The 65,920-nt window shown below is 42.2% G+C and overlaps 1 protein-coding gene across 1 annotated transcript; it reads left to right on the top strand.

The window, feature by feature from the left end:
* Positions 1 to 5,934: 5,934 nt before the first annotated feature.
* lhx2b (LIM homeobox 2b) lies at positions 5,935 to 17,257 on the top strand (the record flags this gene model as incomplete). Its single annotated transcript, XM_079251564.1, has 5 exons — positions 5,935 to 6,117; positions 7,774 to 7,976; positions 8,361 to 8,731; positions 11,886 to 12,091; positions 16,967 to 17,257. The coding sequence occupies 5 exons, from the start codon at positions 5,935 to 5,937 to the stop codon at positions 17,255 to 17,257; spliced, it is 1,254 nt and encodes a 417-aa protein (XP_079107690.1).
* Positions 17,258 to 65,920: the final 48,663 nt, after the last annotated feature.

The raw sequence follows: 65,920 nt of genomic DNA, 5'->3' as shown, positions 1-65,920 counted from the left end.
AAAAAGCAAAGAAATGTTCAGCAGTGAGTCGTCAAAGTCAGAGAAATGACAGCAAACTCCAAAATAAAAGAAAAATAAAGAACAAAAACGAATATATGAAAATATACATTTAAAGAAAAACCCATTTTTAAACAAAAATTACACTTTTTGTTACTTTTAATGACGTATATTTGCCAGACCATCTGATTAAACCCACTCCCACTACCAGGACTCATCCAGTACCAACCCAGTTAAACCACACCAACAACTGCACTGGTATGAGTTCGTATCTTGTGCCCTGCGCCTGTAAAACTGGACCAAAAGGAGTTTAAAACTGTGAAGGAATTTCCTGTTTTGCGGTACTTTTACCTGCTTTGGTTCAAGAAGAACTCTTCCTGAACACATCTGAAGTCTTGTGTTCTGGATTTTTCTCTGCAATTAAATTTAACGTTGCTGTAATTTAATTATTATTCACATTTTTCTCTGAACACATCCACGGGAGGAGCGTGCAAAGCCTGCAAAGGCTCATGGGAAACGCGTATATTTTTGTTACTTGCTGTGTTGTTTACCTTCAGGCGATGTTGTTGGGATGTTCAGCTCTGTGTGGATGCTAAAGCTAACACCGTGCAGCAGGTAAGGACATCACGAGTAACGCTGGGTGTGAACTTTATTAATTTAATAAATGAATTAATTCATTTAATCATTTCTTGCAAATTCAAGCAGAACTGCTCCAACTCCAGCCGTGTTGTTCAGACATTTCCCAGAGTGTCAGATGATCTGACCTGACCTGAAGCTGCTGTTTCTCTCTTTTAAACTCATCATTTTATCTCGTTTTGCTTCTGCTGGACGTAGTTTTGCTTCATTCCCTCCTGTTTGCAGTCCGGACCCGAACAGACCCACTAGAGACAGAACCAAGGAGAACCAGCTGGAACTTTGTGGCCAACATGACAACAGTTTGAGACGTCTTTCTGGGGATTCCTGTCACATAGAGCACCGACCTGTCGCCACACATGCTGAAGAAAAAGAATTTAAAAAACATATAAGGAGTATTATAAGTAGATGGATATTTATATATTTTGTAGATATGGCTGTAAGTGTATGTATGTATGTAGTATATCTGTGTGGATGTGTTTATATGAATGGAGGTATATGGAAATGTGTAAGTGCAAATATGTGAATTATCAAATTGATAATATTTATTGTCATTAATATTATTTGTGATTGTTATTATTTTCTTAATTAGTATGTATATGTATGTATATACATGTGTATATGTACATATGTATGTGTAATATCTATCTAACAAACTAACACATAGTCTAACATGAAACTAATCCATGCTGGACATTTGGTGGATCATCCTTATCAATCAATCAATCAAACTTTATTTATGAAGCGCTTTTCCAACATAAAATATGCGACTCAAAGCGCTTTACAGTTTAAAATGAGACATAAAGGAAACTCACAGACAGACACATTGTATAAAAACACACCTCCACCTTATGCACAAACCTGCATGTTTCATTCTATTTATTTGTTTCCTCCTGGACCTCTGACATTAATCTGGCGGCCCTTTCGGGTGCCCCGAACCAGCGGTTGGGAACCGCTGACGCTGCGTGAAAAAGTATTTTTTTTTTTCATGAAATGAATGAATGAATGTTTCTGATGTGAAGAAAGTGTGTTTCCAGGATAAAATGGACCTTCATGGCGGCGCGAGAGCGACATGAAGAGGCTCAGGTGTGCTGTCGGAACTGCTCCGTGGGTTTGTGCTCGCGCGCGACTCTTCACGGAGCATCAGAAGTCTGTTTACTTGGCGGTGAGAGCGAGTCACTGATTACCCCCCCCCCCCCCCCCCATGTGTTTTTAGTCTCCTCTGCTTTGTTCCTTTTCTTAATTACAGCCCAGCTCTCCTCAGAGAGCGACGAACCCACTCCCACCTCCACGCAGCATCCCATTAGAGCCACGCACGCGACGCCTCCCTTCTACCTTCCTGCAGATTACAATTAAAAATGTGCGCGAGATCAAACAGATGCCAGGAGCCTCACGAGCACGATGTTTTTCTGAGAGATGCAGATTTGTCGTATTGATGCCCCCCCCCCCCCCCCCCCCCCAGTAATCAGCTGCATCAGCATTTTACTCGTGGACAGGCAGCAGCACGCGCACGGACACACGCACACATCCACGCTTTGTTGAAAGTTTTGTTCAGCTTGATAAGAACTAGTTAACTCAGTTCATCAACATTAACTAGAAGTTACTAAGCTGGAAGTAAAAGTTCACCAGAAGCAGAAAAAGGTCACGTGACTGATGGACAACGTGGTTTTTTCCACGCGTCCCTTCCATCAGTCAACATGAAGGCCTCGTGGGTCTCTGTCAACAGAAGATTTTATTTCCATTTTTATTTATCTACTAAATAACAAGATTAGATGTGTTTAGAGAAAGTTCTGGAAAAACATCAGATTCTCTGGTTTGAATCCAAAAAGAAATTTGTTTGAGAAATATTTGCTTTTACTGAATGGTAGGCGCAGATCCAAAAATATAATAAATATACACATAAATAAAAGAATAAAGAAATGAATGAAAAAATAAGTAAATAAATAAATATCAAAGATAAATTCTTACATGATCTGAACTAATATTTTTTTCCCAGGCGATTTAAAAAAAAACCCCAAAAACTGTAATTATTAAACCACATGTATTTCCTTAATTCTATTTTTTCTTATTCATGTATTTATTTATTTATTATTCTGTTAATTAATTAATTTATTTATTTATTTATTTATTTATTTATTTATTTATTTATTCATTTATTCCAGTAGTGGTTAAATCAATTTGAGGTAATCAGAAAAATCAGAGTTATTCTTATTCAGTCATTATTATTATTATTATTATTATTATTATTATTATTATTATTATTATTATTTATTTATTTATTTATTTATTTATTTATTTGAAAGCAACTGTCTGCAGGTGGGAGGAGATCTTCATGTTTCATCATCTGCCACCTCTGAACACAAATACAGAGAAAGGTCACTCGTGCTTATTTCCTGACTCAGCCTGTGGATGTGCGCGCGTGGATCCAGCAGTCTGACTGGTGGGAGTGGGGTGTGTGTGCAGCCTTCCTGACAACACACTCCTGCCTGCTGCTGATGCTGCTTCTCTGTTTTTAGCTTCTTTTTTTACCTCCCAGATCTGAAGATGGAGTTTGCTGCCCCCCCTGTTGTAGAGGAACAATTGTTTCTGTGCGCGTGTGTGTGAATATACGCACGTGGGGGGAAATAATATATTCAATTTTTCCTTACTTTTTTTTTTTTTTTTTTTTTTCTAATTCTTTAAAAAACAATATTTTCTGCATAATAAAGGCGGCTCTCAGTGCGCGTGCTGGAAAGTTTAACCCACGTCCTGCTGGTCATGAACATGTGGAGACTGGAATATCCCAGATTATTCCAACATCCTTCTCCTCAGAGTTCCTGGGAATATTCCACATTATTCCAACACTCTTCACACACTCCGGATTCCTCCTTTATCTGCAGAATTCTCTTTTTTACTCTTCTTCTGTGGTAAACACGCCGGCCTCGCGCCTCACACACACACACACACACACACACACACACCCATCCCAAATGGTGTGTTTTCCTTAATCCTACACCAGCAGCTAATATCACATTTCACACACGCCCGCGGACACGCGCGCGTCCGCCATGTTTAATGTATAAAGCGGCGTCGTCACGTGATAAATATGCATGTATTCAATTAGAGGATCTGATCTGCATGAAGGTTCAGGAGCTTAACGTCATATTTGTGTTATAAAACCTCCCAGTAGCCTGAGCGCGAGCAGGGGGGAGGGGGGGGGGGGGGGGGGCAGGTAGAGGCCCGTTTCTTCTTCTTTCCAAAAGGAGCAAAAGAAATATTAGAAAATCATTGGTTGAAATATATTTCAGTAAAAGTCCTCCACGGACACGCGGGGAGAAGCTGACTGATGGTCTGGGTTTTAGTCTTTTCTTTGCTTTTAGCTGAGACAACAACAACAACAAAAAACAACAAAAACAACAAGAAGCGTGACAACGCTACACCTCTCATGTTCTCAAACACGTCCTCTGATGACGAAGTCTTCCCTCCCTTACCAACACCCCCCCCCCGCCCCCCCCTCCCAATTAAGAGCAGAGAGCTAATTAGGAGGATCGGATCCAGGACCAGTTGAGGCTCGCGCGCGCTGCCCCCGCTGTTGTTACCAAAGCGCGCACGCGCCTTGGGAGTGAAGCTGCTGCAGATGATCCTGAATCCCACTGAGAAGTTCAGGAACTCTCTGGGAGGATCTGAACATGACTTCAAATCAAACGTTTCACTTTTTCCACGAAGAAAATTTATTTTGGCAGAAAGTTAAAAAAAAAGCAAAAAAAAAAAAAAGCTGCGTCTTATGACGTCATTCTGTGACATAAACTTATTCAGGCTGTTGGAAACTTCAGGGATGTGTTTATTCGTTTATTATTTATTATTATTTCACTATTTATTATTATTATTATTTATTTTATTTTACTTTATTTTACTTTATTTAATTTAATTTAATTTTATTTTATTTTTATTCAGATTTATTTATCTGGTTGTTTCATTTCCCCCAGAGACCAAAACCACGTGAAATATTCTGGATGTGGTTTTTTAAAAAAATAATAGTAAAGAAAAATAATTCGATTTTTAATGTTTTATCTGATTATTGTCGAAATTAATATTTCAAAATAAAATAAAAAAGTAAGAAAAAATAAAAATGGTTGCAGTCTGTAAGGTTTCATCAAGTTGGGCTCAGAGGCTTTGTGGTGTCATGGGGTGGGGGGGCAACGCGGTGTGTGTGCACAACCTTCTCTGTTCGTCACGTGCGTGAAAAGTCCCCGCAGACTCTCCGCGCGCACAAACACTGAGAGCAACTCCTGCAGGACTCTGCTCCTCTCCACTTTCCTCTAAACGCGCTTTTCAGGCTGATGGACGCGTGAGGAGGAGGGGGGTGGGGGGGTGGTCCGTGCTTAACAGGAGGCAGAAAGGGGCCGCAGCTTTCTCACCGCGCGCGGAACCAGTTCGGCGGCGCAGCAGCCAATGAAAAGACGCGGTGCGTCGTGACGCAACAGGGCCCCGTAGATAAGGAGGTCCAACCGGGACCTGAGAAGGAGGAGCGGCTGTTTTGGGGGTCCAGCAAGCAGCAGTCCGCGTGAAGACAAGCCCTCCTCAGACATGCAGCAGCTTGGCAGGAGGCGTGAAGCCAGCAGGCTGCCGTGGAAGGAAGGAGCTTCTTCATGACGTCCACGCGGGATTTTACTGCGTTTTCTGCTGCTTTCCTCCTTCTTCCCAGCTCCTCTGCCAGGCAGAAGCAGCTCGATCCCGCTTCTCTCAGCTCCAGCTTGGACTGCTGAAGGTGCAGGAAGGAAAGAAGCGTTTCTCACAACCTCTCTGTCACTTTTCACTTTACAGCCTCCCTTTCTCCTCCTGCTCCTCCAGGAGGCTCCCGCGCAGCTCCTGCTGCTTCTCTCTGTCCACTTTATCATCTTCTGCAGAAAACGGACAAAGAGGAGACTTTGTCCATGTCCTGCAGAGCGCAGAGACCCTGAGATCTCCTTCCCAGCGAGGGGGAGGGAGGGGGGACGGAGCTACGGGGCTGCCGTAGTTTCTGTCTTCATTTCCCATAAATGGACAAAAAGACAGATCAGCTGGTAATATCTAAAATAAATAAAAACACACCTCAGAGAGAAAATCCTCCCAATAAGAGCAGATTGTTTTGTGAATTATTATTAATAAGGAAGCAGATGGAGGCTTCCACTGGACAACACGTGTCCAGGCTTCTCCTCTGATTTTTCCTCTGGATCTGGATTTCTCACTTGTCATCGCAAGAAAGGAACCCCCCCCACTCCACCCCACCCCCCTCACACACACACACACACACACCTGAGAAGCGGAGGATTTCTGCTGCTGCTGATGGACATCTTGGCTTGCAGATCCGAAGAGAACAGTTTTAACATCCTCCCCTCTGCAGCAACCATGCTTTTCCACGGCCTCCCTGGAGGCGACGTGCACGGCGTGGTGGAGGAAATGGAGCGGAGAGGAAAGGGGGAGTCTGCAGCCATCAGCTCAGCCATCGACATGGGAGAATCCGAGGCGGTAAGGCGACTCTCCGTTTGGCCCTTCCGGCTTGCCGGAGCCTGCTGGCATGTGTCAGGCTGCAGCCTGGAGCTGCTGCTCCGCTTGGCTTTAAAAGTTTGGCTGCTTTTAGCAGAGATGTCCACAAAAACTCTGACTTTTTATTATTATTATTGTTTGTTTAAATGATAAAGTTGGTTTTGCTGAACTTCCCCGCAGGCCTGCAGAACTCAGCAGCCAAAACTAAACAGGAGAAAAACTGGAAAGAAGAAAGGAAATAAATAAATATTTTTTAGAAAACCTGAGACAAAATATTCAGGATAATTTTAGAAACAGATTCAACAATTTAGAAATTTTTTTCTGCATTATATTTTTTTAAAATGTGTCCAGAAACTAGAAAAATATTCCAGAATGTTTTTTATCCGGATGGAAGAAAGAAAAAATACTTTTCATCTGCAAACTGAGAGAAAATCATAAATACAGGGAAAATATTCTCATATTTTCTGTTTTAATTTTCTGGTTTTAGGGAGAAAGGCTTAATCCATGAATAAATGCAGATCGGGGACTGGGAGGACTGGGAGGACTGGGAGGACTGGTTTATAAACAGCAACACTGGAAACAAAACAGAAACGAGTCAGAAAAAAATCTAATTTTTAATATTTTCGTGAATTATTTGTTTGTTTTTCAGCCCTTTTGGAAATAAACCCGAGTTTAATAATCCGGCTGAATAAAAACTTATTTTATTTTCTGAGAAGCATGTGCGTGCACACCGTGCGCGTTGAAGGCTCGGAATAAAGATTTTTAATGAGTTTGTTTCTTGCTGGTTGTTTCCTCAGAAGAGCTACCTGAACAGATAAATAAACAACATAAACAACAGATAAATAACAGACTAATAACAGATAAATAAGAGATGAAAAAAAACAGAAACAAATATATAACAGATAAAAACAGATAAACAACAGATATATATCAGATAAATAACAGACAAATAACAAACTAATAACAGATAAATATCAGATAAATAAGAGATTAAAAAACACGTATATAACAGACACATAAAAGATAAAGATAAATAACAGATAAATAACAAACAAATAACAGATAAATAAAAGAAAAACATTAGATAGAAAACAGATAAATAAATTATCTGATATAAGATAAATCACAGATAAATAAGAGATAAAAAAACAGATAAATAAAAGTTAAAGAAAAGATGTAAAACGGAAAAAGAAAAGATAAATAAGAGATAAATAAAAAAATAAATAAGATAAATAAAAGATAAAGAAAAGATAAATAAGAGATAAATAAAAATATAAATAAGTGATAAATAAGAGATAAATTAGAGATAAATAAGAGATAAATTAGAGATAATCCAGGCTTGTCTTTAGAAACAACCCATGTTTATTTCAGTCTAACAGAAACATTGATTTTAATGTTAATATTTTAGTAAAATGATTTTTACTGACATTTAAACCAAATCTTTTCCCGTGTCGCTGACATGAAAATATCCCGATATTTATTTTTTCTTTGAAGCTGCTAAACATCTTCTGACTGATATTTTATATGAATATTCTGCACGCGCTCTTCGTCTCTTTCTGCCTTTATTTAATATTATACTTATTGGCCATCTTTCTCTCTATGTTAATGTGCTCGTGCGTGTGTCCCCCTGACCCACAGTCCATGGCGTGTATGACCAGCGAGCGCGTGGCTCTGTGTGCAGGCTGCGGCAGGAAGATCGCGGACCGCTACTACCTGCTGGCCGTGGACAAGCAGTGGCACATGCGCTGCCTCAAGTGCTGCGAGTGTAAACTCAACCTGGAGTCCGAGCTCACCTGCTTCAGCAAGGACGGCAGCATCTACTGCAAGGAGGACTACTACAGGTAGGAGGGCGCGCGCGCCAGGCTCTGCTGCCAGAGCTCGGTGTGACGCAACACGCGTGGATCAGCGGAAATAAGAAAGAAATGCAGTTAAAATGTAGCTGAAATAAAAGCTGATTTTTATTTGATTTTATTTTTGTTATTATTATTATTTATTTATTTATGTATTTATTGATTATTTGATCCCATCTGAAGAGGAAAGAAATGTATTTTGGCCTGTCAGTGGGCTGATAAACCCCCACCTCTCTGTCACACCTTCCTCCATCTTTATAAATTCTCAGCAGTAACAGGACATAAAACACGCTGCTGTATGGACCCACACACACACACACACACACACACACACGCCGCTTCCAGCCCCTGATGAGGTCTCTGTGTTGTCCGCAGAAGATTTTCGGTGCAGAGGTGCGCGCGCTGCCACCTGGGCATCTCGGCCTCGGAGATGGTGATGCGGGCCCGGGACCTGGTCTACCACCTGAACTGCTTCACCTGCAGCACCTGCAGCAAGATGCTGACCACCGGGGACCACTTCGGCATGAAGGACAGCCTGGTGTACTGCCGCGTGCACTTTGAGACTCTCATCCAGGGAGAATATCAGACTCACTTTAACCACGCGGACGTGGTCGCGCACAAAGGCCTGGGCCCGGCCAACGCGCTCGGACTATCCTACTTCAACGGCGTGGGGAGCGTGCAGAAAGGACGGCCCCGGAAGAGGAAGAGCCCGGGGCCCGGGGCCGAGCTGGCCGCCTACAACGCAGGTAAGAAAACCCACCTGGACGAGAGGAGATGTGGGCTTTTCTAAAGATCATTTTACTGTGGAAAATCCACCGAAAGGGAGCAGGAAGAGTTGGAGCAGGTTTGGTGACGACGTGATGAGGCTGGCAGAGATCATGAAGGAGGAAACTAGATGTTCTTTACATTCCTGCAGAACTCTTCTAGTAAGATGTTTCTCACCGTGTCAGCTGCGCGGGACATAAACTATGTTTAGGTTTTTATCTTTATGTTTTATGACTGTAGCGTGTTTCCTCATGAGGTTACAGTAACAAATAAAAATAAAAAAGGAAACTTTGAGCAGAAAAATCCTGAATACTGATGACAAAAAACAGAAAAATGTGGAGAAAAGTTTAGATTAGAAATAAAGAAATAAAGTTATTAAATAAACTAGGTCTGGTTATTTAGTTTAAATAAACTAAATTTAGTCTAAATAAACTAAATAAACTTATTGACAAACTTCCAACAGACATCCTGCATGTCTGGTTTGGACTTTTTGAAGCTTTTTTTCTTTTTGTTTAGATTCATGAAGAATTTGTGAATTTTTTTGTTTCTTTAAATTGTTAAAACACAAAGCGACGTGTGGAAGCAGTGTGTGTGTGTGTGTGTGTGTGTGTGTGTGTGTGTGTGTGTGTGTGTGTGTGTGTGTGCTTCTCGGTTTGTCTTTTTTCCCTTCTTTGGGGGATAAAAAGAGATTTTTTTTTCAATGTTCCGGCTTTTGCTTTCACCCTTTTCCACTTGTCAGGCTCCATACACGTCTACAAACCCTAACAACAGCCCCCCCTCACATCTTCAACTATTCCCTACCACACACACACGCACACACACACACACACACACCCACACACACACACACGCTGCTGGAGCCTCTTTGCATTGGGGCCAGGCCAGAATGGGTGTATACCAGCCAGATCAATGTGATTTGATGAGTTATTCACTGGAAGAGAGAGCAGGGAGCCCAGAAAGTTTCTACCAGCAGCTTTTCTGCTGTTTTGGCCTGAATTCCACTTTTTCTTTCGGCTCTTTTCTCATTTCATAGTTTTCCACGAGCTTTTCCTGTGTTCAGCTGCAGAAACAGTTGTTAACTCGGGGTTAGAAAGTGTGTGTGAGCAGAAGTTCTGCAACAAGTGCATCAGGTTTCCGAGCTGCTGGCTGGTGTTTCCCTCTGGAGGAGAAGCATGCCGGCTGTTCATCCCGCAGCTCGTCAAGCAAGTCAAGCCGTCCACCTCCATGCTGATGGCTCCGGGTGACTGTGGGTGACAGATGAAGGGAGAGCAGAGGCAGTGCGCCCTCTCCTGTCTGCAGCCTGAACGAACCGAACAGACCTGCAGACCTGCAGCAGCAGACCTGCAGACCTGCAGCAGCTTCTAACTCTGCATTCTGCTGGAGGATGAAGAGACCAGCAGCAAACCACCAACAAGCTGCTTTTTTATTCTTCTGTTTGGTGGAAGCGCTGCAGCATATGCTTGGCCAGAAAGCAACATTTGTTCTGCCTGGTGTGTGTGTGGACTAATTAAGTGGAGTGTTATTCTGATGGTTTTCACTTCTTCATATTCATCATTTGCAGCGTTCTGATATTGAACTGTTATGCATGCAGCAACACCTTGAATATTGCCAAGAAATTTGTAGGCAGGGACTAGTACATGTGTGGAACTGTTGTGTGTGTGTGTGTGTGTGTGTGTGTGTGTGTGTGTGCGTGCAGAAGCTGGGCTTACACCTCTTCCCAGGATAGAAAGACAGATAGAGACAGACAGACACATGTGGTGAGCAGAGGAAGATGAACTCCAGCAGGAAGAAGCAGCTGTCGGGTCACAGCGTGTCTCTGGAGCCGGTGCAGCGATTTAAATGGCGACAAATAACGGATTTATTAAACAAACTGTAAAAAAAGGAAAGAGATTCAAAAGAAATGGTGAATTGTGAAGCACTGTGAAGGGTTTTCCTGTCAGATAGCATAAAACGAGATGAGATGAGATAAAATGAGATAATATATAAGACATTATAAGATAATATAAGTTGAGATGAGAGAAGACAAGAGATAAGAAGATAAGATATAAGATGAGATGAGACGAGATGAGAGGAGATAAGACACGATAAGATAATATAAGATGAGATGAGATGATGCAACACAGATTCAGACACACATGACAGTAAAACCAGTCACCTGGCTGCAGTATGAAACATACATCTAACACTGTCCTACACGGCGTCCCAGCGAGGCAACAAACACACTGATTCACCAGTAGAATAAATGAAAACTGAAAAGTGAGATGAAGATGTGTGGTCTTCCTCAGCAGGGGCGATGTGGTTACCGTGGTGGTTACCGTAGCAATTACCGTGGCTGTTACCGTGGCGGTTACCGTGGCGGTTACCGTGGCTGTTACCGTGGCTGTTACCGTGGTGGTAAAAGTCCGTGATCTGGATGGATGGTAAACGTTTTACGTCCTGCTCCTGTTGTTAAGTCTGATGAGGTTCGTCAGGTGTGTGTTTTATTCTCCTCCATGTTAAACGCAGGCGGTAAGGTGTGTGTTTTATTCTCCTCCATGTTAAACGCAGGCGGTAAGGTGTGTGTTTTATTCTCCTCCATGTTAAACGCAGGCGGTAAGGTGTGTGTTTTATTCTCCTCCATGTTAAACGCAGGCGGTAAGGTGTGTGTTTTATTCTCCTCCATGTTAAACGCATGTTGTCACCTTTCAGGAGAATCTCACCACCTGAAACGATGAAGATGATGATGATGATGATGATGATTCTTTAGTTTTTATCTTAAAATGTGTGAAAAGAAAGCAGAAAAAATGAAATTTAACTCCTTTAACACACATCTGGTGTAAAGTGAAGCTCCTGATTCAGGTCTGGGTGATGTGTGGAAGTTGGTCTGCTTCTTCAGTTTAACCCTTTAACTCAGTGAAATAACCTAAAACTGTCCTTCTGGTGGAGCAGACCTCCATTCTGGTGTTACATGTTTTTATTTGTTTTAGGCTGAAAATGAAAGAAAACAAAGTGATAAAAAATAATCCCTCGCCTTAACGGTTCCAGCGCAGGGATCAGAAACAGTTTCACCTTCGGCTGATGATGATGAGCAGGAGAAATGTGATGATGATGATGATGAGGGTCCGTCGTCCTGACCTTCTGACCTTGTTCCTGCAGCCCTGAGCTGTAACGAGAACGACGGTGAGTCCATGGACCGGGACTCCCAGTACAGCTCCAGTCAGAAGACCAAGCGCATGCGGACGTCTTTCAAGCACCACCAGCTGAGGACGATGAAGTCCTACTTCGCCATCAACCACAACCCCGACGCCAAGGACCTGAAACAGCTGGCCCAGAAGACGGGGCTCACCAAGCGGGTTCTACAGGTAAGCCCAGCAGCCCCCCCCCCTCCCTTCAGTAAAACCTCTTCTCATCCTGGCAAACTTGGGATTCTGTCAGGAAATTACAAACAAACTAAAACAAATAATTATTTTTCCTGTTTTTGCGTTAATAAATACTCAAATACAAAGAAAAGAAATTTTTAAAAAAGCTGTTAGAAAAGAAAACTGTCTGTTTTACAACAGAATTATCCAAATATGAGGGAAAAATGAAGAAAAAAAGGTAAATGTTGAGTATTTCTGGTGATAAATGAGAGATGTGTCGCACACGCAGACGGCGTCTATTTTCTGCTGCAGACGACAGGAAATTATCTGGGGTACTGAGAAGGAGAAAAATGAGACAAAAAGCTTTTTGAATAAGAAAAAAAAAGGCAAAAGAAACCCTCCCACTGCTTTAATTAGCGCTTGCGGGAAACAGAGCTTTGGCTTTGATGCGTGAGTTTTCCTGCCTGTTAAAGCCGCTGCTTTCCCATGGCTCCGTCATCATTTCCGTCGCTAACACGCTCATTCCACACACTCTGCTTCTCTTCCTGGAAAAACACACCAATTCCCTCAGAATGGATAAGAAATGAGCGTGAGGAGTGTGTGACGCTGCTACCTGAGGAGGAAACCAGGTTAGCATGAGAGCAATCTGCAGGTCACCTAGCATCTTTCAGCTAAAACAGGAAGTGAAGGCTCCATTTTCATCTGCAAAAACATGAAAGAAGACGCTTCATTTGTCTGTTTTCCTTTCTTTCCTCGCGACCATCCAGGGAAAGTAAATGCTTTTATAAGTTTTGTACACAGCAGACGAGCACCCTGACTGTGTCTTTAAGCCTGCTTTCATCCTCCACTCCAGTCGGAGAATTCACGAACTGGCAGCGAGACACTGCAAAGTAAATGGAGGCAGGGGGAGTGATGCCTGTCTGCCTCCAGTTCCACAATATTCAGACCTTTTTTCATGTCTTTCATATCTTGTCTTTCATACTTTCAGGCTGGGAACTTGGGTTGTTTTTAAACGCCAGTGCTTGGCGGCGCGCCGTTCAGTCTTCTTCACAGCAGGTGTGGTTAGCTGCAGAACAAGCGCCGCAAAACGACTCAAACGTCTTCCTGTTGGAGAGGCGACACGAGCACTTAAAGGCTGATTGTCGAGTTTTCCTCGTTTAGCTAACACCATTTTCCCAGCAGAGTCCCCGCTTGGCCCTGTTTGGCCCCGCTTGGCCCCGCTTTACCCCGTTTGGCCCGCTTGGCCCAGTGGCTCTTCGCTCAGCCTCGTCTCTCCTTGCTGTCGATTCATAGCAACTTCCACAAGTTTCTGCGGTTGTAAAATGTTTCTTTTCCCTCTTTTTATTTTGTTTTGTGGTTCTGCTGCTGCAAAGCGACAAAACGCTTCGTGTTCAGCAGTCGCTGCTTGTTTTCTCAGCCTGGAGCCGAGGCGGTGCTGTACAAGTGGGTTTGCAGAAGCTCCGTGTTCTAATGAAACCGCTGAAGCTGAACACATAAAAACAGATAAAAAATAAAACAGAAAACCAGGAAAACCAAAACAAGAATCCACAAAACAAAAGAAAAAAGCGCTGAGACCCTGAAAGAACGCCGGAGGTCCGGCGATGCTGCCTGCAGGTTGTCGGCTATGATCCACCGGTTGAATCCACGATTCAAAGACGCAAACCGCCGCATCGGTTTTAGCAGCTATTATGATCCGAGTGAGTCATGTTATACATCATGTCTGCTTGGAGCTTCTCCTCCCGACACGCTGCAGGATGCCGGTCAGCAGCAACATGTCGGGCGTTTCAAAGAAAGCTTGAAATCTTCTGTGGAGGGGTCATGCTCACCTGTCCTTACCAATCACCAGAAGCCACATCAAAGTACTCCACACCAAAGTACTCCACACCAAGGTACTCCACACCAAAGTACTCCACACCAAAGTATTCTACACCAAAGTACTCCACACCAAAGTACTCCACACCAAGGTACTCCACACCAAAGTACTCCACACCAAAGTACTCCACACCAAAGTACTCCACACCAAAGTATTCTACACCAAAGTACTCCACACCAAAGTACTCCACACCAAGGTACTCCACACCAAAGTACTCCACACCAAAGTACTCCACACCAAAGTATTCTACACCAAAGTACTCTACACCAAAGTACTCCACACCAAAGTACTCTACACCAAAGTATTCTACACCAAAGTACTCTACACCAAAGTATTCTACACCAAAGTACTCCACACCAAAGTACTCCACACCAAAGTACTCCACACCAAAGTATTCTACACCAAAGTACTCTACACCAAAGTATTCTACACCAAAGTATTCTACACCAAAGTACTCCACACCAAAGTAGTCCACATCGCCGGGGGAGGCGGGGTTTCGGTGGACAAGCCTTGTGAGGAGCCACTGGCTCGAGGGTTTGCTGCAAGCGGAAATCATGTTTGTTGTGATGCAACATGAAACGTTTCGTTCTAACTTCATTTTAATCTTCTTGTTGTGATGAAAGAGTCAAACAAACGTTCACATTGAGTAAATAAATAACTTACGTTTAATTAATATCAGCAAGATGAAAATGGTGACGGGGGGTAGGTGAGGGTCATCTGTAAGGTGATGGGGGGCAGGTTAGGGTCTCCTGTACGGTGATGGGGGGCAGGTTAGGGTCTCCTGTACGGTGATGGGGGGCAGGTGAGGGTCATCTGTAAGGTGATGAGGGGCAGGTGAGGGTCTCCTGTACGGTGATGGGGGGCAGGTGAGGGTCATCTGTGAGGTGATGGGGGGCAGGTGAGGGTCATCTGTAAGGTGATGGGGGGCAGGTGAGGGTCTCCTGTACGGTGATGGGGGGCAGGTGAGGGTCATCTGTAAGGTGATGGGGGGCAGGTTAGGGTCTCCTGTACGGTGATGGGGGGCAGGTGAGGGTCATCTGTAAGGTGATGGGGGGCAGGTGAGGGTCTCCTGTACGGTGATGGGGGGCAGGTGAGGGTCATCTGTAAGGTGATGGGGGGCAGGTGAGGGTCTCCTCTACGGTGATGGGGGGCAGGTGAGGGTCATCTGTAAGGTGATGGGGGGGCAGGTGAGGGTCTCCTGTATGGTGATGGGGGGCAGGTGAGGGTCTCCTCTATGGTGATGGGGGGGCAGGTGAGGGTCTCCTGTACGGTGATGGGGGGCAGGTGAGGGTCTCCTGTACGGTGATGGGGGCAGGTGAGGGTCTCCTGTACGGTGATGGGGGGCAGGTGAGGGTCTCCTCTACGGTGATGGGGGGCAGGTGAGGGTCATCTGAAAGGTGATGGGGGGGCAGGTGAGGGTCTCCTGTACGGTGATGGGGGGCAGGTGAGGGTCTCCTGTACGGTGATGGGGGGCAGGTGAGGGTCATCTGTAAGGTGATGGGGGGCAGGTGAGGGTCATCTGTAAGGTGATGGGGGGGCAGGTGAGGGTCTCCTGTACGGTGATGGGGGGCAGGTGAGGGTCTCCTGTACGGTGATGGGGGGCAGGTGAGGGTCATCTGTAAGGTGATGGGGGGCAGGTGAGGGTCATCTGTAAGGTGATGGGGGGCAGGTGAGGGTCATCTGTAAGGTGATGGGGGGCAGGTGAGGGTCATCTGTAAGGTGATGGGGGGCAGGTGAGGGTCATCTGTAAGGTGATGGGGGGGCAGGTGAGGGTCATCTGTACGGTGATGGGGGGCAGGTGAGGGTCTCCTGTACGGTGATGGGGGGCAGGTGAGGGTCATCTGTAAGGTGATGGGGGGGCAGGTGAGGGTCATCTGTAAGGTGATGGGGGGCAGGTGAGGGTCATCTGTAAGGTGATGGGGGGCAGGTGAGGGGGTTAGGGTTAAAACGTTTGTAGTGATTTTACTGAGAGGTAAAAGAACTGAATGAAGTCTAAAATCGTCCTTTTCCAGTCATAGGAACTGAAATTTCTCAACGTTTCTTTGGTTTAGTTTTTTGTTGTGTTTCTTGCTGTTATGGTGAATAAAATAATTAAAAAAAAAAAAAAAAGATGAAAAGAAGAAAAAAATGCAAAACAGACAAAAGAAAAGTAGAAAAACCCAGAAAAGCACTCAGAGAGCCGAAACCTCCGCCGAGGTCTTTAGAAAGTTCCTGGATCAGAACGCTGATCAGATAAACGATGAAGACAGAACCTCTGTGTGGAGGTAAAAGCGTGATCTGATGTCTCCCTCGACGATCTTCCGAACTCCTGCAAAACATCGTCTGGTTGCCATGACAACCTTCATCGGCACCTTTCACCTGTTTCGGTGTGACAATAACAAATAAAAATTACTTTTATGATGATTTTTAAATCCCTGGTTGTGTCATGTGACTTGTCTTATGTTCCTGAGCGTGCAGCAGGACGGAGGCGTCTGGATGGCGTATTTTAGCTAAAACTCAACCAGACAATGAAGGATCTCGAGTTCCAAAACCTGAGAACATGACGTGTAGAAACTAGAAGCGACATGTTGTGAAGTATCGCCTCTGACTTTGTGGTATTTATCGGTTTTCTGACACAAACTCAGGTCGTTCCAACTCAAATAATTCAAGTTGATCAAACTTTGTTTGTTCGATGAGAAAGACAGAAAACATATTTGGGAGGCAACTGGTTTGCTAATGGGAGGTAAGCTGGCGCTGGAGCGGCAGCTCGCCTGCAGCGAGACACACACTAACCTGTACGTGTGCGAAACCACACACGTGAGGGTTTAGCTGGGTTCGGTTTTCCAGGTGGTGCTTTGAGACGTCTCCATGTGGACATGGACGCATCCCTCCACACGTCTCCATCTCTACCTTCCCGCTTCTGGCAGTGGTTCTTCTCCTTCCTGCTGCTGGGGGAAACTTTCCCACATGGGTGCAGTTCTTGCTTCGGCGTGGACCAAACTAACTCTGAGGTTTTGTTCCCGCAGGTCTGGTTCCAAAACGCTCGGGCGAAGTTCAGGAGGAACCTGCTGCGGCAGGAGAGCACCGGAGTGGACAAGGCGTCCGACGGCTCCACGTTGCAAGGCGGGACGCCTTCAGGCCCGGCGTCGGAGATCTCTAATGCCTCCATGAGCCCCTCCAGCACCCCCACCACCCTAACAGACTTGACCAACCCCACCATGCCCACCGTCACCTCTGTTCTCACCTCAGTGCCGGGCGGCATGGACGTCCACGAGTGCCGGAGCCCATCACAGACCACGCTGACCAGCCTCTTCTGATGGTCGGAGCTCTAACCCTGCCCCCCGGACCCCCACCTCCCCTCACACACACACACACACACACACACACACACATACCCCTCTGGATCTGAAACTGAGCACTGTTCACACCTTCGGACTTTCGGATTAGAAACGAGAAGGAAACGAATAAAAAAGCGACTTCTCTGCGTGTTAGAGCGTTGCCGCGGCGATGTGCGGCGATGTGAGGCGGCCCACGCCTGCAACGCTTCTTCTTATGTTGATGTTGTCTTGTTGAGAATTGAGGAGACTTGATTTGCTTTTTTAAATGTTTACAGAAAGAGACTGCTGAGGATGAAAAACTGCTTGGTTTTTTTGGGGAAAGGATTTTTTCCAGCACAGTATTTATGTTGTTGTAAAAGAGTCACTGTTAGCAGGATTGTAAAAATTTCTTTTTTTCTTTTTTTTTTCATTTTGGAAATCTGAGATTAAAGACAGGTTAAATATCCTCCGCCTGCCTCGTGCCTTCCAGTCCGTTCATCCCAAAGTCAGTCGCACACGGATGCTTTGACTCGGAGCAAAGCAGGAGGGTAACGAAGCTCTACTGTGTGTGTGTGTGTGTGTGTGTGTGTGTGTGTGTGCTCCTGTACACACATGCTGTGCTTTAATTAAAAATGCAGATTAGTGAGATGAAGACTACATATTGTTCATGATTATAACAAATTCTGAATTTCTTTCATTTTTATTCCGTGAGGTTAAACCGGTTCAACGTGACGTCATGGTGGGACTCGACACCCGTGTGTCACGCTGGAAAATGTTGTCGCCCAAAAGATTCGGCTCTTTAAGGCACCGCATCATGTCATCCTGAGAGATAAAACACACATTCAGGATTTAAAGTTTACATTGATTTATATATGTTGTAGAACGTGTACATTTCATAAAACCATTTTAAACCTCTGTGGGCCCTTGAGCAAGGCACCTAACCCCACCTGGTGCCACAACATGGCAGAACTCTTCTCTTCCAGGTCAGAAGTCCTGGTATGATCCGGCTTTAGTGTTTCTATTCCAGAGACATGTTTCCCTTTGCAGAGGGAGGGTTGCATGTACAATTCTCTCTCACACTGGGCTGATCTGACGGAGAAGCTGCATGTTGGTGTGATGGACAAACACATGGGGCTGCAGAGCTCCAGGTGAAGCACACACACCGGTCCCAGTTTGCTGCTTCCGCACGTCATCGTGCACCAGACTGTTTTCCTCTGGAAGAAATATGAAGCTTATTAATTATTAGGAAAAACATTCATTTGAATCTCACCTTGGAGGGTTAGAGAGGCTGCAGCAGCGACTGGTCGCCATTTCCTCATTCATCCAGAGGCCGATGCTTTGATTCAGATGCGTTTCATGCATTTTGCATCCCAGCTTACAACAAACAACCTGGTTCATCTCTTCTGGAAGAAGTGTCGTCCCTTTTAGTCCAGGTGTGAGGGAATCTGACAGAAAGACTGATGGAAGCCATTCCTTCTCTTCCTTCTTTCAGTCTTAGGAAACGTAACAGAAGAAAACAGCCAAATATTTGCAGACACATTATAAAACAACAACAAAGACTAATTGTTTCCGTGCACTCAGGTTTTCATGACGGACTCCACTGCAACCTGGATCATTGTGTCCTGAACAGCGATCGGGGATCCATGTGGGAGACCTCTCAGGGTCAGGTCTGCATGCAGACAGGAAGGCCTGAGAGGGAAAACCGTGTCCTCTGCTGATGCGAAGTTAAACTGCATGTATGTTAGATGTGCAGCGACTGCTGCGCAGTACAGGGTTCACTTCCAGACACACTTCATCTCCACTTGTTGCAGCTTCGAACGCTTAAAGAATGACGTGTTTATCGGTCAAACGGTAGGAACAGAAAAGCTTTCCCTCCATATGTCTTCATGTTGGAGCTCATGTGTTCAACGTTAAGGCTGGTCAGAGATGCAAAGTGTGTGTTCAACATATGCGCTAAGCATGGGTTGACTCATCAGTGTGTGTGTGAAGTGAATCCAGGTCTGATAATTCATCCCTGGAGGAGGCGTGCAGCATTTCAGAACTTAGTAAACAGCATTTCTTCATTTCACACAGCAGAGTTATGTCATGCATCGCAGCGGGAAATGTGTGCATGTTCGCTGCGACTACTGTCTGCGCTTATTACCTTAACATTATTTCACAACTGCTTTCCCCCAAATGCAGCACTAAAAAAATAATCATTCTGACAGAAAAAAAAAGAGGAAAACTTAACTTTCACAGTCACTTTAAATGAGCATCTGTGCCAAAGCTGAGAGTGATAGCGGCTGGCAGCCTTCCTGAAAGCAGAATCATTAAAAAAAATCTGTTTCCATGAGCAGCTTTTCCTCACTCTGCTGGAGCAAACTGGGCTCAATTTTCTCACCAGTATGTATCATAAACGTAGGAAGATTTTTCCACTTAGAAATATACGTTAGAGCTGCACAATGGAAGCTAAACAAGGTGGTGGCGGGAAGGGGGGGGGGTCTGGGAAACGGCAGTCTGCACACTTTGTAAGCAAAACATGAATTATGAAAAACAGACCTTAACTTCCCCTGCAGTGCATAATTAGAAATGGGTGTGCATAAAAACCGAAGAAGAGAGGAGTCGCTTGCAGCGAGCAGACGTGGTAATTATCTCTGAGCTGGTGTGAAGAGTTTGAGGACATGATCAGGGACAAAACATCCTCCGAGCCATCAGGCGTGCTGGTCTTTGGTCCAGAGTGCTGACCACATCCGTACCTACAGCTCTGCCTGAAAGACCACAATGTAGCGCGCGCGTGTGTGTGTGTGTGTGTGTGTGTGTGAGAGCTCTAATTCTGGGAAATCATTGAGGTCAAACTAACATATGGATGCCTCAGCCAGCCTTGGCTGAAACCACACGTGAGTATGTGATATAAGGACGAAACATAAACCAGGCTGTAAATTCCAGCCTTGGTTGGAATAAAAGGCTTTTGGCCGCCTGCCTCATATTAATGTGTGATGTGAATTTGATCCAATGATTACAGGGTAACAGAGAGCCGTGGCGAGCATCAGAGAGAAGGAACACAACAGGCTCATAACTGAGCTTTTACTGCGTGTTAATAGATGCTTGTATTTTTATTTTCCCAGAAATGTTATTGTAAGGACAATAAACTGGCTGTCAGGGATTTTCCAGAGCAGCTGGGGAGGGTTCAATACATTTTAGAAGTGATTTTTATTATTAAAAAACACAACTGAAAATGTTAAACTGCTCACCATAACACACAACATGCATGTCTAAAGCCACACATCCCTGTTCATGTATCTATGTTGTTAAAAGGAGCATGTGTGGCAGGTGGCAGTCTTATCAGCTGTTAGAAGATCAATTAGTTTCATTATTTAGACCACAAACATGAAGTTTTTAAACCCAGTTGTAACTGCAGTTGTAGCTGTTGCAGCAGCCGTAACCTCACTGTCCACAACGGAGACCGTTGTGCAGTTCTGATCCTTCATGCAGAGACATAAAGGAAGAAGAAAAACAAGAGATAATGCAGGGTTGATAAAAAGCCCAAATGGCAGAAACTAAACATGGAGAATTTATGCAATACGGACACTGCTTTCCGTCGGCCCCACGCTCCCTTACAGCTCTTCTCCTCACACACCTGAAGCCAGAAACACTGTTTATCATATCCTGCTCATAACTTATTTTATTATCATACTGGGTCACATAAGGTCACAAAAATCATCAAATCTTAGTTTAAATATGAATTTATTGCATTAAAATCCACACAAAAAACTCATAAAAAAGATTTGACAAAGTAAATAAAATTTCAAGTATGAATGTATCAAGATGAATCTGAAACAGTAAAACTATTGACAAATATTTCATTTTAAAAACAACAACACACACATAGACATAATTATTTTTACGAGAAAAAAAATCATTATATATATTTACATATACATATACATATATATATATATACATATATATATATATATATATATATATATATATATATATATATATATAATGATTTTTTCTTGTAAAAATAAATATGTGTATGTGTGTGTATATAAATATATAAATATATATATATATATATATATATATATATATATATATATATATAGAGAGAGAGAGAGAGAGAGAGAGAGAGAGAGAGATATGTATATATATATATATATATATATATATATATATATATATATATATATATATATATATATATATATATATATATGTGTGTGTGTGTGTGTGTGTGTGTGTGTGTGTGTGTGTGACAGACTATGTGGAACATAACCGGTGTTGGGAAAATTCAAACTCTACATGAACTAGTTCAAAGTTCAGTTCGCACATTTATAAATGAAGTTCAGCTCAGAGTTCATAATTTAAATTCTCTAACTAAGTTTACTTTTCCAAAATTCAACTAGTTTTTAGTTCTTTTTTTATATGTTGCAACAAACTATTTTCCTAAGAATACTGTCATTTTTGTAAACTCGTAGCCCGCAGCAGCTTTTGCTCCAGCAGAATATCTTTTAAAAGAAATGAGGAAAAACTTGCTGCTTGAACGGCTTTTTATTAATGAGAAATTAAACAATCTGACATATGAACCAGGCGGAGGTAGCAAACAAAGTATTTACCTCAAGTTGCAAGATTTCAACGATTTCAACATTTCAACAAGTAATTTTTCTTTTCATTGAGTAACTTCTCAATTTTTTTACTAATGTATTTTTTCTTACTTTTTTTGCTCAAAAATAGAAGTACTACAACTTGGGTCATACGAGTACACTATTCAGCCCAAATGAAACCAAAAAAAAAAAACCCAAAAAGAAATAAATCCAGTCAGTCAGAGTCCAAGGCTATAGACATAAATAAATAAAATAATCAGCATAATTAATGAAAAAAAGTCCTAAGTGTGCAGGGCCAAGGACAGTGTTACTTTCTGTCCAGCAAGAAAACCCCTTATCCTAATGAAGATCATCTGGTGCTGGAGGTCTCTCCTTGCCTGATCTGCTGTAAAAACAAGACATGCACTACTTTTGTCTAGCTCACATTTGCAGACAAACACAGGCATCTCCACTGGCACCGCATTGTTCTTCGACATCCCAATAAACAGGTCACAACAACATACCTTCAAATCCTTTTGTTGGTGTTCAGGATCAGCTGTTTCATCACCCAGCCGGTTTCTCCTGGGCCTGAATGAGACAAAACAAAACATTTTACCATCATGATTGCTGTGGTAAAATTTGTAGCAGTAATCTGATTAAAGGAGTTGTGTGCTGAGACAATCGCTGAAATTATTGACCACATTTTTATATTAAAAAGTCTAATTTCCATTAGCTGCACAACCATACAAAAATCACCTAAACATAACTACAACTGAGGTTGGGTGTTTTCTGGATTACCAGAACACATGAATTATGGAATATAATCACAATTTGTCCAACCTGAAAATTAGTCGACCGATGCTAAAGAGCCTCTCAACTGGAGCGCTTGAGGTCAGTGCAGTGTTGTATTTTATGAACAGCCTTTTGAGTCTTGTAAACCACATGCATTCATCAAACCCATCTGTGGTTGGAGCATCCAAATAAGTGTCCACTTTAGTTTATTTTAGAAACCTGAGGTTTTCTGTTAAATCTGAAGAAGGAAGCTGCAGGATCCTTCTTGTCCATTTCACCACTGGATTGATCTTGACCTGAGTCTCTTGTAGCTGAGTCATCAGGGAAAAGGGTTTGAAATTCTCTTTTCAACATCAGTCTGTACTGCACATGTTTCTCTTTGTCTTGGACCCAGCCTAGCTTGAATTTTGGCACCAGTATAGCGGAGAGTATGTTCCCTCTTCTCCAGAAGACCTTCCGGCCTTGTGCTTAGTGACTGCAAGATGCTCTCAACGAGAGGATGGCACATAGTGAGACCCTCTGCAGCAGTGGGTTTCATGCTCTCATTCAACAGGTCATTCATGTGACATTGCAGCTGCACAACTGTTGGAGCAAGGTAACCAAGAAAGATGCTCTTCTCTGCCTGAAGAATGTTCAGAGCACGTGCTAAAGGCCTCATCACATCCACAAACTTGTGTATGAAGTTGACTTCATGTGGAGCGAATCGCCAAAAGCCAAACTCATCACTTACAGTGTTCAGAAGCAGCTCACCATGTAGGGAAGTGGAATCAGTTGCAGAGGTAGCTTCAGACACATTTATTTCTTCCTTGGTTGTTAATGTTGCTATGCGAAACAGTCGCTCCATGGCAAGAAATATAGAGTTCCATCTTGTGTCATTTGGCACAATAAAGCCGATCCCAAGCTTCTCCTGAATGGCATCAGATGCCTTCGGACTTCGCTTGATCCGGTTCCACAGAGCAGAAGCTTTTACAAAAACCGTCCTTGACATTGTTTTGTAGCGTGGTTGTTGCCTTTTCTGTGTCTTTGGCCACAAGAGTTAAGGTGTGAGCCATGCACCTTCTGTGACGAGGGAGAGAGACATGATCCAGACCTGAGAGAGGTTGAGGCACCATCTGGTCATCTTCATCTGAGCTCTCATTGGCAGCATCAAAGGTTGACATCAGTTCATCTTCACTTTTAGTTTCGTCAAAGTGGACTGCTGTTTCTGGCATTTCAGTGTCAATAGCAACATCCATCCCAAAGCAGTTGAACGCCTTGACAAAATTTGCAGCATTGTCAGTGACTGTACACACAAATCTTGTTGTGGATTTTGAATTTTTTGTTAACATCTGACAACATTTTTGCCAACTCATCATGTGTATGTGGTCCTTTAATACGCTAGCATGCCAGTACTGCAGAGTTTCTCTTGGAAACATCAGTTTTGTTTAGCCAGTAGAGACTGATGCCCATGAATGCTTTGTTCACAGCTGACCTGCAATCTGCTGTTTTCCACAAAGCATCAACCTCAGAGAGTTCAGTCTTGAGTTCAGATATGTCTATTCATTCATTATCCGACCCGCTTAGTCCGATGAAGGGTCGCGGGATGCTGGAGCCTATTCCAGCAGTCTTTGGGCGAGAGGCGTGGTACACCCTGGACTGGTTGCAGGTCCATCGCAGGGCCAACACAAAGAGACAAACAACTCACACTCACTCCCATGGGCAAATTAGGGTAACGAATCAACCGACTGCGGCCCACACTGGACCTCTGCTAACAGCCTAACTACTTTGTCGCGATATATAGTGAGTTTTCCCGCCTCTCTAGTATCTCTTTTTCAAAAGAGCCATGGGTGACATCTTGCACAATTTTTAGGTATCACTGGAGACTTTTTGAGACTGACGTGAAAGTATGTATTGTTTACTCTTTCTCAGTAAACTACAGGTGCTGGCGTAGGGCCCCTCCATGGCCAAAGATCTCACCGAGCCTTGTCCTCATGCAGCAGAAACTCCCAGATATTCAGTTTCCACTACCTGATCCCATCCTGGTTTACAGTCAGATATTCTTCCTCTTAATGAGGAGTGTGGATTAAACATGTAAACAGTTCCAAGTACTGGAACACGTTGTAGACTCTTAGTTCGACAACAGCTGGAGCTGATAGTTAAATGACACTTTAGTTTCGGGTCTGTTCAGTTTAAACCAGTGGTTTTCTCTATTTCTTTTTCTACTGTTTAAAACAAAATGCAAGTAAAAGCAATTTGAGTTTGTATCTTCTACAAAAATCCATTTTAATTAAAAAAAAGTTGCTTTTTCCGGAAACTATTAGGCCATGAAAAGTGTTTGATCATAAACTCCAGGCTGTTTTTGTACGATTAGGTTTGTCATTGTCTAAAGACATGATGTAGTCACTGCCTTTTAAACAAGACCAACACCCAGTTTTCAGATGGTCCAGTACGGTGGTCGACTTTGTCAAATGTAGCACTGAGATCCAGTAGTACAGGTGTGTCCAGAGTCGGTCCTCGAGGGCCGCTGTCCAGCAGGTTTTAATGTATTCCTCCTTCAACACACCTGACTCATATTAAATTAATCCAAAAGCCAATTAACTTCTGAACAATGACGCATTAATATCAGTCAGGTGTGTGTTTGAGCAACAATACATCAAAAACCTGGAGGGCTGTTGCCCTCGAGGTTCGGAGCTGAACATACCCGCAGTAGTACAACAACTGAAATATTCAAGCGGACGCCATTGAAGACCTTAAGCAGTCTCAGTGTTGTGGTGTGGCTGAAAACCTGACTGCTAGACATCTATCCAGCTTTTTAGTGTCAGGATGTTGTGTAACTGCTGAAAGACAGCTGTTTCCATGATCTCACTAAGAAGGGGAGGTTTGGTATCCGCCTGCACCTGCTCATGAGCAACGAGTCCACGTTTTTCTTTTTAAGGAGTAGCTAGATGCTGCTTTTAGGATCTGAGGCATACTTACAATCTGTAAAACATCTGAGGTCATGGATCCTCAGAAACGTCATGGATGAGCATTTCTGGAAAACCCTGTTCGCAGGGTATCAAGGCAGCAGGTGCTGGTTTTCAGATTATCTTGTTCAGGTTTTTAGGAATGATTAGAAAAAAAGTTTCATGGGGTTTATGTCTCCTCTGAGTGGACACGGTGAGGACATGTCCTCGGTGATGACAAGCACTGACTGCCTGATTTACTGAATTTTGTCAGTAACAAAAGAACCAAAGTCGTCCCAGAGGCAGTGCTTACCACTGGTAAAAATGGTAAACAGTTTCAGAGACAGCTTAGCGTATACCTACTTGTAAACTGAAATCTTGTACAATTACAGGTCCGGTAGTCTCCTGTAAAGTTAGTTTACCGGTCAATCTCATCAGTTAGGCCAGTGTGAATCTTCTGGAACAACCACAAGGCTACTCGGTTTGATCCAATGGTGGCCACAATCCTGCAGGCTTTCTGTGTTTACCTTCTCTTGTCCTCTAAATGCAGGACATGAGCAGTTCTTCCTCCTTTTGGTCCCAGAACATAAGTATGGTGAGTAAGTCAATGATCCTAAACTTTTTATTAACAAAACAAACAGAATCTTAAACCAAATTATTTCTATTGGTCTGTGGTTGTATATTTTAACTTTACTCAAATACAAAACAAAACACAAACAAACCCAGGATAGTTGGTGTCTGCTGCCCACTGAGAGGATAAAGAAAAGGATCAGTAACTCAAACACAATTTGGTTAGCTGTTTTTATGTTGAGCAACAGTGACAAGTGGTGACACCTTACCCACTTTGTCACACATGTTGTTCTTTTTAACCTCTTCATTGCCACTGGGTTGCCGGTGATCCAATAGTACACTTTGTCATCATACAGTGGTAATGAAGAGGTTAAAGTGGTCTTTAAGTAAAGATAGTATGCTGTGGAGCGGTAAGTCCGGTTCAGTGGAGCAAGGGAACAATGAAAATCTGCCGGACTGCGACCATCATTGGACCAAATTGAGTTGCCCTGGTTTAAAAGTTTAGCAAATAGTTAAGGTCCAGATTAGAGGAGAGCAAAGTGGAGCTAAGCTTCCCTAAAAAGCAAATGGATTTTCCTAAAAATGCTTTTGTTGGACTCTACAAGTACTGCAGTCTAATGACTGAATTTGGAAAGCCACCTGTAATTACACATTTGCTTTGTGTTAATAAATGAGTCAGTAGCAAGGAGAGATCTGCACCCATCCTCCATCACCATCCTAAGGTTGAGCCTGCTGCTCCCACCCAGTACACTGTGCAAACACAGTGTCTGTGCATGTATTATGTGCATTCATATTATTATTATTATTATTATTATTATTATTATTATTATTATTATTATTATTATTATTATTATTATTATTATATTTGTTATTATTATTATTATTATTATTATTATTATTATCATTATTATTATTATTATTATTATTATTATTATCATTATTATTATTATTATTATTATTATTATTATTATTATTATATTTGTTATTATTATTATGATTATTATTGTACAGTAAATACAAATTTATATTTCTTTGTAATTATTTAAGACCAAAGTGTAACTCAAAAGCTAAGTTATAAAGTTAAAATAAAACTAGTGTGGTTCCTAGGACTTTGTCCAACTGTTTTACATTTATAGGTTGAGGGATGCGTCTTTTATACGTCACTCAGAAAGATCATTTAGTTCGTATGGACCAAAGCAAGGTTTATGACGGCATTTTAATGACACTATAGTACAAAATTGGTAAAATAAGCTCTAGTGGACTTGTTCAATGGTAGGTGAAATAGTTGGGAGGGTTAATCACCCAAAATTCGAGGTAACGGTTCAAAAAGTTCATGATTTGTTGTCAAAATGTTTTGATCCATTCTGCTTCCTTAATATTTTAGGTGCATGGAGATCAGTTTGGGAGTTGAGAAGAATAATAATGTCTGTTTTTTCACAATAACAAAATTCACAATACTGTATTAAACACCATAAGAAGCCTGTTTATGAGTTTATGAGTGTGATAATGAAAAACAAATGCATCCGGAAACGTTCAGAAACAGTGAGCCATCAAAGTTCATCATAAACCAAGTCTTACCAGTGGTGGGTAATAGTCATTACAGCTTTATTATGTGTCAGCGCTGCAAAAATAGACCTTCCTAAGTAGCTTGCTCTGGGGGATCTGTTGTATTCATGGTGGAAAAGTGGCTACATTCACATTTGCATTTCAGGCATTTAACTTGGCACACTTCTGCAGAGCGACGCACAGCTACTTACTACTTCTTACAAAACACAAGAAGAGGCTTAAATTCCTGGATCACTACCATTACATGCAAGCAATAGTTAAGTAGAGCAAGGGTCAGAGTCTCCCTTTCTCTGTCACGCACCCACACACACGCACACACATATGGAGATCTCCATCCTGTCCTGACTCACGGTCTGTTCTTCCAGACCAGTTTTCCCAGGGGAGCGGGTGCCAGGCAGGCAGGGTGCCGAGGGTTTTAGGTCTCATGTTAGGTGTCTGAGCCAGAATCTACAAAAGGCGCCAAATACATTGGCCAGATGTACCCACACACTTGTATAAAGTGCTGTGATGAAGGCTTTAATAGAGAGAGGCCAGTCTTAACAACTTGTGACAGGCAATATAGGAACACTGGTCGCTGTAAAGTTTAATATGCAGGAACGGTGCCAAATTTCTGCATAAATACTCTGAATTTTTTACTTTGAACTGGGGAACAGATCCAGATACTCCAGACATAGCTAAAACGTGTTATTAATCACAACCAGTCATGCAAATTACACACTATTTGTGTCTTGGTTTCAGCAGAAATGTTTGTCCATGACACAGTAGTTTTAAAATTCAGCTTTAAAAACTCATCAGCGACCAGTGTTTGGCCGATAACAAACAAACACACAAAGAACAAAACCTGACGAGATGCTTTGACATCTTCTCTAATTCAGTTCAATTCAATTCCATTCAGCTTTATTTGTGTTGCGCTACTTCACATTAGCTGCATTATAATTGTTCACTACAGAAAAGTGATATTTGTATGTTTTGACAAACAACAATTGAGATTTTCAGGAGTTTCGATTGAACGGTGCTTCAAGCATACGCCATAACTCACGCAAAGGTCGCCATGTGGCATTATTTATGGTTTTCCACTTGCTGTGGAGAATTTTCCACGGCTTTTCAAACCCATTTTCCCTCATTTCCTTTTCTAAGTCATTGAAAAAAACATCACTGTCGCTGTTCCACATAGTGGCGTCTCTACATCTACGTCCAGGGACACATAAATACAAAAAAACTGGTTTCTATTACACTTCTGCGATATACTTCTATATCGAAATGTCCAGAGAAACCACATAATGGGAGTATAAAAACATGTTAGAGATATTTCAGGTCTTCTTTTTTTTTTTTTTAATTTTCAAAATGTAGGTGTTTCCATTAGCATTTTTTAAATTTGATATTTGGGTTTTGTGCAATTCAAGGTGTAATGGACGGGACATTTACAGACACATCAGTTCCAGCCAGTTCATAATGAACAGGCTAGCTGAGGAAAACCTACAGATTGCATCGTATCTCGCCTCAAAGCCAACTGAATTTATTTTTCTAAGAAAAATACTTGACAAAAGGCATCAAAGAGAACTATTAGACACATAGAACATGTTCAGGTGCTGATCTGTTGTATATTCTTATAATAGATACCAGTATTCTTAACTTCCGATTCATACAAATGAACATAATTTCCATCCAGACATGATCTTTGCTTTGAAAAAGAACGTCACCACGTACAGAACTGTGAGATTAATTTTCCGCTTCCGGGAAACCTGCGTTCTGTTTACAACAGTTCAGAATTAGCTTTTATCTTTTAATTCGACATATTTCTGATGAGTACGGCATCTTATCAGGCCCTGTGATGGACTGCCGACCTGGGTGTACCCTGCCTCTCGCCCAGTGATGGCTGGGATGGGCTACAGCATCCCTGTGACCCTTAATCGGAGTAAGCTGCTCAGAAACTGACTGATTTAATCTACCAGTAATAATTTTTACCCCTGTTGTGTACTGAGCTGCAGCAGCGTTGTGATCAGTGCTCAAAAAGTAAACGAACCAGTGGCTTTTCATGCAGGAGCAGGTGAGATGGTACACCTGTAGAAAACTCAGTACGATCTGGAGGAAACTCCCATGTGCAGATGAGACCACCACTTTCTTCCACCAGTTTGTGATTTTATGTTTTTCTCTCATTAACATCCATTGTTGTTCTGTCAGGCAGCCAACATGCAGGACTTTTTGCTCTTTTCAAATATTGATCTGCCATCAGATTCGCTTCTGCGCCGCAGAAAGAGGATGGACTTTAGTTTAGCGGACTGAACACACCATGTGGCCAGTCACAAGCCAGTCAGACTGGGATCATACCATTATGTGGAAGAAGGAAGGGGGGAGGAACACGAGGAAGACAGTGGGTCCACTCTTTTACGTCCAGGCATTCGATGATCTGGGGACAAGTGATGAAGAGCATTTGTTCGTAGAAAGGCATGGCTTTCAGAATAAAACTGATCATACAAATAATAAAATGTTACGAATAAAGTAATAATTTTGTGCGCATTTCTTTCAGGCTGTGGTCTACGGAGTGCAGCGGCGTCCTTTGGAGGTCCTCTAATAAATATGTACAATTACTTGGATTGGAACATTGTCCCTTAAAGTAGCTGAAAGAATCAATAAATCAGCAGAAGTTGTCTGTAGAAATCATATCAATGCAAAGTCATTTACTGAACTAAGAAGATCCACACATCGACTTTATTTATCAGCATGAGGTCAGAAAGGACAGTTTAGCCAAATCTGAGTGGGTGATGTGGCTGATGGCCCATTTTAAATGGAATGAAAACTGCTCCAACCCCACGCCCCGCTGGGTCATCTGGGTGGTAAATGGTGTGGACCCAGTGTACAGGTTGGCATCAGATTCAAGGGCGACCATGTAATGGGCTTTATGCATCGGGGTCGACGTTGCTTATTCTCCACTAATTTCCCATGGAAGTTGTACAATGAAGCTAAAATCACTGACCTCGTGCAGATGACTGTTGTGCATGTGAAATTTTGCCCTCGTTCACGTAGACGTGCACATGGGGGCTTGCAATGCAACACAAGTAAGTTAAGCGCGGCACTACAACCAGTCAGAGTTTCACTGACTGAAGAAGTAGAAGGTGAATCTTTCTGGATCCGCCTTGAGGTCTGTCTTCACATGATGTTTGATTGTTCTGAAGGTAGGATGAACCCAGCATGTCTTTTTCTTCTGTGAAGTACAGTTAACAGCGAGACCAAGCGAATTCTCCCGACTCGTCAATCGTCATGCTTTATCTGTAACTACTGCAGCGGAAATCCCAAAATTCCCTCCAATATCGTAGCCAATTCAATGTCTTGGAAGCCAACAACCTGAGAGCGTGATGCATGATGCTCATGCTAATGCTAATGCTGACGCTAACACTGATGCCAACGCTGATGCTAACAGTGATGCTAACGCCGATGCTAATGCTGACGCTAACACTGATGCCAGTGCTGATACCAACGGTGATGCTAACATTGATGCTCGCGCTAATGCTAATGCTGACGCTAATGCTGAGGGTAACACTGATGCTCATGCTGATGCTAATGCTGAAGCTAACACTGATGCCTATGCTGATGCTAACACTGATGCGAGTGCTGATGCTAACACTGATGCCAACGCTGATGCTAACACTGATGCTCACATTGATGCTAATGCTGATGCTAACACTGATGCTAGTGCTGATGCTAACACTGATGCCAACGCTGATGCAAACACTGATGCTAGTTCTGATGCTAACACTGATGCCAAAGCTGATGCTAACACTGATGCTCACATTGATGCTAATGCTGAAGCTAACACTGATGCTAATGCTGATGCTAACACTGATGCTAGTGCTGATGCTAACACTGATGCTAACACTGATGCCAACGCTGATGCAAACACTGATGCTAGTGCTGATGCTGAAGCTAATGCTGATGCTAACATTGATGCCAGCGTTGAAGCTAAAGCTGAAGCTAACCTTGACGCTTGTTGCTCCCCAATGTTGAGCCCATTAAACAGTAGCCAGGTTTAGAAACCAGCATGTCGGGGAATAACAAGTGAAGATATGAGGTAAAACTAAAATATAAGTAGCGTCTGTTGAAATATCAACGATACAAGAGACTGAAGAGCTGAAAGCAGAATTTTTAACTGTTATGGTCTCATATTTTGTCTCTTAGTTTCTAGTCTTTTTTTACTTTTTACTTTATTTTGTGGTTTTTCCTCTCGTCTCCTCGGTCGGTTTGGCTTCCTGCTCATCAGCTCTAAAAGTTTTGCTAATTTACTTCACCTTCTTTCGCCTCTTTATATTTCCACTTCTCTCTTTCTTTTATTCCCTTCTAGATTGTTTGTCATTTCCTAGGGTCTTCCTCCTTGTTTTTGTCTTTCCTTTTTCTTTTTTGTTTGCAGCCTTTTGCATTTGGTTGTCCAGCATGTGCAGCATCTTTGTTTTTTCTGGATTAAACATGTCTTTCCCTCATCCACATGCCTCCTGTCTACCTGCATTTCGGTCCTGCTTCTGCAAAGCTCCAAGTTTGAAAATAGTTGGATTTCTTTTTGTTTGTTGTTGAGATTCTTGGTGGAGGTGTGGAGCCAATTGCAGGACGGGAGGCAGAAATGCAGAATCAAGATGTTTATTAAACTAAATGGAAATCTAGAAAAGTTAAACTCAGGCAGACTAAGGATAAACTAACCAACAACTGAGAACATAAACCAAGGGGTATAAATACATGGAGGGAGTAATTGGAACAGGTGAGCTAATGAACAGGAAACTACAGATGAGGAACTAAACAAGGAAACCTAGAAAATAAAACAGAAACTGGAACTAAAACAAAACTAGAAACCTAAACCATGACATTTTGTTGTGGTTTTGCATTCAGTTGTTTATTTACTGTTTAACTTTCCCACAAACTAAAGGTCTGTGTTTTTCCGTTTGTTTTGGACAAGAATAAGCAGTTTTTAGCAAATGGTTGGTATGTTAAACAGAAGAAGGTAATAATAATGTAACAACAGTGAAATGGTTAAAATGTGAAACAGTAGTGTTTTTACAAACAGTTTGACTTTTAAAGACCCAAGTTGGCTGAAATGCTTAGGCAGGTTCGTTTCCACATTTTCTTTTTTAAGAAATCAATCAAAGTCACTGCAAATCTACCTTTACCAGATGGTAGACCAGGACCTTAAAGGGTTAAGGATCATTGCAATGATAAACAAAAAACATATTTATAGTAAGGCTTTTTTGGGAAAACACTGTAAACGATGTGCTTACCAAGACAAATATCATCCACAACTGCGAGGTGGAACAAATCACATATCTGCACAAAATTATTCAATGACATGTCCTACATGCATGGGCTCAGTGCTGAAATGTATGTGTGTGTGTGTGTGTGTGTGTGTGTGTGTGTGTGTAGGAAGACATATAGAAGGACAAAAGACGAGTCTGGTGGTGGTTGTAGAAGACAGTATTGAGAGAATTTTATAGATATTCAGCAATTTAATGTAAAAAAAACTTCAATAAAGAGTAGTTAGAGGAAGGTGTACGATGCACCAATCCCCTCAATCTCCCAGTAATAAGGAGAAAGTCAGGTGAAACTCTGCTCGCCTCCCTGGATCAGAAGAGTTTGTTGGAGGAAGCATGTCCTCAGTCTGAAGTACGGCGACGCCGTCGACAGACATGTTGATGAACCAGGAACAGGACGGCTAATCCCTGACCTTACAGGGATTCTTCAGAATATCCAGATTTGTTTGGTTGGAGAGGAGGCACAGTGGGAGGTGGGGGAGGAGAACTTGAATGTAATATATAATGAAAATGAGCTGAGATCCGACTCCTGTTGGCTTGGTCATTATGAAGCCATTTAGGCCAACTTTAGCCCCTCGCCTCCCACCCTGAGGGCCTCTCCATCTCAGGGCTAGCAGCTAATTAGCATGAGGAGGCTCAGCTAATGCAGAGACGGCTCTCTCTGATCACATTCACTCAATGGCCGAGGACGCATGGAGAGATGAAATTAGAGTGATTAATTAGGCTTTGACACTCCGCCAAAGGTTCTCAATTTAGTGCTGTCACATCAATAAAAAAGGCATCTCCTCAGCCACACGCCGGGATGACCTAAAAGAAAACGACGTGGGGGTATTACCAACAATTAAGACCAATTAGTCAGAGCAACTCTCCAATGGTTAGACATACATAAACACATGACAGATCATTTAGAAAGTTTCTCCAAGTTGTAGAATAAGGAGACCAAATCACAAAGCAGTGTCTCTGAATTATATTTAACTCCATTTAATTCTGTAAAAAATGGAACTTACTTAAAATAGATACCATTCCTTATACTAATTAATCAAGCTATTAATAAACACCAGTCGTTGTCGCCTTTTTTCTTAAAGCACAAAATTAGTTGGATTGTTAATAGTTGCAATAATTAGAGTACAAAAGAAGAAAATAGTAGAGTTTCTCAAGATTCACTTTCTTCCATTCACTTTGGAATTAGTTTGAGTTTATCAAATGAACTTTGTCTTTGTCTGTGCGGCTAAGGTCCATGATGAAAGCTGGTACACATGCCAAGTAGTTCCTGCAAGAGCCAGACGTAGGGTTGTTAACCCCATCACCTCTTTCCTTTGTAACATTCTGTCTCTTTGGAAATGTCATGCTTTTAATCTGTCCTGACAGTTTCTACGAACCTTTGACTTCATAAAAATATGTACAAAGTAAATGACTTAGAAAGTTTTCACTGACCAAATTCATCATGTCTGAAAGAAGATGTATGACAAATACAGACTGTGCAGCGATTCTGGGCTCGAAGTATTTTAAATGAAGGGTGTCGGAGATCCTGGAAAAATGAGTTGAACAAGATCATTTTTAAAATTCACAATTTAAAAGTCCTTCGTTCAGACTCTCCCCGATCCTTCCTCGTATGGAAACATGCAGCACTTGTTCCTGAGGGATTACCGGTAGAGGGACAAATGGACCTAACGGCTGGTTAGAATGATAGGATGGCATTTTTTCAGCCCTGTCCGCTGCACATATTTTTGTATTTAATAAACCGCCGGTGATAGGGGTGAAAGTAAAAATGCTCCTAGAAAACATCTACCTTACTTTTAACAGTCAATGATATGATTATAAAGTATTCAAATTATGTATATATATATATATATATATATATATATATATATATATATATGTATTCTTTTTTCATTCATTCATTCATTTTCCGAACCGCTTATTCCAATTCAGGGTCGTGGGGAAGCTGGAGCCTATCCCAGCTGGCTTTGGGCGACAGGCAGGGTACACCCTGGACAGCTTGCCAGTCCATCGCAGATATTCTTTTTTTTTAAATTTTTTTATTGAAGATACATACATAATCAGTGTGAAAGAAGAGATCTTTTCATAGACAGGGCAAATTTATTTATACACTGTGGTACGTTTCATGTATAAAAGCTGTTTAATGTGATTTACACAATGGAACGTACAGAGAAATACAGACAGTGAAACATTTCATCGACATCCATATCATTATAAGACTAGATTAAAACTGTGTACATTATTCATGCACCTTAGATATTGAAATTTCTACATTTTAAAGAGTTTGCTGCTTCTTCATTTCTCTCTTTAATGGAATTACTTGATCATTCTCTGATGAAATTTAGAGAAATGAAAGAGAAATGGTGAAGTATGACCCACCCTCAGTTGGAAAGTTTACAACGGGGGTGGAGGGGCAACTTCGGCCCTCCTGCGAATGTTGGGAATTCTCCTGCTGCAACACACCTGACTCGGATCAATAGGTGGTTAGCAGACTGGTGCAGATCCCTGCTCCAGTCTGCTAATAAAGTCTGGTGTGTGTCAGGTGTGTTGCAGCAGGGAAACTCTCAACACTTGCAGGACGGTGGCCTTTAAGGACCAGAGTTGCCCCCCTAATCTACAATAGTGATGGATGTGATTTTATACCCAATTTAGACACCCGCATTACAACGTAGAAAATATTTGCTACTTCTTTATATACTTATCTATGCCCTTTATTATTATTATTCTTAATATTATTATTATCATTATTATTATTATCATTATTATTATTATTATTATTATTATTATTCATTCATTCATTTTCCTAATCGCTTAATCCAATTAAGGGTCGGGGGAAGCTGGAGCCTATCCCAGCAGTCTTTGGGTGAAAGGCAGGGTACACCCTGGACAGCTCGCCAGTCCATCGCAGGTATTATTATTATTATTATTATTATTATTATTATTATTATTATTACTATTGTGTTGCTAGTATTAAATTTCAGATTATAGACATTTTCTATTTTCTACAGTTTGTTAATTAAGACTGAGGTAAGAAGTCAAGAATTTCCTTACTTGTTTCTTTTTAACTAATTTCTCTATTTAAACTACTGTTTGCTTTACTTTATGTATTTCATATCTTTCTAAATCAATCATCTCAGTGTCATTTATAATTTATTCAAAGAGTTCAGCTCATAAACGCTTGAAAAAACACAAACATATAAATTCTGGCATCCATTATGACTGCTAAACTCTGAATGAATTTCTTCATCTCAGCCAACATCTTCCTTCATGGAAGAGCAACTGTGTTCAAACAGCTTCAGATGTCCCAATATTTAGATTAAAACACAGAAGTGGTCAAACATTTTCAGCATTTCATCTTTCCTTATTTACTGTCTCTCCATGGATTTTAAATCAAGTATAATATAAAATCATAAGTGAACTATTATATTTTATAGTGCTTTGATTTGCTTTAGATCAGTTTTATGTTGTATTATCTCTTATTACCTTGTTTATGTGATCTATATACTGGCCTGTAAAGGACTGAGTCAGCTTTTAGGTTTTTTTTAAATCAGTTTTCAGTTTTGTTTCACCAGGATTAAGAAAACTCAGATTTTATGTTGTGATTTCATTATGCAGACATTCATAGATGGCTCAGGATGAGTCGTACTGACCCAGGAAGAGTCGCTTAACTCGTATTAATGCTCCGAGTCTGTCAGTAAACTGATGTTTCTTCATGTCATCTTGTTGGCTGAGGAGAAAGGAGCGACTTTGCTGAGTTTCACATCATAAGTTTGAGCCTATGTTTTGTCTTTCATGTTGAACTTTTACATTTCAGTGATTTGGCAACTTTATGAAACAGCAGCTATCATCGTTAGCAAAGATCAATTTTAAATTGTTTTTAATGAACTTAACACAGTACTTATTTTTATTTAAAGTATTATAAATATTAGAATGATCATTTCTATATTATTTTAGATGGCTTGTAGCAAATGTACATCTCACTTTTTCATTTCCCACCTTCATCATATTTTAAACCCTGACAGCTTAAGACAAAACCCGAACATCAGTTTGACAGACAAGGAGAAGAGCTCATTTAATCCAATCCAGCCATTACTGCGTCTGTTGAAAGGACTGCCTTGAACAACAGAGAAGAAACACCGCTTCATTATCCTCCCTCCCCGGTGACAAATCCTCCCTGAACGGAGGCGAATGTAAAAGTTTCCCTGGGACACACTGGGCTCCTGCTCTATTTAGATATATAGTGAAGTGCTGTCAGGGCAACGCGTGGCAGGTTTGGGGATCTGTAGTTTGCTTGGCAGCACGTGGAGCCGGGTGGGGAGCTGCCGGGCTCTCCCTGCGGGTGCCGGTGTGAACGCAGCACAGGCAGCTGTCAGCAGAGAGGTGGCATTTCCTGGTCTGAAGCTGACAGAGGCTGTCTGCAGGCAGCAGGAGCACAGCCAGACTGACACCCTGTTTATTCACAGATGACATCCAGGCTGGGGATGGGTGTCACTGGCATTTTGATTCACCTGGCAATGTGAAAACTTCCCTGAAACACTGTGTGATGAAGTCTTTGTAGAGTACACATAACCAGAATAATTGAGGAGTTCCAGTGTGTGTGGGTCCCGTCGTTTGCACCAACGACTACCATGAGACTAGCATACAGGAGGTACACACACACGACAGAGAGAGAACATGTTTTCTAACTTAGTACCACCCACACACTCTGTGTAAAATCTGTCCCAGATTTGCTGCCCTAAAGGACATAAAGAACAACCCAGATTTATCTACAAAAGCTGAAAATATCATAAAAAGCATTGTTTTGTGGAAAAGAAATAGCCTTATTCGGCCTCACTGACTTCACGCAGTATGTACATCCAGGTACTGAGAAGACCTGCGTCATTTTAGCTTCACACTCTCCAGCAGTCTGCCGACTCGTCCTCCCGCTGACGAACGTGTCTCATAGCTGTCTGATATTTAGTTTTACATCATCTAAGTTTACCACTAAATTAGATTTTTCTTTTCTTTTCCCCTCCTTGTGTTCTGCACAATAGCTTAACATCAGGATTTTTTGTTTCACAATTTTAAATCGATATCGTGAGAACAAATTGATTTTTTTAAATAAATAAAATTAATCCATTATCAGATTTTTGTCATTTCTATTGTTTTTAAAGATCTTTTCACTTGCCTTCTTGGGCATTATAGCAGCAGAATGATGGTCTAGCTAATGGGTTGTTTTTTCCTCATTGAACTTAAGAAAAATGATAAGAAATGATAAGATAAGAAAGAAAAAAAAAAAAAAAAAAAAAAAGTTTTGTACTTTTTTCTTTGTTGTTTTTGGTCTATAAAAATCAACAATATTGAAGAATCACAAGAATCACAATTTAAAGCTGCTCTATGATGCCATTTCTAGTTTTCTGAGCTTTCTGCTGTGTTAGTGTGTTGAATACTCATTGGACATATGAGCGGCACTATTTTTTATCACATAAACGCATGTTTGTGTTTTCCAGCACACACTATGTTCGGTTTCCATGGTGACGGAAACGATTGGTTTTAGAGAATTTTTTCAACTTTGAAATTTAAGTGACGTCGCGGGGAGGGACTCAGTGATTGGTCATCTTCACTATTGTGCACGTTCATTAGAAAAAAAGCTACACCTACCCTCATTGCTCAGTGTAGGTACTCTGAGCTGTTGACCAATCAGCTGCAGCCTGCAGGTGAGACGTAGGGCGGAGCTTTCTCTTTTCGCTGGTTTCTGCCAGAGGCTGATCTGAGAGGATCAATACAAAATGAAGGAAGGGGTTTGTGGAAAATGCTTGATTATTTCTTGCCCTTCTTGACTTGCATATTAAAATAAATTAGACTGAAATGTGTAGAATAGAAAAACATTTTTCTTTAATTATATAAAAAAAAAATCATAAAATGCGATTTTCAGATTTTTTTAAATTTTAATTTAAATTTTTTTAGATTATGTCTCTCACAGTGGACATGCACCTAAGACGAAAAATTCATATATATATATATATATATATATATATATATATATATATATATATATATATATATATATATATATATATATATACATAAAATCATCTGAAAATCATTTCAGTGAATATTTGTAATGAAATGGTCAAAGATCTGAGCTGAACTCCATTCAGTGTCAGCTTCATATGACAAGCATGCTGGTTTGCCCTAATGAAGGATGGGATGTCTCTTTTTGCTATTTTTAGAGGCGTTGTCGCGCCGTCCTCCAAGTCAAACATTCTACTGGGATTCTTTTTAGTGCATCGTGCACACAAACTGTCTGGTGATTTTTTCTTCTCAAGGGGAGCATTCATGAAAACAGCCAAGAAAAAATCTTAAGCAGCATCATGTTTTTTAATGGACTCTTTCTGATGGACCCCAGAGAGCTCCCAAAGGCCACTGGAGGTCTCCAAACCTCATTACAAGAAACATGTTTTAACAAACCCTAGTTTTTAGTCCACATTTTGGGAATTGAATGCAATGATTCTAGTTTGAAATTCAAGACACTGTCAGAACATTTGGGTCATATTTAATACATTAAGCTAAATAATTATTTGTCTCTTTGACTTGAACATTTATTTCTCTGCTTGATGGGAGACATGTAAAATCTAAAGACATCTTGAAGCAAATGTTGCTCATTCTGCTTGTAGGGAGCAAAACAAGATTATTTTACATAAAACTGCTGTGTGTTGGAGCTTCTTTGTGGAAGGATTATTAAAATCACATATTTGCATGAACTGATTTTCTACAGTAAAAGGCACTTGAAATGAAAAGTTCTCTCATTTGTGATGATACAGGCTGAAGGCTGATGATGGTTGACAAAATCAAAACAAAACATTTGTCTCAAACATTGGACTGAATCATATTCATTGTAAAATAAATATTTCCACTTTTTCCTGCTGTTTGATCACAACAAATGCACATTGGACATGTGTTTACATTAACACGAGAAAACTGCTTATTTATCTGTTTTTGACTGCAGGCACTGTTATGTCGCCGTACTCACTGGTTTAGAACAGTTCTGAAGGCAACTCTGCAGGTTTCAAGCTTTAAGCAGCAAAAAACTTGTAAAATATGATGAATATTTTCCAACAATTCATGTTTTTCAGTGACGTTTGTTGGCAAAAAGCTGTTTCCTTTCTGCGGTTTCAAGTTTTTTCTTTTGACAGACAAAACAAATTCTGATAGGTTGGCAGATACTTGCATTGACAGACATAAAAGCTGCCTCACACAGTGTACATTAATTAATATTTATTTTAAAAAGTAAGTCAAAATCTGAACAAACTAATAAATAAAAACACTGAAAGCTGCTTTTAAGTTTTTAACACCAAAAATCTATAGTAGGATCAGACAAGTTACCAATGGCAACATGGCCACCGCGAGTTGTGTCAAAATACTGCAAGGAGCAAAGCCGATGGTCAAACCAAGGGAAAAACAGGCCAGGGTTAGCCTCAGAAGGAGGTGGCAGTGGCTCAGAAGGTAGAGAAGGTCATCTGATAACTCACAGCTAGCAGAGAGTAGTGCTACCTACCAAGAGTCCTCAATACCACCAGAAAAAGTCGCTAAACTTGTTGATAGTCGCTTTTTCTTCAAATAGTCTCACCGAACGGGTCCGAAAATTTGCTAAATATAGCACCAATGCTGCTAAGTTAGTAGAGGAAGTCTACCGTATGCATCAGCAAATTGTACATAAACCAAATTTACGCAATGCGTTTTCAAGCAATAATTGTAAAATGATTTAAAATGATAAGCATTTTTGTTTATAAGACTAAGATTAACACGAACTTGGCTGCCAAAAACAACACTGACTACAAGAGGTGGAGTTAAAAACAATAGCAAGTGGGCCCTCTTTGCTGATCTTCACTGGCTCGTCATTTCAGGTCACCAGTAATATAACATACCAACACACGGTAAGTCATATCAGTGACATGCTGGAAGCGTGTGTCTGCCCACAACATCCACAAGACAAGGCAGCATTTTCCTCTGGCCCTGTGTGTACATAATGGTGTGGTCATAGACTGTATATAAAAGATGGGGAGAGCCTCAGTGATGTCACTCGTAGGTTTCTGAAAAGCTGAATTGAAGCCCATTGGGGGGTTCCTACCTCTGCCATCTTAGCAGCATTGTACATGCCATATCCTGGAAAATACAAAAATTGGCAAAGAGTTAGAGCTGACAGGGGGGCTGTGAGGGTGTGGGTTGATGGTTGACATCTATCAATCTTGCCTGTAGCAAAGAGCTAACAAGAGCTAACAGAGGAAGGCAGGCTAAAGCTAAGTCACACTGTTACTCAGCTAAAAACACTGTTTTCTTGCAGCAGGATATCGGGTACCTGTCAATCAAAAGGACACACCCCCAATAATGCCTGTTTTCAAGATTAAATTACTTCTAAATGGAGGAGTTATAAATAAAATATTCACTCCTCCCACAGTTGTAATGGAGGTAAACCTGACCTATTAAACCTAAAATGTTTTTGTACCAGATTTTATTTCTGCTGTGAAGTTGGTCTTTTTAACGTGGGAGTCTATGGGGATTTGCTCTATTATTGAGCCCCTCGTGGATGAGGGGGAAACTGCAATTTTTGGCACTTCCACTGATTGGGTTTGGTGGAGACATTTCCACTGAAGATATTGAGCAGTCTCAGATAATCCAGTTTGTGACACCTTGATGGACCGTAACATGGGAGTGGTTGTCTGCTCCTCTGTTCAATGCAGGATGGAGAAAATGAGAAGATACTTCATGCCAGCAGCCATTAGGTATTTTTATTCTTTTGAAAATGGTTGATGAGGCAGATAGGTTTTCCTTTGCAGATTTATGAAGTACTTCTTATTTCATACTTCTTAAAACACAAATGTAAAACACAAATAATTAGTGTGTTGTGGGCCTCAAACCTTTGGACAGCTTTGCTTAAACTTAATCAAACACAAATTATGTTCAGCTTGCTTGTTTATGACAGGTTGCTGTTCTGTATTATCATTCTTTTCTGTTTTGGTATAGTTTGATCCAATTGTTTTTTGTTTTATTTTTATATATCTGTCGGACCCAACTCTTACATCTCAAAAACTGGCACTACATTGACCAAACCCAGTAAAAAAAAAATAAAAATAAAAAACACCTTAAAGGTGGAGTATGTAAGATTTTCAATATTTTCAAAATAAATTAACTAAAAAAATAACTACAATCATAATTAGATAGTTTTTTTTAAACATGAAGGTTCCAGTCTGTCCATATTTGATGCGTTATTAAATTACAAGTTTAATTAATGACAAATGACAAAAAAGCACTTTTTTTTTTTTTTTTTTTTTTTTTTACTGGTAGGCAAACATTTAAGAAGGGCCTTTGTGATTAATTAAACTTGTAATTTAATAACACATCAAATATCGACAGACTGGAACCTACATGTTTTAAAAAACTATCTGATTATGATTTTAGATATTTGTTTTAGTTAATTTATTTTGAAAATATTGAAAATCTTACATACTCCACCTTTAATGTCCCATTCATGGTGACTACTTTTCAATTTTCATGTATGAATTTGCAATAAAGACTTTGAAACAAACAGCTTTGCATGTTTTGTCGCAGGCCATGAGAATACACAGAAAACATATCCGTCACAAAGCTGAAAACAGAAACACTTATCTGAACATGTAAAACGTCAACTGCAGTGAAATATTCTGGAGAAGACCAAGTTAAGTATTTTAGCAGGGCCCCTTCTCTCAATTTTTGTCTCTTAACTTTGTGGGAAAACTCCTCCACGTCACTGGAAAGGTAAAAAGACCACCTTATCAACAAATACTGGAATAAAAGTAAATGAATAATACTTCACAGTTATTACATTTCCTTTCTTACATTTAGAGATAAAAAGGTCCCGACAGGAAGACTTGGTTTGCTCTTTAATGAGAGCATTTTTTAACTGAATCAAAGAATTCAGTTAAAAAATGTCACTTTCAAACACAAAATCTGTTTAAAATCCCAGCAATTGTTTTACCTACAAAGATATTTTTACTTCATGACAAATAGGTTGGTTGTATTGCAGGATCCTATGTTTCCTGCAGTTACTCAACTTTGTGGGATAAAATAAAGTTTAGCTGCAAAAGACAGTGAAAGTTTGTGTAGCAGGTCCTGACTCCATCCAAAATGGGCAAAGTTTTCCTTTCTGGAATGTTACGTGCAGCTGAAAAAGATTAATCAAAGTTAATGTTTTTCTAAAGTAAAATCTCTAATTGTAATTGAGTGATATAAATGTAGCCTTGATAGTAAAAAAAAACACATGATAATAACGATTCAACCCTTTCATGCATAAATTAATAAAAAAAACAATACATTTTTTTAAATACAGTATTTTAGCTCAACAGACATATGCAATGATACCTTTTTGTTCATTAGTGATATTTAGATATAGTTGGACTCACCTTGATGCATGGCTTGGGCTCTGGAACAAGTATAATCAAAAGAGGCTGGACCTTCTTCCACTCGGGAGTTGCTCATGGTGAGAGGTGTCGAGTCGAACAGCAGTTTAGAATATCCACCCTTTCTGGAGTCCTTGGAGGGAGTGCTGGAAGGTGCTCCTTCTGGGAACTCCATTGTTCTGTTTGGGGACTCCAATGCTCACATGGGCAATGACAGTAAGACCTGGAGGGGAGTGATTGGGAGCCATGGTCCCCCCCTCTGAACCGAAATGTTTTGTTATTGGACTTCTGTGCTCGTCATGGATTGTCCACAGCCAACACCATGTTCGAACATAAGCGTGTCCATATGAACACCTGGCATCAGGACTCCCTAGGCCGTAGTTCAATGATCAATTTTGTTATCATATCATTGGACCTGTGGGCAGATCCCTTGTACATTTGGGTGAAGAGGGGGGCGGAGCTGTGGTGATCAACTGATCACCACCTGGTAGGGAGTTGGCTCAGGTGGTGGGGGAGGAAGACAGTCAGATCTGGCAGACCCAAACGTGTTGTGAGGGTCTGCTGGGAATGTCTGGCAGTGTTTCCTGTCAGAGCAAGCTTCATCTCCCACCTTCAGCAGAGCTTCAATCATGTTCCAAGTGAGGCGAGGGACATTTGGACCGAATGGGCTGTGTCCTGTGCCTCTATTGTTGAGGCGACCACCTGGAGCTGTGGCCATAAGGTTGTCAGTGGACACCAGCAGTGAGGGATGCCGTCAAGCTGAAGAAAGAGTAATATTAGGCCTTCTTGGCCTGTGGGACTCTGTAGGCAGCTGATAGGTACTGACTGGCTCTGGTCTGGCAGACTGGGGTGGTGGTCCCTCTTTTTTAGAAGGGAGACCGGAGGGTGTGCTTCAACTACAGGGGAATCACACTCCTCAGCCTTCCCAGCAAGGTCTCTTCAGAGGTCATGGAGGGGAGGGTATGTTGGACAGTCAAATCTCGGATTGAGGAGGAGCAGTGTGTTTTCCATCCTGGTCGCAGAACAGTGGACCAGCTCAGGAGTATGGGGTACTGGACCCCCTTGTACGAGCTGTCTGGTCCCTTATTATAGGTGTCAAAGCTTGGTCCGCATTGGTGGCAGTATGTCTTATTCGTTTTCAGCGAGGGTTGGACTCTACCAAGACTGTCCTTTGTGACCGATTCTGTTCATAACTTTTATGGACAGAATTTCTACATGCGGCCGGGGTGTTGATGGAATCCGGTTTGGTGACCTCAGGATTGGGTCTCTGCTTTTTATGGATGACATGGCTCTGTTAGCTTCATCTGGCCGTGATCTCCACCTCTCACTTGTGCGATTTGCAGCCGAGTTTGAAGCATTTGAAATCCGAGACCATGGTCCTCAGCCGGAATAAGGTTGATTGCCCTCTTCGGGTCGGGAGTGAAGTCCTGCCCCAAGTGCAGGAATTTAAATATCACGGGGTTTTCTTCAAAAGTGAGGGAAGGCTGTTGTGTGAGACCGACAGATGGATCGGTGTGGCATCTGCAGCAATGCATAATCTGCAGCAATGCATACCCTGCGCCGGTCTGTCGTGGTGAAGAAGGATTTGATTTGCCAGTCGATTGACGTTCCTACCCTCACCTATGGTCATGAGCTGTGAGTCGTGACCGAAAGAAGGAGATCTCGTATACAGGCGGCTGAAATAAGTTTCCTCCGCAGGGTGGCTGGGCTCTCCCGTAGAGACAGGGTGAGGAACTCGGTCATCCGGGAGGGGCTCAGAGTAGAGCCGCTGCTCCTCTGCATCGAGAGAAACCAGTTGAGGTGGCTTGGGCATCTGGTCAGGATGCCTCCTGGACGCCTACCTGGTGAGGTGTACCAGGCACGTCTCTCTGGGAAGATACTCCGGGGAAGACCCAGGACATGCTGTGTCATAAAAATGCAAAAGTCTTTCCCTTGATTTAACGTTTTGCACTTCCCAGCCACCGTACTTAATGGTGAAAATGCAAAAACCTCACCTGTTCATGAGTGGGAAATGTTGCATGTGTGCCCACAGCAGTAATGCAATGGTAACTTTATTCTGGTATTGATGCTGAAATCTTGTCTGAGTGCAGGATCAGTAGTCAGCCATTGACTACTAACCAGTTTATGTTACATTGTATGTGATCCCGGTTCACAGATAAATTCGAGGTATGATGGGGCTCAATATGCTTAAATGAAGGCTACAAATGTCAGTCAGAATTTCTAACAAATTTACATTAAACAGTAATGTGTATTGTTACAGTGCAGTTTTAACAATTAAGTTAAATAAACCATTAAAAAGGAGAGCATGTTTCAGGTATTGACCGCTAACGTTGGCGATGTCTTCTCTTTTTTTTTTTTTAGCAGAACCAAAGAAGCAACCATCTCATAGAGTAGACTGGAAATGTCACTTGACAACAGTAAAGAGGGGCTTTGTGATTATTTTCAGTGTGTATATTGAAAATAATGTTGGCACCTGACAGAAATGTTTGAAAAGTGGAGACTGTACCAAACTGGTCAATTCTCATCCCGATGCAAACTCCCTGAACATGCAGTTCATTTGGCATAATTATAAAGATGTCAAATCAACAAATTCTTTAAGCACGATGATAAAAATTGACTTGCAGTTACAAATTTTGTTGAGTTTTTCATCCAGCATTCGGTGGAGACCACCATATTGAAAAGCTGGGACTGCATAAAAAACAAACAAACAAAAAAAAAAACTTAATTAAAAACGAACAACTGTGTTTGTTCGCTTCTAAACAGAGACACATCGCAAGCACAAAATGCACAAAGGAAGCATGGCTATAAATAAAGTCAGTTTGCAGAGCCAAGGAGCAGTGGCATATGATTGGAGGGAACACGCACATGAGAAAGGTTACAAGCAGCCAGTGGCCCATTTGTCTTGTTTGGATACAAACTACTTGATTCCCTAAATGAGTGGTGAGGAATACTGTGACATCAACACTTAATCACAGCCAGTTCACCATTATAAATCAGTTGAACTTCTGACACCTGAACTTTATTCTGTGCACACTGTAAAGGCCACAGGCTGAAGCTCATGCTATTAGCAGCGGGCTGATCCATTGCATGTGCATTCAGGTCACAAAGCAGGGCAAGGGATACACGCTGCATGCATCACCTGAGCTTTCTGAGTACAGAAACAATGATAATGCAAGAGGCAAAACACCAAAAAGGAGAGGTGAATGTCATTTTTTTTCATTTTATGTGAAAAGATTGTAAACAGGGAGAATCCACCTTGTGCTACATGAATCCTGTGCAGCAAAAATCTGCACAGTTTATTTTCTATCTTCAATTAAAAAATCCAACTATTTAGTATTTATATGTAACTATGATAAAATATGAAAGTCTCTATTCTACAAATAATAGATAAGATATTAAAAGTGAATAAATACACATGTATAAAACAAACTATTTATACCCTAAAATTCTTGTCATTTTGAATTATTTTACAATGAAAGATTTTATCCTTTGCAGTCATGACCGATGTCTGGTCCTGTAACATCTTTATAGTAATACCTGACTTTCTTTCATGAAGTAATATATATATATATATATATATATATATATATATATATATATATATATATATATATATGAAGAGAGAGAGTTTTCTGTGCATGAAAAAACGCTTGACAAATCATTGTGTAAGTTAGCAATGTTAATGTGTTGTAGCTCATTCATGACCCGCCGAATAGGCTGTAAGATTTCCCAACTGAGGATGAATAAAGGTTCATCTTACCTTACCTTACCTCATCTCATCTCATCTCATCTCATCTCATCTCACCTCACCTCATCTCACTTTACCTTACCTCACCTCACCTCATCTCATCTCATCTCATCTCATCTCATCTCATCTCACCTCATCTCACTTTACCTTACCTCACCTCACCTCACCTCATCTCATCTCATCTCATCTCATCTCATCTCACTTTACCTTACCTCACCTCACCTCACCTCACCTCACCTCATCTCATCTCATCTCATCTCATCTCATCTCATCTCATCTCATCTCATCTCATCTCATCTCACCTCACCTCACCTCACCTCACCTCACCTCACCTCACCTCACCTCACCTCACCTCACCTCATCTCATCTCATCTCATCTCATCTCATCTCATCTCATCTCATCTCATCTCATCTCACCTCACCTCACCTCACCTCACCTCACCTCACCTCACCTCACCTCACCTCACCTCATCTCATCTCATCTCACTTTACCTTACCTCACCTCACCTCACCTCACCTCACCTCACCTCACCTCATCTCATCTCATCTCATCTCATCTCATCTCATCTCATCTCACCTCACCTCACCTCACCTCACCTCACCTCACCTCACCTCACCTCATCTCATCTCATCTCATCTCATCTCACTTTACCTTACCTCACCTCACCTCACCTCACCTCATCTCATCTCATCTCATCTCATCTCATCTCATCTCATCTCACCTCACCTCACCTCACCTCACCTCACCTCACCTCACCTCACCTCACCTCACCTCACCTCATCTCATCTCATCTCACTTTACCTTACCTCACCTCACCTCACCTCACCTCACCTCACCTCACCTCACCTCACCTCACCTCATCTCATCTCATCTCATCTCATCTCATCTCACTTTACCTTACCTCACCTCACCTCACCTCACCTCACCTCACCTCACCTCACCTCATCTCATCTCATCTCATCTCATCTCATCTCACTTTACCTTACCTCACCTCACCTCACCTCACCTCACCTCACCTCATCTCATCTCATCTCATCTCATCTCATCTCATCTCATCTCACCTCACCTCACCTCACCTCACCTCACCTCACCTCACCTCACCTCACCTCATCTCATCTCATCTCATCTCACCTCACCTCACCTCACCTCACCTCACCTCACCTCATCTCATCTCATCTCATCTCATCTCACTTTACCTTACCTCACCTCACCTCACCTCACCTCACCTCATCTCATCTCATCTCATCTCATCTCATCTCATCTCATCTCACCTCACCTCACCTCACCTCACCTCACCTCACCTCACCTCACCTCATCTCATCTCATCTCATCTCACCTCACCTCATCTCATCTCATCTCATCTCACTTTACCTTACCTTACCTTACCTCACCTCACCTCACCTCACCTCATCTCATCTCATCTCATCTCACTTTACCTTACCTTACCTCACCTCACCTCACCTCACCTCACCTCACCTCATCTCATCTCATCTCACTTTACCTTACCTTACCTTACCTCATCTCATCTTATCTTATCTTATCTTATCTTATTCTATCTTACCTTACCTTATCTTAAGTTTTTAAAAATGGTTTTATCTTTACAATCTGATCATTAACCTGCATGCGGCTCGCTCAAGGGAGTCAATTTAAAGCCCTGTTTCCATCAACATACCAATTAAGTTTAAAAACTTACTCAGGCCACAGAACAACCTATTGCAGAGCCACTTGTTTAACTCCATCCATTGTGAGGAACGGGGCATGTTTTCCTTCACTCACAGATCAACTTTAACTCGTCTGAGAGGATGAACCCGTGTTAGAGCCTTGATCTGACCTTTTAGTGTTCAAACAGCTACTGTGAAAGAAACACTATTCTTTGAAGACAGTCAAAGAAAGAAAGGTATTCCATAGAAATAAACTGTCCAACAAAGTTGCTCATAACACTTTTCCTGTAAGCATGAGGTAAACTGGAGTTAATATGAGTGTTTGTTTGTTTGATCAGGCCATGATAGACCATGTTCTGCATCTTTGCCTCATTTATGTTCAGAGCATCACACTACTTCTTTTGATGCATCAATGACATGGTCAGTGAGTGTGTGTGCACTGCGGCAGCGTTTTGGGCTGAGTTGTAAAGCCTTGTGCACAGCTCGTACTGCCTTTATGTGGCCCAGACAATGGGCAGACCTCCCAGCAATGCAGCTGGGCCTGGCCCTCTATCCAGCAGTACTCATCCATACACTGTAAAACCACACTGTAGTTAAATTCATTCATCTATTTTATGTGAATTCAGGTCAACAGTTGTTTAATCTGACAGAAATGATGCTGCTTTTTCCTATAAGAATGTCTTATTTTCTTGAAACATATTAAAACGTTTTTACAAGATGTGTTTGTATTTTATCTCATAGTAGATTTCAGAGTTCAGCAAAGTTCTTCAGTTTTTGTTTTGGTTGAAATACTTTCAGGGTCCAAAACAAATTAGCTGATTGGTTAATCATTAGCCTTCCGTTAACTTATTTCATTTTATTTTTAATCAAACAAGAAACCCCTCTTCCATTCATTCATCTGCTTTCTATAGTCACTGACTGTAATGAAGGAGGGCTGGAGCCTGTCCCAGCAGCTATTAGACACTATACCGGGCACATCTTCAACAGGCTGCCAGTAAGACGCCACTTTTTCATTTTACTCAATGAAACGGTCTGCTCTGGAGATTTTACCTTGCTACTAACTTCTTTTTTTTCAACAAATGAACCTGATTAATCTCATCTTCCAAACAATGAATCCATCTGAATTTTACAACAGTATTTTTACAGTGCAGCCACCTCAGCTCATGTACTTGGGAAAGTTCTCTGTGATTCAACTGTCACTCATGAGTGACCAAAAGCCCGGTGAAAGGCATTGTGCCAGCTGAGTGGTGAGCATTTCTGAGGCCCAGGCGGGCGGGGAAGAAAAGCTTTTGTTTGGGGCTTCCCACTCCACCAGCCTGCTTTTGGGCTCTCTGGAAATGAGGCCACAGTAAACAAACAATACGTCCTGATGAATGGATAATGATGCACATGTTTACTGAATGAAAATTCTGTAGGACATTCACTCACTAAAAGAAGATGCGCAGATAAAGAGTTGTTTCAGACTTTTATTTAATATCTGTCTCAGTTGTCTGCATGTCTCCATTTAGACATTTAACTCATAGTCAATTATTTTGTCTTTCCTCATCAATTATATAACCCAAGTCAACACCTTTGGCTCAGCTTTCAAAATGGAAAACCCAGAAGCTCATTCAGGCTGTGATCACACCAGATTTATTAAATATCTAAATAACTATCCAAATATATCTCTGATTTTATTTTAATCTACTTATTCTTTTGTTAATTCCCAGTTCATCCAGTCCCACTTTACTCACCACACATGTTAGAAATGAAAGTTTTCCCATTTTATTCAGAGGAATCAAACACGAAGCAGAAACAGCAGATTGAAGCAGACAGAAGAGCTCCTTTGTCCCACACAGACTGGGGAACCTGGGTTGCATTGTTCTCTGTGCACGTTGGGAGATTCAGGGTTTATGGTACACCGGAAGAGAGGCTGGGAACAATGGACCGCACACAAATCCCTCTCCTCACCTCAGAGGGGCCTCTGCCTCCCATTCCCATGTCGGAGAAGCGTCAGGCTCAGGGGCAGCCTATCAAAGTCACTTGACTCAGGAGAGCTCCTCTCGGGGAGTAGGGGGCAATATCCTCTCTGGGACCATTAAACACAAGCACCACGGAGGGTCCTCGCTTTAAATCTGAAGGACTATGTCGGCTTGTTAAGTTTCTCTTCCTCATGATTCTTCTTGCGTAATAATCTTGGACTTTTCATGAAAAATCTCTTCGAACATGAGACAAGCTTTACATTTTCTGTCCAGCATGCCTCATGGTGCACAAATGCTGGTTTTCACGACACAGATGCTCATGAAACCACAAACAGCCCTCATCAACACGCACCATTTTATCCGTTATAACTGCTGTGTAAATCAAAGCTGATGTTATTGATATGATTGGAGTTTCTCTGTTACATGTCTTGGTCTCATTACAATACATATTGTCCTCGCAGGTGTGTTGTGGTTGTGTAAAACATGCCAGAGACAGACCAGTTAAATGGTTGTTTTTTGTTATGTAATCCTTTCAGACTGGCTTGATGGGCGTTACCCGCAGCACTGGGTTCTGCCACGGACACGCCCACTCCAGCCAGTCTCCTGATTACTGATCACTCACACCTGTCACCTATTTATCCTCCAGCTATATAAACAGCAGCTCTCCACTCACTCCTTTTCAGACCTCTTACCTGCTTGCAGAATCGTTCCCTCTGGCCCATCTCTGGCCCTGACTCGCTCACCAGCCCTGACTCACTAGTTCTGAGCCCTTACCTGTCTCCGGGATAACCCCTTTACGCTGCGTCGCCATCAGCTTGGTGAGATCGTCACTCATCACTCTGTAAATAAACTTGTTTTAAATCGGATCTGTCTTGAGGAGTCCTTCGTTAAAATCCGTGATGTGATAAATGTTTGCGTTACCCATCACAACAGTTGGAAGATAAATTGCGTATTTTTAACAAACAAGTTTGTTTAACTGATCACTACACAGATGTAAGTTGCTTTTGACAAAAGCATCTAAGCTATCTATTTCTGCTGTACCAACATTATATAACTAGTAGGAGGGAACTACTTCTTCCGCCTGCTACAGACATGCCACATTCACATTTATCAGTCAAACACGTTATAACGAAGATATTTAAGCTCCACAAACCGCAAAAATGTGCAGTTTAATGTCTGTAAAGACCACAAACCTCCTTAAATGTCTGAGAATAAATCATAACACAGAGGAGGAGGAGGACATGTGCTGCAAGACAGAGTCAGACATTTCGCTCGAGTCCTTGAAGGCTGCAGACCGGTCCAGTACAGTCCAGTCACTCGGTTTAGGGGAAATAATTTAATAATCTGCCTGCAGGTTAACAGAAATCCCCTGCAATCTTAAAATAAACATCAAGTAACAGCCTAAATATGGCTATAAAATAAAAACTGCATGGATTAAACTTTGAGTTTGACATCCCCTGAGACCACCTGACAGGCTTAGATCCGGTCAGATTACCTGCAGAGTAGATCAATACTAAGATCAGGTGTCATTAACTTTTCAGTACATGGAATGAAACTGTGAACTTTTGCCATTTTGCACCATGAAATAAAAAAAGAAAAAAAAGACAGGTCAAAACCAGAGACCATATATGAAAGATGGACGGGGCCTCTGGCGGTTAAAAGTAAAGCCTTAAACTAACCAAATCCTTGCTTATTCCATGCAAACTTACACCTATTTGGAACAATCCCGACATCCAGCAAAACCGGAAAATGATAAACTTCCCTCAGTGGAAGAATAAAGGAATAAAACAGTTAGAACATTTAATAGAAAATGGGAACTTTCTCCCTTTTGATACAATTACTTCACGATATGAAATCAGCAGCACAAAATTCTTAGAATACCACCAACTTAAATCTATTATAGGTAAGAAATACACCCCTGATCAATTAAACTTGCAGCTACCTATCAGGGCTGCAGAATTCTTAAATCTCAATGCCCCGAAACTGTTATCCAAAATATATAGATTACTATCAAAGCTAGACGATTCCATATGTCTCCCAACTTCTAAATGGGAAGCAGACTTATCCAGTAACTTTGACCAAAATGAATGGTTACAAATCTGTTCAAATACATTTACAATGACTAAGAATTCAAACATGCAACTAATACAATTTAAAATTCTGCATAGAACTCATTATACAGGACACAGGATGTTCAGGATGGGTCTGTCACAATCAAACATCTGTCCACACTGCACTGGCAACACGACTGACAGCTACTACCATGCTTTGTGGTCTTGCCCACCTGTCCAGGAATTCTGGTTTCAGGTATGTAAAGATCTGTTAAATTGCTTCAAATGTAACATCCCTACAAACCCCAAACTGGGCCTACTGGGTTACTTGGGTGAAATTAACATAGAATTTAATTCTGCAAACTTAATCCTCACCAGTTTATGTATCGCAAAGAAAACTATCCTTCTAAACTGGAAAAGCAAACAAAGTCTGTGTATCCAGCAGTTCAGAAATCTCTTATTAGATCACATCAGTGTCGAGATGATGTCTGCCTCCTCAAGAGATCAGTCAGCTGAACTTTATTCCCTCTGGTCCCCTGTGATCAGCTCCATCACTTAGTATGGGGGGAGAATGTGACCTTATTGCGCTCGGGGTTGGTGGCCGGTTGGGGGTCTCTGGGGGCTGTGGGTCTGTGGTGGGCTCCTGGGGGGGGGGATTTTGACTGCTCCATTGCTGGAGTGGCTAGGTTTCTAGCCCTACTGTGGACCTGGATGGGCCAGCGGCTGGAGTTGCCGCGCAGCGGCGGGGCGAGGTCGCTGGCGGGGGATGGGTTGGCGGGCGTGACTCCGTAACGGGCGCCTGTGCCGCCGTGGGGTGGGCTGGGCGGGGTCCCGGGCTCCGGTGCCCGGGGTTGTCCCCTGTCTCTTGGGGGTGGGGGGTCGGCTTGTGCCGGGGGGGGGCTGGGCTGACCTGGACCTGCCGCTGCGGCGGCGGGCAGGTACGTGCTCTGGTGCCTGGTTGCGACCCTGGGACTTGTTGAGTGGGGGGTGTTTGATAGTGTGGATGGGATGTGAGTGTGTATGGAGGGATGTGTGTAGGGGGTGTGCATTGAGGACTGGTGGCGGTACATAGGTATGTGGATGTGTGTGGGTGGGGAAGTGTGATGATGCGTGTGTGGGGGGGGTGTCGTGGTGTCTGTGGGGGGGGTAGTGCCGTGTGTGTAGGGGAGTGGGGTGATGCGTGTATGTGGGGAGTGGCGGTGGTGCATGTATACGGGTGTGTGTGTGGGGGGGGGAGGAGGGGGGAGGGGGGGGCGTGCTGTCTGTGTGTGTGTGGGGGGGGGGGGGGGGGGGGGCAGGGGTGTATGTATGGGGGAGTGGGTGGTGCATGTGTGTGGTAGGTTGGTGGATAAGTGTAGATATGATGGATGGGAGTGGGGGAGATTTGGATGTGACGTGGGGGTCAGGAGGATGGTTTTAAGGGTGGGCTGAACGGGTGGCTGGGTGGACCTGAATGTGTCCGGAAGTGTGTGTGTGGCTGTAGGTGTGTGCTGAGACAGTGTGAAGTGCCGATGTGTGGACAAGGGGGGACTTCATGTCCCCAGGTGGGGGTGTCCTCTGTGAGTGAGGGGGCGGTGGACAATCGGTCTGGGATTCCCCTTCTGCCGCCCCGCCTCCTCTTTGTCCTCATGCCCCCCTTCTGCATGTGGTGAGTTGGTCCCCTCTTGGGTCGGTGATGACTCTCTGGTTAGAGTCGCCGAAGGCTCTGGTTACGGGGATGGCTGTCCCCGGCTTGTCCTGGTCCTTGGGGGGCCCTGGGAGTAGGGGGCATGCCCAGTGCTGCGGGCGGCTCACCTTCTGGAGGAAAGCTCACTTTCCTCCAGACTTAAATCCCTCAACCCCTCTTCCTCCCCGCTCCCCATCACACACAGGCAGGGTATTGGGAGGTGTGCACGTGGCGCTGGGTGGTGAGAAAGGCCATCAAGGTGGTCTTGATCGCTGCACCCAGCCTCGGCTCACCTCCCAGTTTTAATTACACTTAGACACCAAACACCAAAACACTGACGACTCACATGATTAGGGGGAAGAGCATGCGGTGTATGGTGGGCGGGGCTGCTTAGGTGGTCCCTCTCCCAACACCGCGTGGCACTTCCCTCAATTTTAATTGCAACTAATACATACTTCACAATCAGTCATAAGCGGGGGGGGAGGCAGGGACGATGGGGTCTTCTCATGCCCCTGCTCTCGGGGCTTTACTGGGGGGGGGGGGGGGTACGGGTGGGGGAAGAGTGCCGTCCATTAGGCCTAAGTCTGGGCTGGCCTGGCTGTAGGAGGGTTGTCGCCGGCCCTGGGGGGGTGCTGGGTCGGCTGCATCTGTGGGGTGGTGGGGGGGACGCTGGGAGTGGTGGGCGGTAATTATGGGGGCCCTGATCGGGGCCATCCTGTCCTCTGCCCCCTCTGAGGTATCTCACATGGGACATGATGGAGGGGTGAGGTGAGGATGTGTGGGAGTGGGTGTATGGGGTTACAGATGGATGGTGGGATGGCTGGGGGGGGATTAGGGTTGGGGATATAGGTGGGTAGGGGATAGGGATGTGTGAGGATGAGTAGATGTGTGTGTGGAGGGGTATGTTGGCGCGTGGGTTGTATTGGGGTGTGCCTGTGTTGGAGGAGTGAGGGTATGTGTGTGTGTGTGTGTGTGTGTGTGTGTGTGTGTGTGTGTGTGTAGGGGGGGTGTATATGCGGAATGGGATGTGTGAGTGAGGGTGAAGTTTGGAGGGGGGCTATGGGTGGTGGAGGGGTGTTTGGTGGGGCATGTGTGGTTGGGTAGAAGTAGAGGGATGGGGGTGGCGGGGTGTGAGCGTGTGTGTGTGTGTGGGGGGGGGGGGGGGGGGGGGGTGAGCGTGTGTGGGGGCGGGGGCGATTGGGGTTCGTGTGACTTGGTATGGGTGAGTGAGTAGAGGTGGGGTGGGGTTGTATATGCGATGGATGATGTGCATGGATTGCAGAGGGTTGTGTGGATGGGGGTTGAGAGGGGAGTGCGTGTTTGGGGGGGGGGGGGGGGGGGGGGGTATGCATGTATATGTGTGTGTGGTTTGGTGGTGGGGGGGTGGTGTCCTGTACCCGGGGGTGCGGCTGGTGCGCTGGGGTGCGACCTGGCTGCCGCTGGGTGGCGGTCTGGGGATCCTGGTCCTCCGTCGGTGTGGGCTGTGCCCTCTGCCTGCGGGGGCGGGGGGCTGCTCACGGGCTCTTGGGGCCCTGGGGCCTGCGCTCTGTCTGCCCTAGGTGGCCGGTGCCCGGCGGGATCGGCCCTTGCCGGCCTGGGCCTGCTGGGGCCTGTTCCCCCTGACTGCGGGGGACTCTGGTTGGGCACCTCCTTCGCCACCTCCTGGGCAGATGCATGGCTGGCTCTGGAGTGGGGGGGTTGGGATCTGTACCTGGGGGTGACTGTCGGTTACCCGGGTCTCTGGGTTCTCCTGGCCTTCCTCTAGCTGTAGGCGGGTGGGGTCACACTGGCATGATCACTCTTCTCTAAACACGTTCCACTCTGAATGTTCTGCATGAATGTTCTGCATGTGTCACAGTCACTGAGTCATCCAGCAAGTTTATTCACTAACAGCAGGTACCTCTCTTTCTGTCTTTTTGACTTAACTTGCTAGTTTCTGGTCCTCATGATTGTCAACGGTTTTGTTCTCCACGAATCTAGAGTTGGCTTGTGTGGGTGTATATATTTATGTGTGTGGGTGGGTATGTGTGTGTACTTATGTGTATGTGTATGTGTATGTGTATGGATATGTATATATGTATGCATATGTGTGAGTGTATGTGTATGTATGTATATGTATGTGTATGTGTGTGTATGTGTATGTGTATGTATGTGAGTATGTATATGTGTATATATGTATATATATATATATATATATGTGTGTGTATGTATGTGTATATGTATGTATGTATATCTATCTTTATGTATGCATGTATGTGTACATGTGTGTGTATGCATGTGTATGTATGTGTATATGTATGTATGTATGTATATATATAATGTATGTGCGAGTGTATATACATATATATGTAGGTGGGTATGTATGTGCATATACATGTATGCATTGATCTCTTTCTTTTGTTTTTTTTTTTTTTGTTTTTTTATGTTCTCTTTTCTGTTCTCTTTCTGCCCCTTTCCTGTCCTTTCCAGTCGGGTCCAGCAGCATAAACTCTGTAATACAAGCTATTATCCAAAACAAATTGAAAAATAAAATAAGAATCAAGAAATACAAGGGGATCATTACATCTACAAAAGTTCCCCTTGGCAAAATAAATTTGCTCAGCAGAACACAGCATCCAGAACATCAGTCTGCTTGCTTAAATGCTGGACAAGACAAAAAAAAGAAAAAAAAAAAGAAAAAAAAAAAAAAAAAAAAAGTAAAGCCTGTGTGCATAAAACTGCAGTTCCCCCCTTCATCCACTAGGGGCTGCAAAACATAGCAAATCCCCATAGACTCCCATGTTAAAAAGACCAACTTCACAGCAGGAATAAACATGTTTACAGCAGGAATAAACATGTTTACAGCAGAAATAAACATGTTTACAACCTGGTACAAAAATCCATTTTAGGTTTAATAGGTCAGGTTTACCTTCATGACAACTGTGAGGGGAGTGAAATTTTTTCTAACTCACCCGTTTAAAAGTAATTTAATCTTGAAGTTCGGCAAATTTAGGGGCCTGTCCTTTTGATTGACAGGTACCTGATCTCCCGCTTCAAGTAAGAAAAATGGCCAAAAGGGTTTAAAAAAATTGAAAATGTAACTTGATTAAAAAGTCTGTTGTGTAATAATGTGCAAAAAAATATGGCCGTCTGTGTGTGTGTGTGTGTGTGTGTGTGTATGTGTGTGTGTGTGTGTGTGTGTGTGTGTTTGAGTCCATAAGTGTTTGCTCTGCGGATTATCCAGGGGAAACAGCTGGTTGTCAGTCTGCTGGTATGGGACGTTATACCAGAAAGGAGCAGGTCGAACAGTGAGTATGCGGGGTGTGTTGGGTGTGTTGGGTGTATGGGGTGTGTTGGGTCTCCAGCGATGACCTTTATTCTGTGACAGCAGGATGCCTCATGGTGTTGCAGAGGGGGGAGAGGACAGCCAATTATCTTCTCAGCAGTTTTTTCTTACCCTCTGCACCGCCTTCTTGCCCTCTGCTGTGGAGCCTGCGTACTACACACACGTGAACACACACTCCACCGACAAGTGATTGAAGGCCAGCAACAGCTTTTGGTCCAGGTTCTTCTTCCTGAGGACATGCAGGAAGTGGTCTTGATGTTATGGGCCCAGGAGTGGTCAGTGGAGATGTGCATACCCAGAAACTTTAAGGTGGACACAGCTTCCACCTGTACACCATCTATAAGGAGAGGTGTGTGAGGCTTTCTGTGCTTCCTGATACCAGAATCAGTTCTTTAGTTTTTTAGACATTCAGGCTTAGATTGTTCTGTGCACACGTGTTTGACAATCTCTCCACCTCATCGCTATGTGCTCTCTCGTCCTCGTCGTGGATGGGTCCCACCACAGTGGTGTCATCTGCATATTTTATATTGTTGTTGGTGGGATGGGTTGGACAGCAGTCATGAGTGTACAGCAGTGATCCTTATTGTTAATTCAACAAGAGCCGCGCTCAATATACTAGGACAAGAGGAGAGCCACAAAAAAATAGCGTTCCCACGCTACGTATTCTGCTACATTGCCAAATCAGTAACATTCACCTTTTAAGCAAGGAATGGTCATCCTAAATATTGCATGGAGCAATGGCATTCTTATGCAACAGTATATGGTGAAAATACAATAATGCCTCCAGAATGTGGGCGTTTCTTTTTCATATTATATACGGAGCTACCGACGGAGCAGCTCTTTGGTAGAGTTTGGTGCAGCTGAAATCAGCCAAAACTGGCAACTCTGACAGGGCCAGTTTGGGCCGTTAGGACAGCAAAGTTTTTGCAAGCAGCCTGCAGCTCTTGTTTGTGGAGAGAACTGCAGCGTTGAGGATCATTATGACTTGTTTAGATCGCATTTTCAGAAAGCCAGTGGCTGCTTCACGAGCCACGGAATGAGTAACACTGGTGTACAGGGCCAACAGTAGTGGGCTCAGTACACAGCCTTGAGGTACACCTGTGCTGAGTGTGAGTGTGGAGGAGAGGGAGTGGCCAAGTTTCACTGGGGGGGGGGGGTTGAGTTGCAGAAGTTTATTGTGCAGAATATCTGAGATGATTGTGTCGAACGCAGAACTGGAGTCCATGCAGAGTAAAGAAAGCTGCAGGATTGTAAGCAGGGAATGGATGTTGTATTTATTCAACATGATAAAGGCCAACATGGATGAAACAGAGGTCACGTGACGGTAACAGGACAGTGAACTGGCAAAGTGAAAAGTAAAGCAAGTGGTATATCTACACAGGTGGACTAAGAAGGACCGGATGAAGCGAATGAACAAAATCAAGTCAGATGAACTAAAGACACAGGAAGCAGAACGCAAAACACAACAGAAAACAAGAAATATAAAACTAAACATGATGAGACTACAAAAACCAAACTTACATATGACTTACATATTAAAGTTGGATAGTTAAGTGGTGCAACTTTTAGGCAAAATCTGGAAAAAAAAATGATTGTCATCTCATCACCTGAGCATGTTTATGGGAATACATGCAATCAGAACAATTTTTTATGCATCAGATTCTTTTGTCTGATGTGTTTCTAATAAATCCCTAAACACATGCAATGCTTCTTTTCAGTCTGAAGGTCAACAATTTGTATGTTGCTGAGGTGAGACAGACACCAGGGTTCTTCACCAGAAGAAGCAGAATGCTTAAACACATTGGCTGATGGCATCACATTTAAACTACAATGTGAAAAACCATTCAAATAATTCTGATTTCAGCAGTAAACAAGAACTGGACATGGAGGACGCTCTATGTAACCTTCAGACATTAAAAACTGTGCAGCCTGACTTGTTTGATGACACAGTGACATCTATCATATGTGTTTCTGAAGCCTTTGCTGGCTAGTGGGGTCCTGAGGCTGAGAGAAAAAATTATATTATATCCTTTTCTTTCAGGATGCCAAGATGTTGCAGCTGAGTTTACGCACAGTGTAACATGCTAGCAAACGGATAGCAACACATTATGGACAAGAGAATAGAACAAGAGACAAGAGTCAGGATAAGACTGTCTTTTACTGCCTGCAGAGAGCTCAAAGTACAGATAGGATGCAAGTTGGATGACACGTTAGCCGCTGTTAGGGGGTGGGTCACTGAGGAGATCAATGAAAAACCAATAATTCCTTCAGTCTAAACAATGGAGATAAATTACTCATATCATAAAATAAAATGTCTGAAATAACAGAGCTGACTTTAGAAAGCCTGTCACTGTTGGCAGCCAGTTGAGCCAAAGCTCTGTAGACATGGAGATAGCATGGTGGCTTTGTGTATAAAACTATTAGGGATGGAATAAAAGGGGATGGTTGGAGCTAAAAGGGACATATTCTAAATTAATTATAGTAAATTAAAGTGTGATCTGAGTTCTGTGTTACTGTAATAAAACCAGAGATAATAGGACCATTTATACTTTAGTAAGGTTACTGAGTTCTCAGTTTCAGTTTGTTTACTGACAGAAAAGCTGCTGAATCTGAAGTAAGTCTTCTACACTGTAAAACCAAACAAAAAACAAACTAACAACATAAAAAACCCCAAAATAATACCTGTAATATTCCAGCAGGTGCGGCACCAGAAACACCCTGAACAATGAAAAAACTACTAGTAAAATTCTAAAACAAAATTGCAGTTTAAACTTGTCTTTTACAGATTTTTTGTTTCATTTAGGCTTTTAATGTTCACTATAAAACATTAAGCTATATGATGACAGTTAAATTATATTTCCAACCTTTAAACACCATTTGTCAAGAATACCAGATAAGTATTTGAATAAGTTTACAGTAATCTAGTGGCATATTAAAAGTATTAAAGTTCAATTAAGGTGTAGAATCTGTTTTAGTGAAATTATAATAATTATGAAAATGTATTATAACATTCGTTTAATGTCAAATTAAATATTTCCTTTAAAAACAAAACTGGACATTTTAGTATTTTACCAGAAACATGTATTTTACCAGAAACACCTGCATGTTTCTCGCATGCAGGTGTGAGAAACATTAAATTAGACATGAAATTTATTTCTGTAGTATTTTATGTATTTTTTCATATTTAAAAATTACGGGATAATTCTGTGAAATTATACAAAACTGTAATGAACAGGTTTTTTTTTTTATGTTGTGCAGGACATATATTTCACATAATTGTGATGTCATGTTTTGCAAGTTTATTTGAAAATGTTCCAGATATTTTAGAGTTTCCAGATATTTAGACTCTGTACTCCTAAAACACAAGATGACCTGCACCTCTTGTGTTTCAGGAGAAATCATGAATTTTTATTTGATTTAAATGATCCAAACTGGCCAAAGTTTCAGGTCCTTAAACTCTAACTGCTGAAAGAGTAAAACAGGACAAATTGGTTGGTGAAATTAGCAATAATAGTTACGATTAACGGAGGTGATCAAACCGTCTGCTTTTCTTGCCTTCGAAGCCAAACACACCGACTTAACAAGCTGTCTAAAGGCTGGAAACACTGTTCTTCTTTCCAGGGATGTTGACAGTTGATTCATGCTTTCAAGTATATAAAGAATAGAAGAGGCGCTTGAGAGCACATGAAAACATGGAAAATTCCTCCAAGTTGGCTTTTCTGCAGATCTCAGGTACGGAACGAATCATCTCATCAACACAACCTGATTGTGATTATGGATTGTCACTTTTTATGATCCATATTTCACAGTAATGTGTGTTTGCGATGACAAAGACAGACAAACATGCTTTCTGACTCGCACTCGCTCCGTCTCCAGCGTGCACACACAAACACGCAGGAACACACGCGCACACACAAACCTCCTGTGCAAACTTCAAAAGGTGCTTTGATCAGAAATCTGGCACCCAGCTCTCCTGGATTCTCTTTTCTGAGGTGTATTAAGTCTTTTACGACTTTCTCTTCTATCGGCTTATGAGCATCAGATCCACAGAGCTGTGTAGGCCTTGTGTTTGTATTGTTGTATTTAAGGCTTTGCCACATGCCAGCCGCCTGCCATCCTTCGGAGCACACAAAGGATCAAAATCATGTCAGAAGGCAGAGAGAGAGCAGGTTTAGCTGCAAGTTTTAATAACAGAAAGCCTAATTCTATTTCAACCCGCAGGTAAGAGATAAAATAAAGAAGTGTTATACAAAGGGGAGTACAATAAATGATGATGAAAAAAACAGTGATTTTCTCTTTAAACGGAAAAATCAGACACTAATTATTTCACTCCTGCACAATGACATGAACAGAGATGTTCTAATGCAACACACTGTTTTGTGAGCTTGTGTTAGACTTATCCCCCCCCCCCCCCGACTGTAATCATCTGCACTATGTTATGTATCTATTTACTGTTCAATGATGCCCAGATCAAACTACTAGCTAAGGGAGGGGGGAGCAGGAGGAGGCGCAGAGTGGATAGCTGAGGGTATATTATTCACATGAAAACATTGGATCACCGAAACAACTTAATCTACCTGTGTTTCTCCCCAAAGGTATGAATTATGAAGGCATTTATGAGCGCCCCATATATAGCCGTATTTATTCTCAATTTATGGCTGACAGAAGCAAGAGGAGGAAAGCCACTTTGAAACCTATAAAAACCTTGTTTTATTGCGCCACTGCAGCACGCACAGTTACAGTAGGACCACAAACGACTCCCTGCGGACCTGTCTGCACAGCCTTCCTCACATTCTTAATTTCTGAGGAATAATTCCTCTCAGAAACACTCAGCCTCAGCGGAAGAACATGTTTATAAAGGTGATGAATTACACTCATAAAGGAAGCTTTTTCTCATCAGAAGCTAAGAAGGAAAATCCATCCCAAGGTTTCGATTAAAGAGGAATCCTCTGGGATGTGGCGAGATGTGATGATCTGCAGGATAAGACTCCGGCACAATAGGAAATAATTACATGTAGATAAAGGTGCATTTCACGGAGCTTGTCTGTAGTGGCCCTGCGGGTAAATTCCAACTCATTTCGCTCCTGTTTTTACCTGGTTTTTACCTGACAAGTAAAACTAAACTTCCAGTCAACTTAAGCTTGTAACTGAAACAAAACGATATTTTAAGGCTGATATATGAGCAAACTTCCTGTTTTCACAGCATCCACACTTCAAACACTGGTCCACAGCTGACGGTGTGACCAGAAGACAACCTTTAGAAACCTGACATATCCCACAACAGGCCACTCTGCTAAAATGGCCACTTTAGAGACGTAATTAAAACATAATCAAAACATTGATAACGTCTACATATTGCTTCTATGATTTAATAGAAGTTATAATATTTCCACAGAAATATTATTGTCCTTCCTAAAAGAAGATTTTTTTTTTCCAGGCAAGCCTAAAAAATATTTTTCCTATGTGCAAAGATCATTTATTCCTCACTGCTTAGAGACACAATGATATTTACACATCTTTTCACATGCTAATATAAAGTTTATGTATAAGTGACCTGTGGGGGTTAAATATCTGAAGAGAGTTGCCTCATTGTGTTTGGGAAAACAAGGGAGCATCTGCTTGCTTTGATAATTCTAAAATGTTAAATATATGATGTATACATATATACATATACATATATATATATATATATATATATATATATATATATATATATATATATATATATATATATATATATATATATATATATAATATATATATATATATATATTTATGTACACATTTACACTGCATGTTGTGCAAAAATAGAGCAATAAGAATTATATTTAAAAAAACTTCCAACACAGAACAATCAATTCAGCTCTTTATTAAAGCAAAACCTGTCAATTTTAACTACTTAGTTAGTTAATTTATGCACAGAGGAAGAGACCAATCTTTGCCCTTTAATATTCAGAATATGTTCCTGCTGAGGCTAAAAACCTCCTGAACCCAGAAGAGCCGACATGTTTCACAAACCAACTGGAAGAATGTCAGCGTTGGAGTAAATGGAGTTTATTTGTACGACAGGAACTCAAAAATGTTTACATAATAACACATTAAGACAACTTTTTTACAACTATTAAATCTCAGGAAGGCCTTGTGAAGGACAGGCGACCAGGCCAGGGAGCGCCCGCCTCTCGCCTGATGAACGGATGGATAAAACCAAAGATTATGTGGAAGAACTTCTCCCCAAACTCTCTCATTGTGCACTGATTAAAGTCATATTGGGTAAATTAGAGACTGTTGTTATTGTCTATTGTACAACTTTACATCCTCACATGTAACATGTAAACATGTTGTTGTTTCTGTTTTTGTTATTTATCACTTTTTACCTCCCTGGCTGCCGACGACATCTGCTGTAGCAACGGCTGGCGGCCAATGGGGTGACGATGGAGAGATGGATCACAAACCGCTTCCTTGTCTCTATTCGGACATTAAAAGTCGACTCATCTTGAGATTGACACCAACTTAACTGTTGTGTTTTGTTTTTGTAGTTTTATTAATAAATATGGAATTATCTAAATCTATTTTTCTATTTTGTCTTGCAAAATATGCAGGAACATAACATGAACAACATGAACAGCCTACGAATAATTCATCATAAAACACCTGAGAATTAAACTACAACTGCATCCAAGCAGACTGTAGGCTTCATGGAGGATCTACAGTTAATGCTTTTCTTATTGCATCCCAGCATATTGTGCAGAAATTACTGCCTCATCTCTACAAGCTGTCACAAAAACAGCTTCCATGAAGCGATGGGTGGTAATAAATATCAGATCTTTATTCACTGCATTTACTTTATAACAATTCCAAATCACTCAATTAGTGCGTTGATGATGATTTCAGCAGCTCAAAGCTGTTGAATTGTTTCTGACAGTAAATCTGCACATATTTCTGACAGGAAGTGTGTGTTTGTGGATCAGGTAGAGTAGCTGCAGGTACTGTACATCACACAGTGATAAATATTTCATTACCTGTGTTCCTCAGCAAAGCAGCAAAGTGACTGTTGCAGTATCTATCTCTGCACCCAGGGGAGCACTGTTTTGCTCCGCAATTCACTCACTTTCATAGATGACTTGGCTCGGTCCTCCTGGGGAATGGGAGCACAGAGACACCCTTTGGAGAAAATCCTTGCTTCCTCTCTGTGATTTAAGGGGGGTGTGTGAAGATCAAAGCCTCGGTCCCGGTCCCCGTAGTCTCCGCTGTTTAGGAGGGGAAAGTCAGGGGTGCTGGGAAATGGATGACCCCAGGGGATCCGCCAACAAGTGCAGCGCACCTCTCAGAAAACACACTGTAAGGTAACTATACGTCAGATCTTCTGCTTTCTGTCACCTTTAGTGTGCGGTTGTGCTGCTGTACATGTATCAGTTCAGATGATGTACACTACAAAAATGCATGTGTGTGTGTGTGTGTGTTTGTGTGTGGGTTGACTATTGTGTGTGTAATATATGCTTGGGGCAGAGAGTAGAAAGGTCAGTAAAGGATAACAAGAATTAGGAAGCTTTGCGTTGTTTTCACCTCATATAGAAGTTGATCATTAGTTGAAAACTGGAATTCATCAACCGCCAGCGTGTCCCCAGTGAGGAAGCCTGTGAAGTTCATCCTAATGAACACCCCCCCCCCCCCCCCCCCCCCCCCAATCACGGCCTTTCACAGGGATGGAGAGTAGGAGGCGCACATCATGCATGGCAGGAAGCGATGCACTGCTGGTTATTGATTCTTTGTTGCTTAACAATTCCATGAGAAGCCCAAGGAGCTGATCCCTCTTACCTTGATAGGTGTGTTAATACCATCTGCATGGCGGGTAACCCCTACCGCCTGTGTGGGGAGCACACACAGACCGCTCCTCTCCTACCGCCCCCCCACCCCCTCTCCCAGGGAGCGCTGAGGGGGAGGACCAGCCTTGCTAATTAATAATTCACCCCAGGCCAGACTTCCTCCCCAGTGGCTCCACGTGATTACAGCGAGCAGCCAGGAGTCAAGGTTAGTGGTAATGATAGAACGGCACAATAACAATAACTAGCTCAGGATTGGCCTTCCCACTGGTGGATAGGAAGGAGTCAAAGACGAGCCGAGAATGAAGCCTTC

The sequence above is a fragment of the Telmatherina bonti genome, assembly GCF_933228915.1.
Source record: "Telmatherina bonti genome assembly, chromosome: 13".
NCBI classification, from domain to species: Eukaryota; Metazoa; Chordata; class Actinopteri; order Atheriniformes; family Telmatherinidae; genus Telmatherina; species Telmatherina bonti.
The sequence above is the reverse complement of the archived record's forward strand: the minus strand, read 5'-3'. Positions and strand labels throughout refer to the sequence as shown.